The 72,089-nt window shown below is 40.0% G+C and overlaps 1 non-coding gene across 1 annotated transcript; it reads left to right on the forward strand.

Moving 5' to 3' along the window:
• Positions 1-39,577: 39,577 nt before the first annotated feature.
• Positions 39,578-39,712, forward strand: LOC126501026 (small nucleolar RNA ACA64). Its single transcript, XR_007591493.1, has one exon. It is a non-coding gene; the product is annotated as a small nucleolar RNA ACA64 (small nucleolar RNA).
• The last annotated feature ends 32,377 nt before the right edge of the window (positions 39,713-72,089 follow it).

Below are 72,089 nucleotides of genomic sequence, written 5' to 3' on the forward strand. Positions count from 1 at the left end.
AAGCAGACAGTGAGTTGGTGTGGATTTCATTCTCCCATGGGTCCAATGTTTGGGTATTGACTGGGGAGACAGAAAGGAGCAGCCTCAGGCTCAGCTTCCGGCTTCTGAAGCCGACGACTAGGTCTTTGCCCAAAGTGGGAAGGTGGAGAGCTTGGGAACTCTATGAGAAACATGCTGGCCTGGGAGGAATTCCTAGAATAAGCTGCAGGAAATTAGAGAGGATTAATTCCTCTCTAGAGCTGGAGAAAGTACATATTTTACCTTTCAAATGAAGAAACATTTAACACTGAACAAAATAAAACCCAAATCTCCAGATTCTCGCTTACACAAAATCTTGTTGGCAGACCTCATAATACAATGGGTAAACTGTCCTCATTTTCCCTCAGGGACATCACAGTCATGATTCATACCCAGGGACATAGATATCAGGGCTGTGTCTAGGGAGAGGGATGTGGGAGCTATATTGAGCTGGGGTTATGGAAAAGTCTCCATCCACTCTTATCTTACCTTCCATGACCCACCTGCCCCCCCCCCAGAAGCCCTATTCTACAGGGAGCTTTGCATTTCTGATCTTGCCCTTCAGATTGGAAACCAGATCATAGATGCCCCACATGGAAGCAAGTCTCCTCTCCTTTGTGTGGGTACCACACATCTACTTATGGGTTTGAATAGGTGTGAGAAAGAGGGACCCATCCTGCTTATACATGGATGATAAATAACAGTGTCAGGAACCTGGAGATGCAAGGTATATGCACCCAGCTGTCCAGTACAATAGAAATGGATTATCTAACAGTTCCTGATTCTGGAAGGCTGGAACTGAGGTGTCAGCAGGGTAGCTATCTTCTGATGTATTTTTTCCTGAACTTACAGACAGCCATGCCTTTCCGAGTCTTTACATGATCTCTCTCCATGTTTTTTGGACTGCTTATCTCTTATTATAAGGCCACCAGTCAGAATGCATTAGCACTCTCGAGGCCTCAACAAGCCAATTCCCTCATTAATTTTCTCTTCTCAAAACACAGTCACATTCTGAGATTCTGGGAAACGAGGACTTGACACCGGCAGGCGTCAGAGATATCTGTGCGCGTTCACGCCACTGGGTGATGAAGTGGACACAATGAAGAGTGAAAGGCACTTGCTCCCTCCCTAGTCCTGGGCAGCTTCACTGTAGCAACGGGATGACAGGACTGCTTTCACAACGACAGAGCAGGGCAGAACGCTAATGAAGAGATCCCCCCTTGGGCTCGGGAGAGTGGGCTCATTCCTCTTTGTAATGGTGACAAGACTCTCCTTGACATAACATCGTCAGTCTATCCTGGCTCCTTCCTGATTGAACCTGACCTTAGACTTCATTCTACGTTCTGGTGGAATCCAATTTTATCTCGAGTCTCACTGTATCAGTTCAGCAAAACGCCTCTGTCCTGAGTGTCTGCCCATGCTGAGTGTATTAGCACTCTGACCTGCCCTCCGGTGAGACTGCCCTTGCATTTGTGTAATGAGCGTCCTCTTTGCTCTGCAGGTTTCCTCTCAATAGCTTTCTAACTACTGACCCCGGATTGTTTATAAATCCCCACTTGACCTTAAGTCAGAATTGAGCTCTGAATTTCATGTAGAACCAAGTTTTAGACCGTTTCTCCCCCTAAATAAAGCAAATTTTAAGATTGGCAAGGCTAATCTGTCTTGTCCTCTGAAAGGATCTTTTGAAATTCCATCTCACCTTGGTCAGAAATGGTGTCATCAAGAAAACAAACAGGAAGTATTAGGATGGAGAGTTGGGAGAAAGGAGCCTTAGGTGGGAATGCAGATTAGTAAGTATTGTGGAAATCAGGAGAGCAGCTTTGCAAAAAACTAACATTAGAGATACCATGTGATCCGTCTGTTACCTCTCTGGATAAAGCTGCTTACGCTTGCTCACTGCAAGTCTCTCCACTTGTTTCAGGTCTAACTGAGAAAGCACCAATTTCTGTTCTCTCAGTCCCCAACCAATACAGCTCTGAAAGACTGCCATTGCTGAGTCTGCCTGTTTTCCTGACCTCTGACTCAAGAAGCAAGGCTTTTTTTCTCATTCGCTTTCATTTCTCTCCTCCCAGCATCTATCCGACGCTACTACATGATGCTATCAAGAACTACTGCAGCTTGCCTCATATGGAATTCTCCTTCGCTTTCCTTCTAAGTCCATCTTTTAACTTGCAAAAGTGACTCTATGTTCTCGGGTGCAATACACGTTCCTGATTCAGTAGACCTGGAGGAGAACAGAGAATTTGCATTTTTTTTTTAAAAAAAAAAAAACAGGTTCTGCTTAGGCAAGCATGCTCGGAAGAACTAGACAACCAGGAGAGGAATTGAGAATAGTGAAGACACTTCACTCTGACAACAGAATAGTTTCTGCCTAAAAGACTAAAAAGAGAGAAGTATGCTGAAATTTAACTTAGTGTACTAGCTTATGAAAACTCCCGGGATGTTTAGGAGAAGATGGCGTAATTAGACACCTTTGCATTTTTTCCCTGTCATTTATACTGCTACATTTTCAAACTCTAACCATCATTTTGTTTCTAGGTAGTTTGCTGGATTAGATTCAGGACTTGGTGGATGTGAAGTGAGGGATATGGTAAGTATTTCAGATTTTGGCCACTATCAGAGTTCTGTGGGAACCTCCTGAGGGGCTCCAGGTTCTTGTGTCTCGGCAAAAGTAATTGGACAGAGACACCTGGCAGAAAAATGAATAACTTATTAGAAAAGATGCACGTTGAAGGTGGAGAAAGTTTAGAAGCTCAGTGGCAACAATGTGCAAAGAAAAAAATACTTGGATGCCACATTTTGTGGGTTGTTTAGTTCATGGGCATAATGGTGTTTTCCACTGACTGGGGTGAGTCCAGTGTTCCTTTCTGGCAAATGCTTTCTTTGCATGTAATTTTACAGTCCTTACAAAAAGTCTTGCCCACCCTGCTCCTCTCCCTGTTTCCTCACCTCTTTGCTAGTAGCCCCCCTTAGGAGCTAGAGGCTAGTATTCAGGACCATCATGGTCTCCATTAGGAGCAGGTCTGGAGTCTGGGTTAGATGTTTTGCAAGAAGAACCAGGGCTGTCCTATTTTCCCCGGCCTTACCTTGTTTTCAGCCCTAAGCAGTGACAGGCCATCAATAAAGTGCTTTTTTGGGGACCTAGTTTGATATTCATGCCCACATGAATTAGCAACTGCTCAGGCCTGTCTCAGTGTGTGTGTGTGTGTGTGTGTGTGTATGTGTGTGTGTATGTGTGTGTGTATGTGTGTGTGTATGTGTGTGCGTGTATAAAAATTAGATCAGAGAACTAATGGACACACTCCAAAGACTGGGTGAAATGTATTCTCAGTCACCCAGATAATGAAGCTCTTTAGTCTAGTAAACTCTTGTTAACTGAACTGAGGGTCTCAGCCTTTGGTGGGGCAAGGATTGCAAGAACAAAAAGCAGTCGGTCATTTTTTTCTATCTCCATAATCATCCTCTGATTGCCAAATTGAAAAGACCCTTTATTGAAAATGTTTTTTTACATAATATATCCTGATTATGGTTTCCCTTCTACTCCTTCCAGTTCCTGCCAACATCACCTCCTGACATCATCTCCCATCCATTTCCACTCTCTCATTAATAACTAAACATGGTTTATAAAGGATAATGATAAAATATAATAAGATTAAACAAAAAAACCATTACACTGTAGTTGGACAAGATAAACAGAAAAAAAAAAAGAAACTAAGAGAAGGCACATGAATCAGAGACCCACTCATCTACACACTCAGGAGTTCCATTAAAATACTAAACTAGATACTAAATGTTACCAAGATCACATCACACACACACACACACACACACACACACACACACACACACACGACAAGACCTGGTGCAGATCTGTGCCGGTCCTGTGCATGCTGCTTCAATCTCTGCATATTCATATGAACTTTGATCATGATGATTGAGAGGTCTTTTGTTGTGATAAGAGTGGCAGGGCTGCGTCCCCAGCACCCTGGCTGCCTGCCTGCTAGCTTATGCCCTGAAATAACAACACACAAATTGTATTGTCCCTTGCATGTTGCCACTGTCTCTGTGGATTATGTGTATCAGTTGTGCTGTCTAGAAGGCCTTGTTTTCTTGGTGTCTCTGTCTCCCAGCTCTTAAAATCCTTTTTCCTTCTCTGCTACGTAGTTCTCCGAGCTGTGGGTGGAGGGTTTGATGAAGACATCCAGTTTAGGGCTGATTGTTCCAAGGTCCCTTACTCTCTGCACATTGTGCTGCAGGAATTTGAAGCAGAACTTTTATAGATAGTTCTTCACTGTGACAGTAGAGTTCTTTGTTACCCACAAAATGGTATCAAGATATTCACCTGTGAGTGGCATGGGCATATGTGTGGGTATATATGCATTTTAGACTATACACGTTGATTGTGAAAGTGTGTTTAGGTGAGAACATGTGTTTGGAAAATCTATTTCTATGTAATTTTTTGTGTGGGTGTATGATAGTGTCTACTTAGAGCATGCAGCACACTTGCTTTGAGGAGGAAGAGACTGTGCACAGAACTGGAACCTCCTATTATCCTCAGATACCTGGACCTATACTGGGGTCTTTTTAGAGTGAGTAAGTGTGTAAGCTGAACCCCTGATTCTCCCTTTCTAGTTGCTCTATGAAATACCCTTCTTTCCATTCCTTCTTTTTCTGTCCTTCCTCTTTCCTTGATTCCTTTCTTTATTTGCCTCTTCTAGCGCATACTCCACTTTCCCTTCCTTTTTCTTTCTTCCTTCCCAACAGAACTTTAATGTTCAAACCAAAGGAGAAAAAGAAAAGATAGATGCATGGTTGTTTCACTGAGGTTTACTTTTATTGATGTTTATTATTTGTATGCAAGAGTGGATTGCACTGTAACATTTTTGTGTATGCATGTAACATTTGTCATTTATAGCCATTCTCTTTGTTAGTGTGCTTAAGATTTCTAGGCTCTGCTCCTGTCAGGAAGCTTTCTGCACATAGAGGGCTGGTGGCCTTTGCTGACAAATATGAACAAGTATGACCAACAGGCTTCATGTCTGCAGGCAATAAAAGGGCTGCCTTTGGAAACTGCTAATACTGGCGTAGTTGCTTAGTCACAAGTAGCTGAGGGAGTTAGCATCATGAGAGGTGATTGGAGTTGAAGGACAGGGTACAAATTCTTTGTATTTCCCATCTTGGAACAGGGAGGTTGATAAGATATTCACATGTGATGGCTCTTCTCATCACTCTTCATTTGTCTGTAGAGCTATAAACACTGGAGCCATACTTAGAATTTTTTAAAATTTGTTATTCACTTAAATGAAAACTTAACTATGTGTCCGGTGTCCTCATTTTCTAAATCTAATGTTTCAGCTGAGGTATCAGCTGTCTAATATGTCATGGGATGCCCTTTGAAACTCGCATGCTGTTCCCTTTGCTTTGGAAGTTTAGATTTTAAGGAGTAATGAACCTTACTTGTTCTCTTTGTAGCTAAGTGAAGCTCTTCCCTATCATGGAAGCTATAAGGATGACATACTGTAGTCAGGCTGCAGCTTCAGTAAGAGGATAAGCTGAGTTTGAGGCAAGAATCCATTGCCAATGAATTATTGTTTGCAATATAAATTTATTACTTTTTTAGTTTAATGGGACTAAGTTAAAGCACAGATGGTCATGATACCTATTTAGATAGTTCCTATATAGTGGAAGATTTGAATACAGCAATCACATGGCCCTTTGCTCTGAGTTCATCTATCTCCTCAGTGGGCTATAGGGAGGTCAAGGTTTATAATGTGTTGTATGAAGAAAGTGATTCTGTGTTTCTATTCTGTTTTATAACTCTGAACACACACTAAAAATGTTGACATGCACTTATGAACAACAATGACAGAGCAGAAAGATATTCCCACTAGTGGCTTTCATAGCCTGTTTAGCTGGACTTAAGACTTGCTCAACAGGAGAGAAATCATGTCTGGTGCTGGAAACCTAGCTGCCTTTCTGGGGCTAGTGAAATCATGGACTGTAGCGAAGAACCCACAACCTCCACTTTTCTAAGTCAGTATAATACCTATTTGCATGCTAAACACTTATCCTTATACCTGCAGAGAAGCAGAGCTTCAATGAATAAGCTTCTATTTTCAACAGCTGGAGACAGGCAAAGAAAACTGCAGGTGGTCAAGATGCAGAGAAAAATGATAGTGGGGGTGTCCAGCTCTAGTGAATACAGCTACAGTGCAACTCATACATCTATGGCTCAGGGGTAACATTATGGAAGAGGGGGGTGAAAAGATTATAAGGGGCAGACCAGGGCATCTGCTGTGAGATACTATTTTCGAGGAATGACCCACAGTGGTTTAAAGATATGGCTGCATAAACAAGACCTGATCAAAGAAAGCACCAATAAACATCCTAACACTGAAGAAGGAAATCTCAGAAGGATGTCCCAGTTTCAGACAAGAAACCACAGGCAACTAAGGAATGCTTAGAGCAGGAGAGTAAGTTTGCCCTTGTGATGAGCCTCCTAACTGGTTATCCAGTACCAAGGGATCATCCTTAAAAATCATATACATCCAAGTAGCAGTAAAAAAATAAGCTTAGGTAGTTATATTTGTGTGTGTAACCATAATGATTAAAGGAAAAAAAAACATGAATTCGAAAGGGTAGGGTATAGCAAGTAGGCTGCTTATTCATCTCCTGGCTGTCCAGACTTCCAAAATAATCACACAGAAACCGTATTTTTTGAATCACTGCTTGGCCCGCTAGCTCTAGCTTCTTATTGACTATTACATCTTAATTTAACCCATCTCCATTAACCTGTGCATCACCATGAGGTCATGGCCTATATGCAAAGTTTTGGCATATCTGTTTCCAGTGGCAGATCCATGGCTTCTCTCTGCCTCTGCTTCCTTTCTTTCAGCATTCAGTTTAGCTTTCCCTCATCTACCTAATTTCTGCCCTATCAACAGACCAAAATAGTTTCTTTATTCACCAATGGAATTCACATCATAAAGAGGAAAATCCCACATCATCTCCCCTTTTCTGTTTAAATGAAAAGAAAGGTTTTAACTTTAACATAGTAAAATTACATATAACAAAACCGGTATCAAGCAAGAATTACAGTTATAATATTTATATCTACTTTATCTTTTATCTTAACTAAGGAAAACTATATTATTACTATCCATTCTTCAACTCCATCAAAGACTCCAGAAGGATATTATATTGCCTAAATAAACAGGAAATGCATTGTAAGCAGCTTCTAAAACTCTAGAACTGATATCTCACTGCTTAAACAGTCATCCAAAGTTCTTTTGTACTGTTGGGGCATCCGTCTTCAGCCTATAGACCCACAGTATCCAGCAGACTTTTCCATGAGGCAGGAAATTCCAAAAACAGTTTCACTTATACTGGCAGCTTGTTAGTCACTTTCTTCTGTGTACTGCAGAATGTCTGGCAGACTCTTTCATGAAGCAGGAACCCTGAAGGACCATTTCACCTTTAGGCAAGTTCAGCAGTCATTTCTCTATGGGTCCTGCATGTCCAGTTCATACAGCATAACAACAAGCAGTCCAGGCAACAGCAGTTTCTTGCCCAAATAGCTATTCAACTCCATAAAGAACCTCTTTAATGCCTGTCATCCTCTTGAAGTAGATTGGTGCTGCCAGGAGCAGATTTGTCTCATTGTCATGAAAAGTCCTAAGTTCTTAAACATTTTAAATGCCATATTCTATAGTCTTGGAAACATTTGACGAGTACCTATCTAACTGAAATATATCTCTATATATCTAGAAAATCTAACATGACTATTATAAATGATTATCTATTGACCCATATTTCTTAATTATACATTACATTTTTTATTTTTTTATTTTTTTTAAATTATTTATTTATTATGTATACAATATTCTGTCTGTGTGTATGTCTGCAGTCCAGAAGAGGGCACCAGATCTCATTACAGATGGTTGTGAGCCACCATGTGGTTGCTGGGAATTGAACTCAGGACCTTTGGAAGAGCAGACGATGCTCTTAACCACTGAGCCATCTCTCCAGCCCTATACATTACATTTTTAAATGAGTGGTACAAACACAATACCTTAACCAAGAACAGAAATATACATATAACCAAATATACATATAACCAAATTGACTTAAAATTTGTATCAATAAACCAAGATCCATTCCATTGCACAGTATTCATCTCTATAGCATATCCCCCTTTAAATGCAAACAAACATTCATAAACAATTTTTGGGAATAAGTGCTTACTTTTCTTTAACCTGCTTCCTGCTGTTTTTTGGAAAAGTAATTTTTTGAGGGGTGTTCAAGGTGACCTTTCCAGGGGTCTTGGTTAATCAAACCACATTAGTCTGGAAAGATTCTCCAAGTTCTCATCCTCCGTGGAAACAAAAGAAGAATCTCTTTTTAAAAGCAACTTATCTTTAGACTCATGTTTTGAAATCAAGATACCTTTAGAGTATATATTCTGGTTTAGTTTAATAGTCTGTACAATGAAATACCTCTCTGTTCTTAGCTCATTCACAGTAAAAATTCATAGAAAACACAATAATAATCATAATCTAGACTCTCTGTGTATTTTCCATTCTTAAATAGCTTATTTTTCTTTACTCCTATAAATCTATGACTGCCTATACTCTGTCTCTTTAAATACTTTGTTTTATACACCAATGATAACCTATGCTGGAGAGGATGTGGAGTAAGGAGAACACTCATCCATTGCTGGTGGAAATAAAAACTTGTACTACCACTTTGGAAATCAGTGTGGTGGTTTCTCAGAAAACTGGGAGTCAACTTACCTCAGGAACCAGCAATACCACTCTTGGGAATATACCCAAAAGATTCCCAGTCATACTACGGAAGCATTTGTTCAACTATGTTCATAGCAGCATTATTTTTAAAGCCAGAACCTGGAAACAACCTAGATGCCCCTCAATGGAAGAATGGATAAAGAAAGTGTGGCACATATACACATTAGAGTACTACTCAGTGGAAAAAAAAGACATGACATCTTGAATTTTGCATGTAAATGGATGGAAATAGAAAACACTATCCTGAGTGAGATAATCCAGACCCAAAAAGATGAATATGGTATGTACTCACTCATTAGTGGATTCTAGTCATAGACAAAGGACATTGAGCCTATAGTTTGTGATCCTAGAGAAGCTAAATAATAAGGTGAATCCAAAGAAAACCATGTATAGATCCTCCTGGAAATTAGAAGCAGACAAGATTGCCAGGCAAAACTTGGGAGCATCGGGGTAGGGGTGGGGTTGGGGGGAAGGGGAGAGGGAGAGAGAGAAGGGAGAAGGGGAAGATTGGGGAGAGTTTGAGGGAGTGGGATGGTTTAGATGGAGGAAGGGCAGATATGGGAGCATGGAAGATGATATCTTAATTAAGGGAGCCATTTTAGGGTTGGTAAGAGACTTGGCTCTAGAGGGGATTCCAGGTGTCCATAGGGATGTCCCCAGCTAGGTCCTTGGGCAGCAGAGGAGAGGGTGCCTGAACTGACCTTGTCCCATAGTTACACTGATGAATATCTCGAATATCACCATAGAACCTTCATCTGTCAATGGATGGAAATAGAGACAGAGACCCACATTGGAGCACTGGACTGAGCTCCCAAGGTCCAGATGAAGAGCAGAAAGAGGGTGAAGGTGAGCAAGGAGGTCAGGACCTTGAGGGGTTGGTCCACCCACTGAGATGATGTCACTGATCTAATGGGAGCTCACCAAGGCCAGCAGGACTGGGACTGAAGGAACATGTGATCAAACTGGACTCTCTGAATGTTGCTGACAATGGGGGCTGACTGAGAAGCCAATGATAAGGCACTGGGATTTGATTCTACTGCATGTACTGGCTTTTTGGGATCCTAGTCTGTTTAGATGCATACCTTCCTAGGCCTGGATGGGGGGGAGGGCCTTGGATTGGAGGGGGAGTGGGGAGAGTGAGTCTGGGAGCGGGAGGAAAATGGGAGGATGGGAGGAGGTAGAAATTTTGAATGGTATTATTTATAAAGCAATAAAAATCTAAGAAAACCTTTGTTTTATTATCATTTTTAAATGATTTACTTCTTTTCCAACTTTCTATACTCTTTTTCTTTATATTCTGTAACACCCTATTCGGTGGTACACCCTCGGTACAGTTCTCGAGCCACTGTACTGAACGCGAGTCGGGCAAGGGCCTGGAGATTGAAAGAACACACAAAGAGACCTGGGTCATTCGAAAGGAGATCAGCCGAATGCCCTTTATTCAACCTTGGGGAAATCCTTATATACCTAGCTGCTGCACAAGGATTTCTGCCCAGGCAGGTGGGAAATTACCACACCAAAGATGGAGTCAACAATGCCGTACAGCTAATCACCAGGCGGGGCAGAGGGAGTACAGGAACAAACAGAATGCTTTAGTTAGCTGACCAGAAACTGTCCTCAGGATGCCCCAGGAACAAGGGTAGACTCAGGCCCTACAATATTCACAAGCCTACATATATTTATCCAACACCGTGGCCCATTTAGAGGTCTTTTTCATCTGAAGTTGTCTGTATTGTGTATCTGTAATTCTTTTCTGACCAGAAGTGCTTTTTAAAATGTTAAGTCCTTCTCATGAACTTACGCAGTTGCATTGCTAGGAGAAATATGGTACTGCCTACTTGCCCCACCCTGTCCTGCATGGTGGAGCTGTTTGTTGCCTCTGAGAGCCATGTACATTGCCCCATTTTTAGGCACACAGCCAGTCTACGTTGCCATTAGGCATGTTGTAGCACGCTGTTTACAGGCCCTATTAAAATGCTCTGTAGCTGGAACTCATCAGAGGCACAGCCCAAGAAACCACAGTCATTTCAAAATTGTGCAGCTTTTTTTATGCTACTGATGAATCAGGAAAACCTCTCTTAAAGGAACCATGCCTCTGCTTGCTTCTAACAAACAGAGCCCACACAAGAAAATGCTGCTACCAAACCATGCTTAACTCTGTTCTTTTGTGTCTAGGATTCCTTTTTAAGCTTTCTCAGGTTTTATGTGGATTTAATTGACCACATTTGCATGCCAATCTGTAGGAAGAAGGCTATTTGTTCATTTCCTGGCCACCCAGATTCCCAAAATAATTACACAGAAACCATATTATTTAAATCACTGCTTGGCCCATTAGCTCTAGTTTCTTATTGGTTAACTCTTATATCTTAATTGAACCAATCTCCATTAATCTGTGCACCACCACGAGGTCATGGCCTACCAACAAAGTTTTGGCACGTCTCCAGCAGCAGCTCCATGGCTTCTCTCTGCCTCTGCCTCCTTTCTCCCAGCATTCAGTTTAGTTTTCCCCATCTATTTAAGTTTTTCCTTATCAACAGGCCAAAGCAGTTTGTTTACTCACCAATGGTATTCACAGCATTCATAGGGGAATACCATATCAGTAGGGGGCCAACATGGGAATTGTTGGAGAGAGGAAACGGAAGGCAGAAAATGATGTGATTGTAATTTAATTTTAAAACCGACAAAAATTGTTATCTCTGGGCATGTGTCTTGATTGCTTGTTGCATTGCTATGATAAAATATTCTGATGACTTAGAGAAGAAAGTGCTAGTTGTGACCCACAGCTCCAGTGTGTCGTCTGTTATGGTGGGGAACTGACAACAGCAGGAGTTTGGGGCATTTGGTCATGCTGCATCAGCAGTCAGTGAAGAATTTATCACAGTGATACATGCTTATTATGCTCAACCCACTGTTTCCTTCTTATTTATCCCAGGATTCCAGTCCAGGGAATGCTGCCACTCAGTGTCGTGGGTAGGTATTCTCACTGCAATTAATCTAATTGGTATGACTCCACCGGGGCAGGTAGGTGTGTAACTCTCCATCACGTAAAGTGGGCAGTTGAGATTAACTAGCACTACTCCCTGGCATCATCTTGGGACAAGCAGCTCCTTCTTTTCAGTCCTGTGTCTCCCCTGGTTCCCTGTAGCCTCTTCACCAGCTTCCATGATGCAGGACACACATCCAGTACATTTTACGACATTTTCTCTGGGAGTCAAGAACAAAGCTTTGGGACATACTTGTTCAACGACTGTTGAATCATCCTCATAAGCATTGCACAACAAAGCAGCCTTCTTTACGTACTAGTGTCAACTACGCAGGCACAGGAACTTCTCAAGTGACATCCTTATCTTGGAGATACCTAGGTCTGAAAAGCATGCAAGAACCTCAGAAGCTGCAAAATCCAGGATTATATGGCAGAAATGTCTAATCCCTCTTGGCTGAGACTTGAAAAAAATCATCCATCCCTCAATTTAAAGACAGTGAGAATTACTACTTTTTCTTTCCTGGTTATAGAAAGAGGTGGAGATGTTCATAAAAAGACCATGAAAATCGCTTCAGTGTTTTACTGTCTAGAAGTCTGAAACGGTCCTAATGTGAGGCACCAGCAGGCTGGTTCTTACATAGATGGAAATCTACTAGTTGTTCCAGTCCTGAGTCAGTGCAGATGCAGAGATTTTGGCAAACTGGTTCTTATGTGATAGTGTGAAATTGTCTCCTAAATATATAACCAGCTGTTTCAGATTATTGTGTGAATTACAGTAATTTTGGTAATTAGGACAAAATACTCAAATATTTTTCTTGGCAAAATGTTTTATGAGCTGATACCCTCTGACCTTAAAGGAAAGATCTTTGTCCCATCAGCAGATAACTCAGAAGGTGATTAATTAAGTTCAATTAATACAGTCATTTCTACAATGGTGACTTGGACAGCTCATTAATGGAAATGTTGGAAGGATATAATAATTGGTCCTTCCTGTTTTCCCATCAAAATTGAAAGCAGAGTGCGGTAGAGGATTTCCCCTGGTTTTCAGTGACATAAATGTGAGTATACTGAGCAGTCCATTCTGGTCCTAAACTTGAGACTAGAATTCTCAGTGAGCTTCCCACATGCAGCCAGACCCATCTGTGGAATGAGGCTTTTGAATTTAATGTCATTGAAAAGCAAAGAGTTCTGCCAACATCTTGAATCTTTTATTCTCATCTCACTACTTAGCTTTGACAAACCCCTATTTCAAATAGCAGGCTTCATCTTGTTAAAGTCTCCTGTTTTCTCCTCTCCCCTTCCAATGACCTTCCAGGAGCCTTTGAACTTCCTAAAGAAGTTTGTCCATGTTTTTAAGAGCTACCAAAAATAAAGTAAAATAATAAAAAATTATGTGACACCATATTCTGAGGCATACTCATGTTTTGTGAACTTTTTTTTTGGTGCTAAATGATTTTTTCTTTTTAACTATTTATTTATTTATTTATTTATTCATTCATTCATTCATATTTATTTATTTATTAAAGATTTCTGCCTCCTCCCCGCCACCGCCTCCCATTTCCCTCCACCTCCCCCAAATAAGTCCCCCTCCCTCGTCAGGCCAAAGAGCATTCAGGGTTCCCTGCCCCGTGGGAAGTCCAAGGACCACCCACCTCCATCCAGGTCTAGTAAGGTGAGCATCCAAACTGCCTAGGCTCCCACAAAGCCAGTACGTGCAGTAGGATCAAAAACCCATTGCCATTGTTCTTGGGGTCTCAGTAGTCCTCATTGTCCGCTATGTTTAGCGAGTCCGGTTTTATCCCATGATTTTTCAGACCCGGGCCAACTGGCCTTGGTGAGTTCCCGATAGAACATCCCCATTGTCTCAGTGTGTGGGTGCACCCCTCCCAGTCCTGAGTTCCTTGCTCGCGCTCTCTCTCCTTCTGTTCCTGATTTGGACCTTGAGATTCTTTGTCTGCTGTTGGGGTCAACACAGGATCCTGTACATGCTAAGGGTGTGCTGCACACTGAGGGGTATGCCCAACTGTTGTTTTGTGAAGCCGATGGTACTGAGCACACCATGACCTTCCTGTCTAGTACTAGTGTTAAGACCAACTGTCCTTCAAGTGTAGCTCTGTCTTGTCCTTGGTGAATGAGAGAAAAATATGTGCAACTGTAGCTGTGATAAAAAGATGTAAATTGAATTATTTGCATGCCAGGAAAGGCTGCAGCTACTACATTTTCTAAGTTTAGTAGTTTCTAAATTCAGATTTCTCAAGATAAATTAAAGTCAATGGATGTGGACCCGATAGGAACATCTTGATTCAAATCCAGCCATTAAAGGCCGAATTTCTTAAAGTTTATTTGCACATTGCCGATGGAATGCTATTTGCAAAGGCAGGAGGTAGAACTGAATTTATTTCCTTTGAGGTTAAAACTCCTTCTATGGGATTTCAGGTAGACCAATTTATTATCACAATGGCTGCCCATCCCCACGCATGAAGGGCAGAACAATTTCAATAATTTTACTCTAGGGTCTTTGATTTATAGTTTCATTTTTTTCTGACTCTGGGAAGTCGTACCTTCATGTATTCATGCTGACATTTGGTAATAATTCCAGTGCCATCCTGCTGAGTATTTACAGCTCCTACAATGTCCCAGGAGCCACAGGGGCCACCCTGTCACCAGACACATTTATACATCCAACTTTGAGTTGTAGCACACTCTTGCAAGAGGAAAAATGAGGCTTCCCTGTGGAGGTTGAGCACAGAATGGTCCACAAGGAAAGATTCCATTGTATTGTATTTGAGAGTGCTAGGAAGAAGCTTAAGTGATGGAGTGTCTTTTTAAAAAGTCATTTCATGAAGCAGTATTCATGAGCTGCTTTTTTTCAGCTAAGATCCTGACCCAGAATTAATATAACACGCAGTAATAATTTTTACTGTTTTTGCGATATTTGGCATATATTATAACACATTTTCATAAGACCTCTATAAAGTCGATATTATCCCTATTTCATTAAATGAGTAAATGAGGTTGGCATGCATTACATGAAATTCAAAAAGTTAAAATTAATTCATTTATTGGAATATATTCACATCAAGGTCTGTCTGACCTTAAAACTATATGCCAGTCCTAGTCCCTGTGTCGTCCTTTTTTAGAAGTATCCTCTCTCTTGGATATTAAGTAATGAAGTGAAGATGAGTAGGAGAATTCATTGAGTTCACAGTACTTAAAACGAGCCCAGTGTGAAGCTACGCCTGCCTCAAGGCCAGTATGGAGGAGCTAAAGCTGTATGAGAATTTACAGTTTAGCCACCTTCTCCTCTGCACTTTGCCCTCTAACATAACTTCAAGTTTTAGGTCAGTATTATAACCACATCCAGGTCATCTTTAGCATCAGGGTGCCTTATTGACAAATGGGAGGACGAAGCCCACTGGCAGGGTCTTGTTTTTGTTACCAAGAGACAAAGGGGCCCTGTGTGTGTGTGTGTTTCTTAGTTTTGTAGATAAGGGAATTTTAAAATGGACTCAAGGGAACTAGAAAACAAGCTTATTGGATTTTGAAAATAAAATATTAGGACAGGGCAGCTGTAATCTAGGCAGCTACCAGGAAGAGGGGAATGTATAAGCACCCAAGCATTCCAAGCATTTCATTTCTTTCTCCTTTTACAGATTTTAAGGGCAATTGCAGAATGTGCCCTTTCTTAAAATTTGTGTGTTATCAAAAAAACAAGATGTAGAGGCCAAAGCTGATTTTGAAGGGGAGAGGCCTACCTTCAGTGACTCCTAAGCTTGATCATTATCAGACTAGCTACCTACTATTTTCACTATAAGTTTGAAAGTCTTTGGGGTTCATAATAAATTATCAGTTCTTTTCATTAATTCTTGATGTTTTGTGACACACTGGGAAATTGCTATCTTAAAGGGCCTTCTATTAAGGTTATTGATTAGACCAAGTTGCCAATCAAGAGGACATATTACACTCACTCTGGGGAGATTTCTCTAGAGATACATTCTCAAATGTGTTTATAAGCTTATCTAGCACATTTAAAATTTTTTTAAAATTGAAATAGAATTATATCACTTCTCCCCTCCTCCCCCCACTCCCTCCATGCTACTCTCCTTTGAATACCTCCCATGTCCTCCCTCAAGTTACTAGCATCTCTTTTTGATTATTATTGTTACATATATATGTATATGAGTATGTACCAATATATATAATACAACCTGCTGAGTTTATTTTTATTGTATTGTATATATGGTTTCAAGACTGGGTATAGTTAATCTTTGGTTAAAGCTTTCCTTCTAGTACCTTTGGTAGAGCTGGGATCATGGATAGGTATTGTTTAAATTTGACTTTATCACAGAATATTTTGCTTTTTCCATCTAGGGTGATTGAAAAAGTTTTGTTGGGTATAGTAGTCTGGGTTGGCACCTGTGGTCTCTTGGTGCCTGTAGGGCATCTGTCTAGGACCTCTGAGAAGTCAGGTGTAATTCTAAGAGGTGTGACTTTATATGCTACTTAGTCTTTTTTCCCTTGAAGGTTTCAATAGTCTTACTTTGTTCTGTATGTTTAGTATTTTTATTAGTATGTGATTATTGAGCATTTTTAAGGTCCAATCAATTTGGTGTTCTATATGCTTCTTGTGCCTTTATAGGCATCTCTTTCTTCTGCTTGGAAAAAATTTTCTTCTATGATTTTGTTGAAAACATTCTCTGGGACTTTGAGCTGGGTTTCCTCTCTCATTTTTCTATTCCTATTATTCTTAGAAATGTTCTTTTCATAGTGTCCCAGATTTCCTCAATATTTTGTGTCATGAATATTTTAGATTTAACATTTTCATTGATTCATGAAACCATTTCTTCTATCATACTTTCAATGGCTGAGAGTCTCTCTTTTATCACTTGTATTCTTTTGGTGATGTAGTTCATGTTTGCTTACCTAGATTTTACGTTTCCAGAATTCCCTCAGTTTGTGTTTTCTTTCTTGCTTTTATTTCCATTTTAAGGTCTTGACCAGTTTTCTTTGTTTCTTTTAATTGTCTCTTCCCTATCTCCTGGTTTTCTTTAAGGGATTTATTTATTTCCTCTAATTGTTTGTCTTTTATCAATTTCAGGAAAAGATTTTTTCATTTCCTCTTTAAAGACCTCAATCATCTTCATAAACTTTTAAGGCCTTTTTCTTATGTTTCAGCTATATTGGAATACTCATGGCTTGCTGTAGTAGGTTAGCTGGACTCTATTGCCTTGGCTATTGTTGATTGTGTTCCTATGCTGGTGTCAAGGCATCTGGGGTTGGAAAGATTATAGGTCTAGGTTCCGATTTCTGTGTTTGTCTTTATTGGGTGGATATTTTGTTCCTCAGTTTCAGCTACCTTTCTGATCTTCTGATTGCTATGGCCTGTGGTTGAGGAGAGGGTCTCCACCAGAGTTGGGGACTGAACTTTTTGGTGACTATCATGGTTGAGCAGGGGTTCTCTGCCCAAGTTGGGAGCTAAGACATCATGGAATGAAGGAAGTGGGGATTTGAGATAGCATGGGGAGGGTGTACTAAGAGAGTAGAAAGGACTACAGGTGGGGAGATATACCTGGATTTCTTGTGGCCTGTGTGGTCTCTAGTAGAGCAGAGAATCTTTGCCCAAATTGGATTTAGCAACTGATGAGAAGTATTTTCAAGTCTATATTTAGAAGAGAACCAGAGGAAATTTAAAATATTTTGCTGTGACTGATAATAGTAGTCAGTGCTTTACCAACTTATCAGAACATCATTTAATTAATTCTAAAATTGTGAATTTTTAAAATCTTAGTCTAACAATGACATAGAGTAATGTCTATATATGGATCTTATGTCATCTTTTTAGGTCTTCATAATTTACTTACATTTTTATTTCCTTAGATGATTATAATTTGAATTACTTTTTGACTTTTATAAACCTTAAACATTTTTATCCAATTATTTACCATTCGACATACATAAGTGGCTGATTACTGGGAGTATGTTTTGCAAAGCTAGTTCTTTTAAATAGTAAAAGTTTCACCTGAAACCTTTTCATTCTTTAGTATGAAGCCTTTTAGTAAGATAAACCTGTCTCTGAGTTTTTCTTATTCATCAAGTGACCTAAAAGCTCTACAAAAGTAAGGCCTCATTTTTATAAATAAAATGCATTGACCAGGAAGCTGCTGCTAAAATGATAAAACTACAGTTAGTGGTCTACACTGTCAGCGATCTGAGAAAGATAAATTATGGTAAGAAGAGTAACCAAATGACCTCTGTATTGATTAAAATGACAGAGACTTACCAGCTCTCTGGATGGTTACCCTACCGTCATATTTAGGCTTTCTATTGCTGTGAATTACACCATGACCACACCAGCTCTTATCAAGTAGAACATTTATCTAGGGCTGGCTTATAGTTTCAGAGGATGTATCTGTTACCTTCCTGGTGGGACATGGTAGCATGCAGGCAGACTTGGTGCTGGAGAAGCTGAGAATTCTATGATCCACAGGCAACAAGAAGTGAACTGTGTGTCACACTTGTAGTGTAGTGTAGTTTGAACAAAGGAGACTTCAAAGCCTGCCCCCACAGTGACATACTTCCTCCAACATGGCCACACCTACTCCAATAAAGCCACACCTCCTAATAGTGCCACTCCCTTTGGGGACCATTTTCTTTCAAACCACCGCACCTAGGCTCCCGTGGTGGTCCCAGTGGTTTCACTGGGGACAGAGGTCATAGGTCTTCAGCTGTAATACAGTACAACATTACATTTTCAGCTTCTGCACAGATCAACACCCGTCTTTAGCTTGCCAGACCCAGAAGGTCTGAGAGACTTTCCTGTGGAGAAGGAACCTGGGAAAACTGACCTCACATTGATGAGGCAGAATATGGCAGTTAACCCAACAGGGCCCATGGTTTGGGTAGAGCCGTGGTGGCAGAAAAAGCATAGGACAATTTTTCCTAGTGATTAGAGTGTTATTACAACTCAGGTGGTTTGGTTATGCCCCATTGTCTTTTGGATACCTTAGGATTGCCTCTAGGATCTGGCCTTTATATTACAGGGAGCTTTTCTCATTAAACATTTTAAATGCCATGTTTAGGTCTCTAAAGATTTTTGAGGGTCATTTATTAAGTATATTTGAGCTAAATAAACTTGACTTGTTTGTATTTACTTGTTTTAGGTTTAGCCTTGAAAACATATCCAGGAAGCTAAATAAAGCTTGTCCCCAGAAGTGAATTACATCTGTAAGGAATCTGGTCATTTATATGGTGGCTATTAATCTGCCTGTCTTAATTATCTTTGACAGTTCACGAAAAATTAGTAACCTTTATAAGACTGGGATTTTACAGTTTTATCCCTGTTAAATTTAGTCTTAAAAGTTTACAATTCTTCAGCTGAAGCGCTTTTAGTATAAATCATGACTGTAGTCCACGGGGAGACCCATGGTTTTCCTTTCATAGTGCCCATTGCAGAATATCACCATTTCTAGTATGAGTCAGTTTATCAAAAGAGCTAAAACTTAACAAAGTTAGCAAAGTCCGTCTCCGTGCGCCTGGATAGACCTTAGGTAAGGACAGGCATTTTATAGATTCTTTGTCAGCCAGCTTAGGACATTGCCTTGCTGCATCATAAGGTAGGAATATCAGCTGGCGATTCTACTGGGTGTTTAAGTTTTGGGTTGACATATTTCCATTAACAAGACTAGTTAGTCAGAAGTGGAACTATGGGGTTCAAAAGCAAAGTTAGTATATTTGGAAATTTTCCCAGAACTATGGACTGTGATGGATTGGGTCTTGTTTGCATTTTGGCTGGTGGTGCTGTCTGTGTGCTGAGTTTTACAGCTTCAATGATAAGATTACCTACATAGCTTTCTAATTATTAACCCATGTGCTGTAAGTTTTAAGTTAATTTTTGTTACAGATTCTAAAGACTTTTTACTATATTCAATAAATGTATAAATCTGGAGGCACAGGAAGTTCAGATGACAGTCTTACAAACCTTGGAGTAAGGTTTATATCTTAGCAAAGGTTTAAGGCAGTTAAATGAAACCAATAGTTTAATTTTTTTTTTTAACTACACTGCCTTGCTCTTTATTTTTACCTGCCACAAAGTCAGGTGGCTCTCCTGACATAGGACAGAAACTTTCAATTCCCAAGCCAGCTTTTCAGTACGGTAGAGTAGCACAAAACAGTACCTCAACATTATCCTTACCCAGAAGATCTTTGAATCCCTACTGGACTGAATCCAACGACCAGGAAGAAAATTGGAGGCTTGGCTAATGATGTAGCTGCAGCAAGTATCACCAGGGATTTGTGCTTGAGTACGGGGAGTGCCACCCAGGGTGGTATGCTGGGGAGGGCGTGCCCGCATTGCTCCAGCCAGGCAGCATTGAAGTGGTAGCAGCTAGAACACGGTCTGGCTCCCATCTCACATTTAACTTAAAAAGACTGATGGGGGCACGGACACACTAGTCAAGAGATGAAAACAGCAAAATCGAAACCAATACACAGAGCACAGTAGAGGACGGTCCAGCTTACGAGCCCTACTACTCATGTCCTTTGTTTCAGTCCCCTGGAATTAGAACACAAAAAGTCAGGCAAAACACAAGACAAAACAGAGTAAAAATAATAACAGAACAGTTGGGGGTCATTCAGAGATACAGCAGTTTGACTAAAGAAGTTTTTTGTTTTGATTTGTTTGTTTGTTTTTAAACAAATACGAGGCCTTTTCTCAACTGCCTCCTTGCACAACCCAGGCAGTCAGAACTCACAAGAGGCTTCTTAAATGTCAGGTTTCCCTAGCTCAATTAGGCCAGACATCTTACCTGCCATCCCACACTAAGCCTACACAATCTCTTGGCTCCCAGTATCGGGGAACATCCTCAGGATTCCTTGGCTCTATTGTATAGACTAGATATGGAAATTCTGTCAGTGTGTGCGTGCAAAGGTTCCTGGCCTCTCTTACTTCTCAGCTCCCAATTTTACCAAGGAATTCACAGGGTCCCAAGGTAGGTCATAAAAACAAACAAACACCCCCCATAGGAAAATAGAGCAGAACAAAACAAAACAAAAATGGTGGCTCTGGCTGAACTTTCAGGTAGATTGATGGGCAACTGCAACATCTCCACTGTTGCCCTAGGTGGGAGGACATTGGGTTCTACCACTACCCAGATCAGGATCCCACAGGTCCAGAACAGAACCAGAAGTCACAGAGAATGTCTGTGACTTACCAGAGGAGGCCTTTGGAAATGAATGCTTGCTACTTTCTTTTGATGCTACTGTTTGCTCAGGTAGTCCACCAAACAGAAGCCGTGTTCTGGGACCTTGGAATATTTCTAAGGTGCACAAACCCTAGGGAGAAGTTCAGTCCTGGAGGACCAGAGGAAGGGATTCAGCTTCTGAATTTGGGTTGGGGTTTTGATCTTGCTGGGGACCTCCAAATGTTAATCCTACAGATGGGAAGACAAAGACCACAAACCCAAATCATGACCAAATTAATTAAAACAGTTTTTTTATTATTGGTGAACACAAGCTGCCTCCTCTTAAAGGAAGTGTTCAAGAGATCAACATTAGACAGGAGTAAGGCAAGGACGTTTATAGTCTAAAAGTAGGGGGTTTTCAAAGCGAGTATTTGCCAGGGAAATAGGTGGGGTTACAGAAAAAGAACAAAAGCATAGCAAGTTCGTCATAACAACCTCCTGAAAAGAGACATGATTGCAAAGTAGTCATAACAACAGATGATTATAACAAGGTAGTCACCTTTTGAAACAAAGACATGGTTAATGTTCCCGGGAACAGGCAGTGCATAACTATTTATAGTAAAAGTACAGGTGGTGCATAGCACGATCCTTGAGAAACAGAGGTTCTCACCAGACCCTCCCTTCCACTGCCCTGGAATGCGACTAGTTTGATTTTCCTATATGATGGTCATCTAGCACAAGATGGAGGCAGGCTAGTTTATCATGGTCTGGCTACAAAAGAACAAAAAGGGCAAGGAGTCAAGGGTTGCAGTGATCTTTTATGGGTCATTTACATAGTATCCATCTTTCCCAAGTTCATAGAGTGACTGTAAGGGATTTTCCAAGCATACTCCATTGTTGAGAGGAGCTCAGATAGCCTGAGGGTTGCCAGTCTTTCCATTGCTGTTGCCTTTTGCCTGCTAGTCTCTGGGATGCCCTCCCCTCTTGCTATATCCCAGTTCTGCTGAAGGCTGTGGCTCAGTCACCCTGTTAGATAACTTTTAGAAGATGTTCTAGGCAGAATGCAAGGTACTGTGACTTTCACTTTCAGAAGGGCTTCAGCAGGAGAGTTAGAGCATTGTGCTACAGATAGCATGGTGGGGTCCTGAGGGAGGCTATATTCAATTCAGGGAACAGAATTTCTTGGCTATATAGATTCCCATGCAGCAGCAGGGAGAATTTCAAGCTATGTGGCCTAGTCTATATGCTGGGAGACAGGTAGGCAGTGCTGAGAACTAGGGACGGTAGACGTAAATTCATGAAAAGAAGACATATCTGCTTAATCATAGGATTAATTATGACTTCAATAGTTGTGGAGAGGTTGGAATGTTTTAGGTCTAGGGCCTAATTATAAATTGTCTTGGGCTTTCTTAGGCCCTAATAGCCATTATTTGTATGTGCTCTAATGTCTTTGTGATCACTAGATAAATCTTTTGGATTATACGAATGGACCACCAGTTTCCTCCAAACAAAAAAACTAAGAGTGCTGTCAAATAGCATCTGGCATGTATAGCAGGGTTCCCACCATTTTTCTGTCCTAGTTAGGGTTACTATTGCCATAATCCTATGGCCAAAAGCAACTTGAGGAGAAAGGAGTTTATTTAGCTTTATGTTCCTGAATCACAAGGGATTGAGGGGAAGCCAAGGCATTCAGTGTCTGTATTTGGAAACCCGAAGGCAGTAGCTGAGTCAGAGGCCATGGAGGAAGGCTGCTTACTGGCTTGTTCCTCATTGCTTGCTTAGCCTGTGTTCTTATAGAACCCATAACCAGCATCTCAGGAGTATTCTCCTTGACCTGGGTCCTCCCACATCAATACCTAATTAAGAAAATGCCCTATAGACTCGCCTACAGTCCAGTCTTATGGAAGCATTTTTTTTTCAATTGCTGTTCTCTTCTCTCAAATGAAGCTTGTGTCAAGTTGACATTAAACAAACTAGGATGCCTGCCTACCTGACATTTCGACTACTATATTTTAAAAGTATCTTGATTTATGATTTTTCTTTGTCCAGTTACTATTAAAAACTCCATGAAACTGTTATCACGTTGGATCATGCAATTTTGGGTAGCATGAACCTGAGTTTCTGATCCCTGGTCACTCATATTTTGTTGCAGAATAAACTATTTTTTATCGTGTTAGAGGACAGAGGCATGGTTTTTGCATAGACAGACTCATACCTCAAGATTACTTTTGATCTAGGTTGGGGTTGTAAATGAGGCTATGCTTTCTTGCAGCTGCAAGGGAATGGGGAGGGACAGCTTGGCCATAACTGGTATTGCTATCAGCTCTCTGGAGAGAGGCTGGGATGGGTGTGACCTGATATTTAGGAAAACAAACAGTAGCTAAAGAGTCAGGGATTATAATATACCTGTCTGCAATAAGCCCAACTAGAAAGCCCAACTAACAGTGAGAAACAGAGAAAAGGAGATTTAACCAATGAGGACACATTGGGAAACTGGACAAAGAGACACAGGGACCCCTTCTGCTAGTCCATCTTTGGAGTCCTAGCAAAATAAGGGAAAAAAATCATAGCTGAACAGCATAGCTATGTGCTTCCCCAATAACCAATGTCTCTCAGCTCCAGTATCTCCTTCAACACCATCTGAATAGGTGAAAATATTTCTTGGAGACAAGGTCTGGTTCAGGGTGTCAGCATTTTTCTTTTCTCATCATGAGAGTCATGAGAAAACTCCAAATCTTAGGGTGTCATTAAACAATGGAATAATTTGGTAGCCAAAAGTAGGTAGCCTTGTATCTCTGTAGAATCTCCTCATTCCTGCCAGGCTGGATACACCACCATATACTTGTGGAGGTCAAGTGGACCTCATGCTGAGTACCAGGTACAAGTCTTGTATCTGGGGCTCAACTAAGGCCAAGCCATTGTCAGAGTGAGATCTTAACAATTACTGATATTTCTCAGACTACAATAATATGTTTATTTGTCATTAAGATAAAAATTCACTTTTGAACATTCTTAGCTAAGGTCAGATTGACCTAAGTAGGAATTTGGTGAATAAGTTGTAAGAAATCAACAATTCACCAGTTCACTGAGGTGAAAAGCAACTTGCCTAAGAAAAGCTTTGATTTTATCACTTACCAAGCTGCTGAGAGGCATTTTTAAAAGACCAATACCACCCTGTCCCCCAACTGTGTTAGAAATTGACATTTGAATGCACTCTTCATGCAGTGCCGGCAATAGACAGCCAAACTGCTGGGACTGGGGGTATGAGGTGCCATTCTGGGTCTTTCACCCCTCATGGGCCCTTCTAGTCCATTTCCTGATTGTGAAGCACTCAGGTGCCTAGTCAATAGGCAGTTTCCTGACTCAATCAATCCTCTACTAAGAAGCCAAAACTATATGAATAAGCCAAAGTCAAATCTTGATTTAAAAATGGTAACTCTATGCCTGATTATACTCAGCCAGAAACACACACAATTTTAGAATTTATCGTACAACAATAATTTCATAAACTTCTCTGTAGAGACCATGACAACAGTTTGCCATATAATCATGCCTAGCTTGGAAATAGAGGTGAAGGCAGGGATAGTGGAGAAGTTCTCTGCTTACTGGTCCTTCATGAACATGCACGTTATCAGATCATAATTTGTTTTGAGGCCACACCATCACAGTGCTAGGTCATCATCATTGTATAGTATACATCATCATTGTATAGTATAACTCATCATTGTATAGTACTCAGGCCAAGAAGTTACAGGATTTTTCCTGAGTCTGGAGTGTCTGATAAGTGATGAAACAACCTGCCTCCATTTTAGGCTTGAAAGCCATATTATAGTAAAGACAAATTGGGTTCAGTTTTGTTTATGATTAAATTTGCTTGTCAAGGATTGGGCTGTGCTCCACCTGTAACTTTAGTTACAAATGGCTCTGTACTGCCTGTTTAGGGAAACAGTATATGCGCCTTGGCTGTGGGGCAATGGTCTTATACTCTGTGAATATTTTGCACTTGTATTGCTTTGATAAAATGTTTATTGGCCAATAGCCAGGCAGGAAGTATAGGTGGGGCAACCAGAACAGGAGAATTCTGGGAAGAGGAAAGGGCCAGACTGCAGTTGTCACCCAGACCAAAAGGAAGCAAGATGCCTCACTGATAAAAGGTACCGAGTCATGTGGCTAATACAGACAAAAATTGTGGGTTAATGTAAGATGTAAGGGTTAGTAAATAAGAAAGCCTGAGCTAATAGGCCAACCTATTTTATAATTAATGCAGGCCTCTGTGTGTTTCTTTGGGACTGAACAACTATGGGACCGGGTGGGACAGAAACCTCTATCAACATGCCTTTTTGTCAAAAGATCACTATGGTCACCTGTTATTATGACCACCTGCTGTTATGACTACTTTGTGACTACTTGACAATCATGTTTTTGTTTCAAAAGGTTCTTTTTTTTTTTTTTTTTTGAGACAGGGTTTCTCTGTAGTTTTGGAGCCTGTCCTGGAACTAGCTCTTGTAGACCAGGCTGGTCTCGAACTCACAGAGATTCACCTGCCTCTGCCTCCCAAGTGCTGGGATTAAAGGCATGCACCACCACCGCCCGGCAAAAGGTTCTTATTATTACCTTGGTATGACCACTTGCAATCATGTCTTTGTTGTAGGAAGTCATTATGATGAACTTGCTATGCTTGTGTTCGGTTCCTGCAACTCTACCTCTTTGCCTGCCAAATCCCCCATTTGGTAATCCTCTACCCCTGAGCTATAAAATTCTTGTCTTCCTCGTGTGATGGAGGAAGGTCATTGGTTAATTAATAAAGAAACTGGTTGGCCCTGATAGGTTAGAACATAGGTGGGTGGAGTAAACAGAATGCTGGGAGGAAGAGGAAGTGAGCTCAGACGCCATGCTCCCCTCTCCCGGGCAGACACGATGAAGCTCCGACCCAGGATGGACATAGGCTAGAATCTACCCAGTAAGCACACTTTGGGGTGCTACACACATTATTAGAAATGGGCTAGTCCAGGTGTGAGAGTTATCCGAGAAGAGGCTAGATATAATGGGCTAAGCAGTGTTTAAAAGAATACAATTTGTGTGTTGTTATTTCGGGGTATAAGCTAGCCAGGCGGCCAAGAGCCGGTCTATGGGAAGAGGCCCGCAGCTATTACTACACTCATATCCAATCCTGATCTCTTGAACCTTGCCTTAGGGAAAGTCAGCCTATGTACACAAATAAAAAAGCTTGCTTTCCTTGCTTGCTTTAACTAATTTGGCGATGATGATTTAGGTTGGTGTTTTATCTTTGGGATTAAGAATAAGATCGTATTCCTGGTTTCCTTGATATAATTTAGCCTTATCATCTCAATTCATTCTGAAAAATACATAGGGTAGCTCCCATTGTATACTATGGTATAAGTCATGTGGCAGTCTGTGCTAGATGGTGGTACCTGATGGATGGTACAATTGCTGAATCTACTCAGGGACTGACCAGAATCATTATTCTCCTTGAAGAGAAGCTAAAAGTTGCTTGTAAAAGAAAATCTCCTGGGCATATATAAGACTGAAAAGCCAGTTTTATGCAATATGGAGTAATTTAGAGTTAGAAATGCCTGATATCAATACTGTATCTGATTTCCTGAAGGAGTAGATGCCTTAGCATCTCAAATCCAGAGGCAGGCCAGAGCTCTCCCTCATCCCTCATCTGGCTACCTTCCTGGCCAGAAAATCCTCCTGCTCATCAGTGGTCTCATAAAATGCTAGGTTTTCAAGTCTCTTGCATTTTCTTTTACTCAATGTCTTTCACCAGCAAAAATCTGTCATTCTTTGTGGCCTGGATGGAATAACATCTTTTTGTGAGACATTTCTATTGCTACTTCACAAAATAGTTATAAATTATTGTGTACTATGTACTAAATGCTAAGCCCCTTAAGACTTATCACAGTGTTTGGCTTTTCACTTACCAATTTAGTGGACATCTAATCAATGTTCATTTCATTAGTGAAGCTTCAATGATGGGGGTTAGACTAAGGATGATGAAGTGTAGCCTGGCCATGATGATTCCCCACCTGACCTCAAGAGCTGAATAACTGTCACCAGCATCTCAGCCCTAGGCAGGTATCTTCTCATGCTTTATCATCTTCAGAAACTGTGATTAAAAACAATTTTCTCTAAGCTGAAATGTTACCAGATGCTATGGCATTGTCTAAAACAAAATCATAACAATTTAGTCTAAAGATCATAATTGGTTTTATTTAAGATTCTAGAATTTTGCATGTCTTTATTTTATAAAGTAGAGTAAATGCTTCAATGAACTAAGCAGACCAGGTTGGGTTTATTGACAGAAAGAGTTAAACGCAAACAGTTCAGCCACTTCAAAGTTACTTTCTGTGTGACGCAGGGCCAGAAAGAAAGAATAGAAAAATAATGGATTGGTTAACAAGTTGTGGTGTGTGTGTGTGTGTGTGTGTAAGGATTAAGGCAGAGGGAAACTTATTACCATGTTGATTGAAACTGGCCTCTTTGGGAACTGTGGCTGTTATCTCTCTAATCCTGATTTCTGGTAAGGGTAGATAAACAGCTTAGTTTCAGCTCGGTGATGTGGAACTTCAGCATGAGTGACTCCATTTTGATTTTTAGTTTAAGCTGGTGTGGCAAGTATGGAAGCTTAGTCCCAAACAATGTACTTCTGTAATTTCTATTTAGCAACCCCTGACTATTATGACTGCTCTCAGGTATCTGTGACAGACTCTTTAGTCAGAGGTGAATCTCATGCATTCAAACAGGGGTGGTGAAATCAGAACTTGAAGATGACCTCCAAAGACAAGATGCACACCTCCCCTCTACATCTATCAAAGGACCCTGGAATCAAAGCCCTTTTCCAGGACAGAATGAGGAGGGTTCTACACCCACTATCACAGAGACCGTAAGATGCCTTTCCTTTCTGAACATAGGGTCCTAGATGGACTGTCTGCCCCAGTTGTCTCAGGCATTAAATTGAACACAAAACTGTCTCTGTGACTGTAAAGGTCTTATATATATATATATAGCAGACCCTCTGTGATGATTGTAAGGGCAACCTGCTGAGAACAGAGACTGCAGAGACAACCGGAGGGGCTTCCCTACAGGAAAAGCCTGCTTAAATTATCTGTCAGCAAAGTCCACATAACTTCTGGATTTTGTTTATTAACTATGACTTGTAAGGCTGCTATTACTGGGGTTGGAGATGGGGACTGGATCCTATTTAGTTTGTTACATAGTTCTAGGGTAATCAAGGCCTCCCTTTAGGATTCATTCTTGGACTTATTAATAAAATCACTTAAGAATGGACTAAAACAGGAGTTTTTTAAATTTATTTATTTCTTTATTAATTAATTAAAGATTTCTGTCTCTTCCCCACTGCCGCCTCCTCTTTCCCTCCCTCTCCCCCAATCAAGTCCCCCTCCCTCGTCAGCCCAAAGAGCAATCAGGGTTCCCTGCCCTGTGGGAAGTCCAAGGACCACCCACCTCCATCCAGGTCTAGTAAGGTGAGCATCCACGAAACTGCCTAGGCTCCCACGAAACCAATAGGTCCAGTAGAATCAAAAACCCGTTGCCATTGTTCTTGAGGTCTCAGTAGTCCTCCTTGTCCGCTATGTTCAGCGAGACCAGTTTTGACCCAGGCTTTTTCAGACCCAGGCCAGCTGGCCTTGGTGAGTTCCTGATAGAACATCCCCATTGTCTCAGTGTATGGGTGCACCCCTCGCGGTCCTGAGTTCCTTGCTTGTGCTCTCTCTCCTTCTGCTCCTGATTTGGACCTTGAGATTTCAGTCCGGTGCTCCAATGTGGGTCTCTGTCTCTGTCTCCTTTCATCGCCTGATGAAGTTTAATATTCAGGAGGATGCCTATATGATTTTCTTTGGGTTCTCCTTCTTATTTAGCTTCTCTAAGAACCCGAATTATAGGTTCAATGTCCTTTATTTATGGCTAGAAACCAAATATGAGTGAGAACATCCCATGTTCCTCTTTTTGGGTCTGGCTTACCTCACTCAGGATGGTGTTTTCTATTTCCATCCATTTGCCTGCAAACTTCAAGAAGTCCTTGTTTTTTACTGCTGAGTAGTACTCTAATATGTATATATTCCATACTTTCTTCATCCATTCTTCAATTGAAGGGCATCTAGGTTGTTTCCAGGTTCTGGCTATTACAAACAATGCTGCTATAAACATAGTAGAGCATATACTTTTGTTGTGTGATAAGGCCTCTCTTGGGTATATTCCCAAGAGTGGTATTGTTGGGTCCATGGGTAGGTTGATCCCGAATTTACTGAGAAACCTCCACACTGCTTTCCAGAGCGGTTGCACAAGTTTGCATTCCCACCAGCAATGGATGAGTGTACCCCTTTCTTCACAACCTCTCCAGCAAAGGCTATCATTGGTGTTTTTGATTTTAGCCATTCTAAAACAGGAGTTTGAAAGCATTTTATTAGAAGTTAAAATAAACAGCCCAGAACTGACAAGCTGTAATCTCAATATCAACCCATGGGAGGAGAATGGAAGAGAGAAGGGGAAAACAATCCATTGCATTTAAGCCAACATGGATATCAGGAGCATGAAGGACAAGCTTCCTCATAATGGGGGAGGGGGTGGGGGCTTAGAGTAAGAGTAAGGAAGCCCAGAGTGTCAGGAAAAGCATGCTGGGAGCAGAGGTAGAAAGAACAACAAAAGTTGTGCTTTTCTCACTAATTTAGTAAAAGGACCCCATTAAAGAAAAAAATGATTTCACTTAACTCTTTAACAAGATTTACGGTGATTTTGCCTGCCAAGGGGTTAGTTCTTGATCAGAGGTGATTGTCAGTCTCCACCTAGACCTGAGAGGACTGAAACTGTATTCTTTTTACTGGACAGAGATTTTTCTTAATTGGCCATCATTGCTACAGTAACACAGCCACAGAAATGGGTGGGGGAGAAATTAGAATCCCTTAGAGTCCTTATGAACTGCCTACCCTGTTTGGCAAAACTGTATGTAAATAAAACCTGCTAATCCCTAAGTTCTCTTGGAGTACATGGAAAATGAGAAGGCATGTTGTAGACTGAAATATCTAGAGAAATTCTCACAATCGAAGTGTCATGAATGATAACCTGTATCACCACATCGTGTCTTCATAGTGAGCTGGTTCTTACCATAGAATCTTGCTGTTTAGTCTCTAGTCTCACTGTTGTGATCAAGTACGTGAAGCAGTTTTATGGAAGAGGGGCTTACTTTAACTTCTGGCTTGGAGCTCTACAGTCTATATGGTAGAGATGAAATGGTGAGTGGAGCATGAAGTTGCTGGTCATACTATATATACAGTTGGAATGCAGAGAGAAGAGTTCTGGCGTTTAGTGGGCTGTCCTATCTTGTTTCTCTTCATCCATCTGTCCATATTTCAGGTGGGTGCTCTCTCCTGTGTTAAACTCACTCAGAGCTGTGTCTCCCAGGTGATTCTACAGTACATTTCAATGGACAGTGAGGATTAACCATTGCAGTATGCAAACCAGTCGTCAAGTAGTTGATGTTCATCTTGAAAAATTCCTGTGAATCATGTGTTATAGGAAAATAATTTACTCCTTTGGTCAAATAGCTATTCTCTCAGCCTCACCTGGCAAACACTTTACTAACCAAATGATAGTTTATTTAGAGAACAAGTTTGAAATGTTCCCTCATCTCATAGGACTTCTCACCCTACATCCTAAATTACTATACCACTTAAAAAAGTGTGTGTGTGTCTGTGTGCGCATGTGTCTGTGCATACCCGTGGAGGCCAGAAGAGGATGTCAGATCCCCTGGAGCTAGAATTCAGGTGGTTGTGAGCTGACTTGGGTGCTAGGAACCAAACCTGGTGCTCTGCAAGAATAACAACTTATTAAACCATTTTTATAGCCCTAATGACACCCGCTTCTGGTCAGTCCCCCACATAAGAAGGCCAGAGATCAGAACAACAGATTCTGTCAATATTTTCTTCTCATTTCGTCCTCCGAGTCAATCCTTTTGACTTATTCCTGGCCTATCGGCCTCTGCAGTGGCTTTAGTAAACTTAGTTCACAAACTGCTCATTCTGAGGGCTTTTTTAAAAAGTGAGTTAACAAATGTTGTGTGACAAAACCAGCATTGTGGAAAAATAAGATTGCGTACAGGGCATTTGGGTCTAAATGTTAAACAGCGAGCTAGAAATGAGTAGTCTTGAAGATCATTATCTCTCATGATCAATTTTAGACAGTGCCTCTTCTGTTCTGGCTAACACATTAATTTTAAAGAGATAGAAAGCATAACAATATGCTCGTTCTTAGAATATGAAATAGGGGGAGATGCATAAATGCCCTTCCTGAAGACTTAAAATACCATATGAAAGAGAGGAAGGCACAGGACTTTGTTCATGCTCATTAAAGCAAGGCCACTTCATCCTGTCAATCATGGCTATTTTAAAAATTTATTTCTGTTTCTCTTTATTGAATTTAATCCTATTCAGTTATATGAATTTTAGACAAAACAATAGGATCTGAGTTGTATCTCTGGTCTGGATGGAGACTTTAAACTGCCCCCAAGGTCCTAAGATCACTATCTATGGATGCTTGCTGCTAAAGGAGAAAGACACATTATAGTCCTTGATTAAATGCTAACCCAATGGGCCTGTCAATCATATGGACGGGAAGATGGTTCTTAGGACAGATTTCAATGATAGAGACTTTAGAAAAAAGCACATAGCCTCCCTGCCCACACAGATTGGCAAAGGTCTTGGCACGTTGACTTGCAACTCCTCTTTGAGGAGCTGCCACCATCTTCTTGGATGCCTTTTGCTTTCTTCTTGAGTGTCTCTTTGCCATTGATGAGTACAGGAGAAAAAAAAAAAACTTGTCACTCAATTTGGGGTGGGTACCTAAAAGAGCCAATAATTCTGCCACTTACCCTTGCAAACTATTATCCTTTCGGTCAGATGCAGGTGATATCCTTAGTTCTCTTGGCAGCCTTTTCCTTGCTTGGGGCCAGAAATACCAAAAATGCTGGCCCGTTGCCTTGTTTCTTTTCTTCTTCTCCAATTATAGAGCAACTCTAGTGAAAAGAGCTACCTAAGAGGTATGCTTCATCAGAGAGTGCCTGAAATGCCACAAACCAGGAAAGGTACATCAATACTTGGTGAGTGGGAAAACAGGACTGACCAGCTCACCACCCTCCCTATAATTCCTCCGCTCAGTAACACTGGATTAGTCCCTAGAGGGAGACCCTTGACAGCAAGCCTTTCCTAGATCTGCTCTTGCTGTATAGGAACCTTTATTAAGTTCTCACATACACTCTTTTCTCAGACTCACCCTCCCATGGACCATGAAGTCCATTTTTCAAATTTGTGAGACAGAGGACTAGAAAGGCCCTGGTAGTTAGTCATTGCTGGGGGCTCTATTCCTGTTCACTTGAGACAAGAAAGCCTTAGAAATGCAATGTGCTTCCTCGGAACCCCAGTTTCATTATTGACTAACGAGGAAGGCTTAATGAGCTGCTTGGTCCTCAGTTAGCTTTGCTCTTTTATCGGTGTAGACTCACTTTCCCTATGTTTTTCTGCACAGCTGGAAGATACAGGTAAGAGGGGAAGAAATGCAATTCCTCAGTTGCTACTGATTTCACCACTTTGGATAGGACATTTACTTCATTACAAAGGTCTTTAAAACAAAAACAGCACTCTCTCAAAATGATTTTATAAAAATATTTCTAATGATATGCTTGGTTTTCTTAAAGCAGAGGACATTGGCTTACTTTTTTTTTTTTTTTTTTAGAACTGTGACATAGGATGCTGAGGAAAACCTCAGGAAATGCTTGCATCAGAGAAGACCAGGGGATATTTTCAGTATCATTTATATTGATGAAAATCATTAAAAACATCTTGGATGTATATAAAAATCCAGAATCCACAGTCATCTACATAAACTCTGTAGATGAAGTAGATGAAGAGTAAAAACAAGAAAGTGTTTATTATACAGCAAGAACATATAGAATAAATACAGTTTTCTATCAGTTCATATATTATTTTTATAAAGATAGCATAAACTATGGCTCTCTGGAAGTGATTTATGCATTTTCACTTTGTGTTTCTCTACAGTTTTCAGATTTTCAACAATGACAATGTATCATTTTAAAAATAAAAATCAGAAAATAATACTGAAGTGGAAATCCACAAGGCAAAGCAGGGCCCACTACACTTTTGTCACAAAAGCAAGGGACTAAAAGGTCACAGCTATGGCAGCAGGAAGAAGAGAGGACTCAGAGCTCAGGCTTATTCCCAGCTCAGGAGGGTGAGGCTGCAGGGACAGGGGTTAGGGCATCAAGTCTTGGCATAGGGATGGAGGGAAAACAAATCAGGGGTAGTGCGGTCAGCAGGAAGCTGACTTTGTGACAAGCCTACTGTCACTGAATTCTGATAGAGGAACATTTTGAATAGCTCCTGCACTAGCGTGCTCTTGGCATTAGGCTTGGTCCACTGCTTTTGTGATGGATTGTTTTCTGAATTTTTCTTAGTGTGCCATGTGTTTTTTCTCTGCTCACCCTTAATCTCCACCTCATTTGTCACAATTATGCTCATGGACATTTCTCAGTATCTCTTCGGGCAGTGATCTTTTGGAATCTCCCTCATTCGTGCAATTCTCTACCTGCACTCTCAACTTTCTGAACTCGCTTATATGGTACAGACAAACTTCAATACCTTTCCCAGATCCCATCAGTCCTGCCACATTCCCATCCAGTGCAGCATTCACCAAGATGCTCTTCACATTTATCTCTGTCAGCCTTCCCACATGTTAGTAAGCTTAGAGAAGGACTGTTTCTCCACTGAAGTGCCGGGCTTTCCCTACAAACACCAAGGGTGTATGTGTGTGTGTGTGTGTGTCTTCTGGAGCCCTCTAATGGTACAATCTGAGACTCCTAGAGAAGATAAAATTATGATTATGAATGGAAAATTAACAAGCTATTAGGAATCTATTCATAGTCACTAAACCAAAGTCTTACTGTAGCTTATGCACTTATGTACTTAACTATAAGTACTTTACAGTTTATCTCCTATAACACATGGTAGTATCTTTTATGTTCAATTGTGGAGTTATAGACAGATAAATAACTTATTGAGGTTTACCCAGCTGGTTAATACTGAACACAGTATTTGGATGAAGATTCTCTATCATCAAAACCACCCTCTTGTCTTTGATACCATGCTACTTCTTAATAGTGTTTAGTAGTGACACAAAATATGTGTTAAGCAAGCAGTCATGGACAGGGCACATAAACTTCCATATGCCAATTTTTGGTAGCTGGATACATCAAGGCTTCCACCCACATCAAAAGTAAAGCACTTGCTGGTCTTTAGGTACAGATAATATACAGATGAGCTGGATTTTTTTTAAAACTTGTTCCTCTATTTAAATACATATGCCCCCAAGCTCCCACAATACATAAAATCAGTAAGTAAATAACATAAAATACTCTTCCTCCTGAGGGACAGAAGGAACCTTCATTCTGTAAAAAAAAAATGATTTCTGCAGATTTTATCTACTGAGTATGACAGGTTTTACCCATGCTTGTGACACAATGACTGTGGTTATGTCACTTTTTTATGATCATTGTGTTACCTACCCAGTCTTCAAAATGCCCATATATAATTTAATATTATCATTACTCCATTTTAGAAATAAAATGCACCACACAAAGGAAATAACTTGAGTATGGGCACATGTGCAGTAACTGGATCCTGAGGAGTGGTTGACCAACTTATTCCTGAATGATGACATAGTGATGGTAAATTGATGTCAGAAGAGTCTCTATTCACACTGTCAGAGGATGAATGAGAAGACAAGATTTACGGCATATAGAATAAAAGAATAATGCCTTTCAGTCAGCAGTCTGGGAGGTGCAGCCTCAAGCTGATTCAGTTTTACAGCTTAGCACTCAGGCAGGGGAAGAAATGAACTCTTAGAAAAATAGTGAAGGAAAGCAGAGGTTGAAGTGATAGAATTTTCCTTAAGGATGCTGTGTGATGGGTATTTAGTACTTCTGGCACCCTTCCCCTACTTTGAGGAACCTGGGGGAGTCCTCACTCTGACTTTGAAAGAGCACAGGAGTTAATTGTCTACAAAGGATTGGCTCCATGGAATCATGTACTGAAAACACCGAGAAAAAGCACTGTAGCATTATGAAGAAAAATGACTTCCCAATTAGAATATTAGACCCAACTTTGATATTAATGTTAGCATGGGAATTGATTAAGGTACAGCTGGGTATGTACATGTCCAAAATTATAGCTTTCACATTTTCTTAGTGAGTTGCTAGATTCTGTATTCTACCATATCCTGGATACAAGCATGAGAATGATATAGACTCCAAAGAAATAGGTAGGGGCTATGGTACTCTTTATAGACTCACAAAAGTTTGCTCTGTCAATCACTTTATGAAGTGATAAAACGTAATTGCTGTTGTAAAGGTAGACCTGATATGAAGAAATTGGAATTTATCTATAAATGTAAACCCATATGGTAATGAGATTATTAAATCAGAACTACAAAGTAAAGTACCATAGACAGGGTAGCTGAAATGACCCTGGCTTATTTTCTCATTGTTCTGGTCTTTGGAAGAAGGCCAAGCAGAATTAGTGTCTGGCCAAAGCTCCCTTTCCTGAGCAGACTGGATTTAATGATACAGGTGTTGCTGTGTCACCGACTGGCTGGCTGCCATCTAGCTTGTCTACACATTGCCTTTCTTTATGGTGTGTGCAATCAGAAAAAGAGGGAACACTCTAGTGGTTTCTTCTACATGGACACTAACCTGTAGAATCAGGGTCCCATCCCTATCGTCCCACTTCCCGTGAATCACTTTTTTCTTCCAAATGTAGTAATGGGATGTGTTGTGTGGAAGCACTGTTAGATCATTTCCCTGTTAGGTGAACATCACAGAATGTACTTACATTGATTGCATTGGACCTTATTCTGTGTCTCATTTTCAATCCAGATCAGTAAAGTCTGATCTGGCAGTAAATGTCTGATATAGGCACCAACTTTCCTTCGGTGAAATGAAGCTCTTGTTCCTTTCCCCTCATCTTCAATTAAGATAGTTGCTAGGCTGAAATGGGGGTGTGCCTGGTAGTGAGCAATAATTAGTACTGATTTTATAGCCATGTATCACTTTTAATTTTGTTTCCAGGTCAATCACGCTACATGACTCTTATTTGCAATACTAGTAGGAGACTTTGTATACTTTGAGACCACATTAAAGAAAACAATGCTTTGAAAAATAGAAAATGATGTAATCTTGAAACATCAAGGAGAGGACTCAGGCCATTGCTTATCTAGGGCTGGTCACACAGGGCATGTGTGTATGAAGGCACAATCACATTGGGGTTTAAGCTTAAACAAATTGACTTGGGTCACAAAAAGTTTATACACCATGCTCCTAGCCTGCCCAAATACTTATTTCTATTGGCACATAAAATACATTACAGCTCCCCAAAATCTTGCCTCTTTCTAGCATTGATTCTCAAACTGAAAATCTTCCAAATGCTAAGTAAGCTTGAAACTCTAAGTACAATTCATTACAAAAACAAATTTCATTACTGTTGTAAACCTATGGAACCAGGTCCATCACATGCTCCCCAAACAATCACGAGACAGGCAGATGAAGGATACTCCAGCTCCAGAAGGGAGACGGTGAAAGAAGGGAGGAGTGACATCTCCAGACAAATGCAAACTTAGGGAAGAATCCAAATAGGTCTTAAAGGCCAGGCCAGATCTTCCTTTCTGGCTTTCCTTGCTGCTTTATGCACCGGGCCCACGGGGTGGCGATATTACCCGAATTGATTGGCAGGGTGATCTTCCTCCCCATCCCCACGCTGCATAGTTGCATACCGATTTGTAGACCCCATGGTTTAAAAGAGAGAAGGTGGAACTAGTACTGCCGGATCCGGGTGGCTCCAAGGCTCTCCTGAACCACCATTTATTTGATCATTCACAGTTTTGAAGGATAAGACCTGTTCACACCAGGATAGCTCACTCTGCCTTGTGAAGGCTAGATAGATGACTGTATTTTTCCATTCTCTGTATTTTATCTGCCTAATTTCACTCTAGTTGGCAATGGGTTATAATCCAATGTCTCTTCTGGACTTCTCCTGAGGTGCTTGCTTGTTTAAACTATTGTTCACACACCTTATTGATGGCTATTCTTGGTTGTCAACCTGACTTCATTTGGAATTAACTAAAACCCAAGTGCCTGGGTACATCTGTGAAGGATTTATTTTTATAATCAAATCATATGAAGTGAGAATACCTACTTTGAATCCACATCGTTGAGGTGGGGGATTCACCTTTAATCTAGGCCACACCTTCTGCTGGCAGTTTATGTAAAGGACGCAACAGATGGAAGCTTGTTCTCTGTCTTTGCCTGCTTGCTTTCATGATCTCTGGCAAGTCCATCCCTTCACTGTTATTAGAACCTAAATCTTCAGGATTTCAGTGTATATTGAAAGCCAAATGAGACATCTACTTACATGGAATGAACAACTACTTGATTCTTGAAACTTCCATTGGTAACAGCCATTGTTGAACTAACTGGACCACAGCCTGTAAGCCACTCTAACCAATTCCATATATGTATGTATGTATGTATGTACATGTGACTTAAATACACATATATGTATATATTCATGTATATGCACATATACAAATAAATGCATGCAATGTATTTGATATATAATAAGTTATATTCATATAAGAACACACACACATATGTTCATAGTTTCATTCTATAAGTTCAAGAACCCAGACTAATACACATACCAAAGTGCATAGCAAATGGTCACTCAGCTATATAACCTAGTCTTTTCTCAGAATAAGTTTCCTTATTTTTTGTAATACAAGTAGTCTGAGAGTTTGAAAAATCAACAAATTTTGATTCTCATTTTTATTAATAATTCCTTTAATGTATCTCTTTCTTCTCCCATTTTACTATAAATTTCAAGAATGACTCAGGCTGCTGTTTCAGTGCCTTTCTTAGAAATCTCCCCATGCTCAGTTTTAGTTCTGCCTACCACCAGGCACCAGGAAATGGCACAAGCAAAGCTTGCTGACATTTTAACAGTATTGTGTGTCCTCAGTGTGTTTCTCATGTCTGTCTGAGACTCACCAGGACGGCCCTTTTCATGCATATTTCTACACAGTCTGGTAATGATTAATGATATATTCTCTGAGATCACAGAGGTTTCTCTATAGTTCTTACTTTGTTTTGGGGCCGTCAACAGAGTCTCTAATGTCCCCATTTATAGAAACACCCTCTTCAAGACAATTTGAACTTTGCCTGGCACAGACCCCAACATCTTTACCCGATATTACCCAAATTGATTGGCAGGACTCAGTCCCAAGCCATGCTTCTGGGTGTTTGGCAAAGTGGACTCTGACTCTTCTTTAAAGTCAGTATAACTCTGAGTGGGAAACACTAACAAGACATTAAAGAATGTCTAATGAATAACAGAAGTCAGTTCTGGAGGTGGAATTCTCATATCCAGGTCAATGAGGGGACAATTTCTGGTGTAGGCTTTATTCCTTTATTTATTTTTAGATAACAGAGTAGTTTAGGAGACATGATTACTTATCCCTAGGAAAACGGAAGTTGTTGTAGCTAGTATATGCAAGTATTATTGTTTAATTGTAACTAAAAATGTGTCATAGGCAAGCTTGCAGATTGAGTTAACTACAGCTTTTGACATAACTGTACTGAGAGACATGCTAAAAGCATACCATGTTAGCATTTGCCAAAGGTGTATCATGTTAGTGAAATATTGGAGAGATAGGTCTTCAACATACATGTACATCACACACGCACACACACATGAACACACACATACACACTATGTATGCAATCCACATATGTATGTGTGCACAAACATACAACTTTGCTGAAAAGAAATGAGCAAATATAAAAAATATATTATAAGTGGTCTGGCTATTAAGGGTCAAGGCAGGAAGTCCATCTGAGGCTGGCTTTTCTCCTGCCTTCATTTTATTTCTTTTAAGCACTTCCTCATCGTGCCTCCTACGTCATCCCTTTCTTGTGTTGTGGTGGTTGTCATTCTCTCAAAATCTCACTCTTTCTCATCCTCCAATTTCTAGTTATTTTCCCAAATAAGAAAGTTCGTTTTCATATTGACTAGGCTAGAAAGGCTCCAGATAAACAGAAGTTTGTACACAGCAGCAGCATTTTGAGCTTTGCAGCAGATTCTCTCAAAGTCCAGAGTCCCAAATGCTGCCCAAAGAATGTTGAGTGACTCTTGTATTTTCTAACAGGCACACACTTCCCTTTATAATGAGCCTGTCTCCTACCCAAGCTTCAGTGAAAAAAGAAAAAGAAAAAACGTATATATAATGGACATGTCTTGACTTTTCACTGGCTTACTGTGTGGGACCATAACTTGTAATTGTGCCGTTCAGTCTTATTTTTCTAAAGGAAATTCAGAGTGAATACATGACAACTGTTTGCCTTCCTTGTTCATTTAATTTCCTCTGGTCTAGAATGAGTCATCATGGAAAAGAGTTTGATAAAATTTCTTTTATTAAAAATTGCCTCGAAGGTCAATGCTCATCAAAAACTACCCCGGCATTGGCCTTGATGCCTATGTGGGGGTTTTAATTTGCTGCTCAGAACCACTAGTGGCCTCAGATCACCACCTGCTACCCAGGGGTGGGCGGGTGAAACCCAGGCCCAGACAGCCAGGAAGGATCACTTAATTGTTCGAAGGCTCTGGCTTCTGGTAGGGGTTCTAACTACATATTTTCTCCATGGTTTCTGGAGGCTGCTGTGGCCCGGACAGCAAGGATGGCAGGCTCTAGCCGTCTCCATTGTTTAATTAAAATGTCTAACTTCTAAAATGTTATTGTGAAGGCTCCAGCCTCTTATCCAGGTTTTGGTTAATAGGAAATTTCTGTCAAATTACTGTGAATATTTTTCATCATAATTTTTTTAAACAAAAATACCACTGAGTTCATTTTGTGTTGGCCTGAGCGAGGGACCTGCCTTAAGTGTGGTTAATGTACTTAACGAGGCTCTATTGGAGAAAACTAAATTTTCCTTTGCTTGTGGTAATCCATTGCAGATAGCTTCTTGATTAGGAGTAGAAGCCAATGTCCACTTCCCCTTCTGAGCGCTGGAATCCCACATGGCTTGGACCTGTGCATGTTGCCACAGTCTTTGTGAATTCGTACGTGTATCAATCCTTGAAGACACTGTTTCTTTGGAGTCATCCATCCTCATTTGGCTCCTACAATCTTTCTGTTCCTTCATCTCCAAAGCTTCCTGAGACTTGTGGGGAAGGAGTTTGATGAAGAGGTCCTGTTTAAGACTGAGTGTTCCAAAGACACTCACTCATTGCACATTGTCCAATTGTGGGTCCTTCTTTTAGTTTCCATATACTACAAGACTTAGCTTCTCTGGTGATGGTTGAGCAAAGATTTGGTCTACGAGCATAGCAGAATGCTTTCAGGAATCATTTTGTTGCTATGTTTCTTTAGCTTCAGAACTATTTGGTTTTCTCCTACGTCCATGGCTTATCCAGTCTCAGGATTTTGGCCATTCTTGTAGTGTCAGGAATGAGTTCCAACTCATGGAAGAGGGCTGTGAATTCAATCTCAGAGTGGTTGGTTTCTCTCACAATGGTTGTACCACTACTGCTCAGCATGTTTTGCAATCAGGGTGTAGGTGCAGAGTTTGCAGTTGGGTTGATCATTACCTTTCTCCTCTGATAGTGTGCAGAGTATCTCCTTTTCAGTACCATGAATGGTTGTCAATAGAAGTGAAGCATCTAATTAGGTGTCAGCACGACTTTTCTGTGTGTAATGAGATTCTGACTTTAGTTTGAGCTGAGCAACCAATACATTGCTTTGGGGATAGCCTGTAATGGGAGTGGGCATGTACAATGGGGCCTTTTTGGCCAGTGACTACACAAAATTTAACCCATTCCTAATCAGGAAGCTATTCTGCAATGGATTACCACAGGCAAAGGAAGAGTTAGTTTTTTTCCAGTAGAGTCTCATTGAGTCCTGGCACTGGAGGTTTTACTTGATGATTCAAGGTATCTAGTTGGGGAATTCTCTCCCCTATTACTGCTGACTCCATTTAGATTCCTTTAATATATGTATATATTCTACAAGTTGGTTGTCACATATCCTCTCAAATGACCCTTAGTGTCAGTTGTCACTCCTTCTATTCCCTCCCTTACACCTATCTTCCATCCCTCCCCATGTAATCCCCCCATTCTTCTCTCACTGTCTCTCAATAACAACATATTCTTTCTTAAAAAATTTAGTTTATTTATTTTGCATCCTGACCAAAGTTTTCTTTCCTTCTCTCCTCCCATCCTCCCATCTGCCCTCCACCCCCTCAATCCACTTCTTTCTTTCTGTTCAGAAAGGGGCAGGCAACCCATGGGTATTAACAAAGCATGGCATATCAAGTTGTACAAGACTAACCACCTTCTCTTGTATTTAGGTTGGGCAAGACAATCCAGTATGATGAATAGGTTCCCAAGTAACCAGAGAAAGCATTATGGACAGCCTTTATACCCATAATTAGGAGTTTCACAAATAGAGCAATCTACACAACTGCCACATATATCTATTTGCCTTTCCTTGAGAGATCCTCTCCTCCCAGACAGTCCTTTATTAGGTCCCTAACCTCTGTAGTTAAATGGATAATAGCATGCATATTGAAGGCCTGTCATAAGTATGTCTATATTCTGGTGAACTATTAGGCTTTAGAGCCTCTTTCTCTTCTCAGTTTTCCATTTTCATTTCTATTTTATCAGTCAGGTAAGAAAGAGAAGATGTACAACACTGGATGAATGAGGAAATGGGTAAGGGAAAGCAGTATGCTCACAAGAGGGCAGAGAAAGAGGATGAGTAGGGGGAAGACAGGATGCATAAAGAGTCTGCAAGAAACCAAGGAATATGTGAAAAGTGAGATGCGAAAATGGAATGATTGGAAGGTATGTACAGAGAAAAATGATAAAACTAACACAGAAGAGAAATAATTGGATGCTATGGAGATACAGAGAAAGAAATCCGTTTCTTTAGCCCTACAAATGTTCTGTTTCCATCACAGCGTCTAATTCAGGAACGCTAACAAGAATGCCAATTTCATGTGGGTCTGCTATTTTGGGCGGTTCATTTTGAATTCTTCCTAAACTCATTTTCTGCCTCTCAAGTCTCACAATCAATGGTTAAATCATTTATGTCTGTTTATACTAGGTAATTCATATAAGAAAATAATCTTGTGAGAGTTTCTCTGAGGATACATGAATTAAAACCTATTTACCCAAGATAGGGCAGTGGTACCAGATCAAAGAAATGATTCCATTCAGTGAACTCAGTGACCCAATGAGTCAGGAACGGAACTGTCCTTCACATATGAGTTGTGTGGCTTCACATGTGACTGTAAACAACATACATGAATTTTGCCATTTTGCTACATTAATAGGATAGTGTATATACCCATCACTACTTAAAATTACTCTATGCCTAGACCAAAATTTTACTTACCTCTTTCCTGTTGAAGAGTATTCTTATTTCTTATTCTCTGTCTTGATTTCTCTGTCCAAGCCTCTCAATTTTAACTTAATTACTGTTACTCTTGATATTAACGTGTACATGTACCAAACATTATTTTAGAATAAGATCTGGCAGTGGATGTATAATGTAAAAGCTATGTTCACCTTTTGCTGAAGTAATTTCAGATTTTCAGCAGGGTAATCAAAATGATGGCAATAATTTACTCTCTTTCAAGCATGCTTTCTACATATTATCTCTAGCATGTGACCAGATTTTCAGAATTTTGTTAAAGCCATTAAGATAAATGTACTTATTTTTAAAGTTTGTTTTCTCTGAGTCTGAACATTTTTTTTCAGGTTTATTAGCCAGTTACTTTTCTTCTTTTCTCGATTATATGTTAGAATTACTTTATATTTCTTTTAAATTTGAATGTTTTGGAGAACTTCATTTGTGAGTCTTGTATTTACTGGTTACTTAACATATAGTTTCTAAAACTATTTACATCGTCTATTTTTTTAAAGTCATTGTTTATCTTCTTTCCTTTTTCTTCACAGACATTTTATTTTTAAATACTTTTTTATTGTGTATTCATTTACGTGCTTGAGTGTGTCTGCAAGCCATGGTGGGTGCACATGTTGGGTCAGGGACAACTTGAAGAGGTCAGTTCTCTCCTTCCATTGTGTGTTCCATGAACACACGTCTTCATGCTTACAGCACATGCCTTTGCCTACTGAGCTGTCTCACCAGCCTGGAGCAAACATTTCCAAATGTAACACAACATTTGTCAATTTTTTTTTCTGGATCTTGCTTAAAAATTCTGTTTTTTTTTAATATTTTATTTTTTTTTAATTGAGCTCTACATTTTTCTCTGCTTCCCTTCCTGCCTCTCCCATCCTCTCCAGCCCTCCCCCAAGGTCTGCATATGCCCAATTTACTCAGGAGATCTTGTCTTTTTCTACTTCCCATGTAGATTAGCTCTATGTATGTCTCTCTTAGGGTCCTCATTGTTGTCTTGGTTCTCTGGGATTATGATTTGTGGGCTGGTTTTCTTTGCTTTATGTTTAAAAACCACTTACGAGTGGGTACATGTGATAATTTTCTTCTGGGTTACTTCACTCAAAATTTTGTTTTCTAGCTCCATCTATTTGCCTGCAAAATTCAAGATGTTGTTATTTTTTTCTGCTGTGTAGTACTTCATTGTGTAAATGTACCAAAAACAAAGCAAAACAAACAGACAAAATCCCCTGAAAACCAGGAGAGCCATCTAGAGTAATAGTGAACATTTTGCTTTCAAAGTTAACAGACTCCAAAACACCAGAGCCAAGAAAATCCAAGAATAGTAGGTAGGATAAATGCCAAAAGAACTATGCATGAGAATATCTACCTCAAAATTCTGAAAACCAAGTCAGCAAGATGGCTTAGTGGAAAGTGTGCTTGCTGCCAGGCTCTGTGATCTGACTTCAGTCTCCAGAACCCACATGCTAGAAAGAGAGAAGCAACTCCCACAAGATGTCCTTTGATCTCCACACTTGTGCTATAATATTCATAAGGCCACACACACACACACACACATGCACTTTGTGCATATGTATAGATACATATATTATGTACAATTGTGTATGTATGTACCTATACACATGAATATACATTTACATATGTTGTGGGAGAATTGTTCACACTGCCACTCTGCTGTACCAATAAAACCACCTTGAATCAAAAAAAATTCTATTTATATGTAGCTATTTATTTTATATTTTTATTGTTTGTAGTTTATTATCTTTATTTTTAATGTATAAGACTATCTTCTCTCTGAAGTCTTTTAAAACACTGTACACTGTACATTACTACATTTTTTTCTTGCCTAAATAATGAAATGTCCCTAACATTGTTTCTCAACATGTCGGCCTACTCTCATTGCTTCGTGATATTTTATTTTTCATCTTTAACTATATCTTTAATGTTTTGAGGGAAATAGCTATTATGCTTTGGATAATTCATATTTCTTCCAAAGTTCATATTTCAAAAGTATTCCTCAATAAATTATGATGAGGCAAGGCCTTTAGAAGCTGACTAGGCCACCACAGTGGTCCTCAAAGAAGCAGGGAGGCCTGAACCCTGCCTTTCCATCTTGGCCAAGTGAAGATGCAACAGCAGGTGTCATCTTCCCAGCACAGAGTCCCTACTAGTCACCAGATCTGGCAATGCCTTGATCATGGACTTTACTGCCTCTGAACCGTGAAATGTGGATGTCTGTTGTTTATGAATGACCCAGTCTAGAGCATTTCATTATAACAGCCTAAGACAGAAAAGATCGTATCCCACAGGGCAGAGAACCCTGATTGCTTTTTGGGCTGACGAGGGAGGGGGATTTGATTGGAGGAGGGAGAGGGAAAGGGGAGGCGGCGGTGGGGAAGAGACAGAAATCTTTAATAAATAAATAAATAAATTAAAAAAAAAGAAATAAAAAAAGAAAAGATTGTATCTGGCAAGGAAAGCTTCGCCTCATTGTGAGCTTTCTTCAGAACCGCCTGCCTACTCCTGGCTTTTTACTCCTCACGTATTTCAGCTGGTCAAGTTCCAAAAATGACCTCATTGGATGTTGATCACAGTTTCAATTAATTTAGAGATAAATTGGGGAAAATAATTAAGTCATCATTGTATTTAATGTTTTCACTAATTGTACTTCTTTATATGTATTTCTGCCATCCCTCTCTAGCTCTATATCCATCTCTGCGGGTGTCTGCATCTATGTATGCGCATGCATACCTCTGTAATTTTACTGGCACTTGCAAGGATGTATCCACATTAACACTGTTACACATTTCAGGTTTAGCCAGAAATTACTTGCAATTTTAACATTAAAATTCTAAGCATATAGAAGTATTTCAAATGCCTTGGATTTCTGATTGCTATTATAAAAAAGAATTGCATTTTATAATTTGACTGTTGTTTTCAAGTTTTCTGTGTATAGAAATATTACCGAGTCTTGTATGCTGATCTATTATCTAAGCATCCTTTAATTTTTAGAAAAGCGCCTTTAATAGATTAATCGTTGACTGTCTAGAAGATGTTATATTATTTGCATATATATACTTTTTATAAAAGTGGGTTCTTTGTCTTTTCCTTTTCTCATATGTATGTGTCTGAGATGTGCGTGTGTGTATATGTATTCTTATGAGCATAGGTGTGTGTGTGTGTGTGTAAGATAAAGGCAGATATTGGGAATTTTCTTTGATTGCTTTCCATCCTAATTACTAAAGCATGGTCTGTCCATCAAACCTATGGCTCTGCCAAAATGCTAGGCTTGAGCAATTGTCTATGTCTTCTGAGGCCATAATTATTGGGGGGGGGTGGGCAGAGTCACATCCACCAGGAATTTATGTGAGTTCTGGGGAATCAGTTTTCAGGCCTTCTCGCTTGCTCAGAAAACACTTTAGTCACATAGTTATCTTGATTCCCAGTTTGATTTTTTAAAATCTTTTTTCCTTCTGCTTTATTTGAGATAGGGTCTTATGTAGCTTAGGCTGGCCTCAAACTTGCTATGTAGGTATGAACATTGGAGCCTCCTGCCTCCGCTTCTGAAGTGCTGAGATGACGGGCATGTACCACCATACTCACTAGATACAGATGGCGGTAGAGATCAAATGACTCTGAGCTTTGTGTGCTAAGCAAGCGCTGTAGCAATGAAGCTGGATCCCTAGCTGCTTTTCCTTCTTACATTTTAAGGGAAAAAAAATCTCCTAACAGTTGAATCCCTGGTGCAGTGTTGAACAGGACTGGTGGGAATTTGTACTCTTCACTGGTTTTGTTTCTAAATTTAATTCCCGTGTTCCACCATTAGTTGTAGTGTTCGTTCAGAGTCTGGTGTGCTGCGGCTTAGCAGCCTGTGAAAGCCATGTTTACTCCCAGCTAGCTAAGAGCAGTTTTAATCACAAATAACATTTGCTTTTTCCATTTTCTTGTGTCATTTGAAATAGATTTTTTTTCTTCTTTGATCTGCAAATATAGAACATTATAGAAATTGATTTTTGATGTGGAAGCCTCTGTGTTCTTCAGGGAAGTGCCACTCCAGTCTGTATACACTGTGGAAAGGAACGCCTAGGTATTTTTATTTCATGAGATTCCTTGTAATATTCTTTTCCAGTTCAGGTATCAGGCTCTCAGTGCTAAATGAATGCCAGCCCTTGTCATCATTTTTCACATTTCTTACTCCATTTTGTATAAGGAAGAAGCCCTTTCCTAATCCCTTGTGTGTGCTTAGATGAATGTTTAGGCCTATAGGAGCAGACCTTAGAATATTATTTCAACTTAATTACTTTATTAATTATTCCCTTGTTTTGCCTGTTTCTTCTTGGGAAAGTTACATTAATTCATATTTCTATAAAATTTTCCACCTGACTGAATTTTGAATCTATTAGCAGTATGTGGATGGTTCTAGGAATTTATTTTTTTCCTGTAATGCACTGGTTCTTTGCACTTTATTTTTCAGTTTCGGGGTAAAGCATCTACTCGACTTCTTTTTGAGCCTTCCCCGTATCTCAGAGATGAGGATTGCTATTTCCATTTTCAGATGGAGAATGAAGGCGAAGATGTGTTAACTTCCCTTTTCAAGTCTCCTTAGCTGCTCACACCCAAGTAGAGAGGATTCAAGCTCTGTCTCGGCTTCTCCTGTCACTCTTTTCAGCTAGTGCCATGCTTTTGGCAGAAATCTCTCTCATCATTTTTTGCTCTTTCTCATGGTTCTCCTTCATTTGGGCCTGAGAATTGATTTTATTGGAAGGTTTAAAACTGTGTGCAGGTCACTGCCCACCATCTCCCCCACTCCATATAGGCAGTTTCCTGGGCCTGTCTTGAGTTGAATAAATAGATCTGGTTTATTCTGGGGCTTAGTGGATCTGAAATGCATTCACTGGTTTTTATACCGATGATCTCACCTCCGACTAAGGGAAACATTGTAAACAGAGAAGCTATCCAAGGGAATACTGCTATCTCATGCATTCAAATGAAGTAATTCAAGCCTAGCTCTCCTAGGAATCTTTAGACCTTGATGAGATTATATTTGCATTAATGCTGCTATGAAATTCAAATGTTTAGGCCAGTACAAGGGTGTTGGGAGGGTAATGAGATGGATTAAGGAAAGAAACATAATTTGATCAGGTAAATCTCTTAATGAGCTCTCTTAGATGGCAAAATTAGGAGAGGAAAAAAATGATGTGGGCTGGACAAATAAAATAAAGGTCCTGAAAGATGGAGAACAAATTCAAGGTTGTATGATCCTTTGTAACTTTTTTTGCTTCTGAGATTATTACAATGTTCTTCTGTTTATGAATTCTATCTACACATAAATGAAGCTGTTTAGTCTATTAAAATGCAAGTTTTTTGAGTGCCTACTCTGTCATAGGCACTTTATCACATAATTTAATTTTACAATCATGACTTTCTACAAGAACATTAAGTGTTATCGTGTCTAATACTTTGTTTTTAATTGCTTGTTTAATTGCCTGTTTTCTTAATTAGAATCTAAGTTCTAAGTTCTACGAGGCAGAAACTTTCTTACAGGTCCTTTCTGTAGTGTTGGTTTTTGAGATATGAGTGTCAATCAGTGTACTATGATCATGGTAAATACAGCAGATGAGTGACATACATGGAGACAAGGCTATTGGCTCACAGTTTTGGAGGTTCTGGTCAATAATTTATGTAGTTTGTGTCAGTGGTGAGAGCACATCATGGCAGGAATACATGGTGAACCCAAACCAGTTGAGTAATGAGCAAAGGGAAGAAGAATGAGGCCGGGGCTCACAATCCTTTGTGTTCCCAGGACTAGAACCTCCCACAAGGTTCCTCTGAGAGGTCCCAATGGCACTTTGGACCAACTCTTTAACATGTAGGCCATTGGGAGATGCTGAATTTCCAAACCAGGAAGAGTCACTCAACATTAGATGTGCTGAAGGAATGAGGGCCTCACTCAGAGGCTCTGCATTCTGAAACCTGGAACACCAGGTGACTTCATATTATTCAATCTGTTCAGCAACTTGTTTTGCCTTCCTACATAGTCCAATAGCTAGGATAATAATTGTGTCCAATAGTATTTATTTCATTTATGATTGAATCCTATGTTACCCTATATGACACCTGCTGTCTTTGAATGTTAATGCTCTCTTGTCTTTATTTCTAGTTCTTAGTATTTGCCAAGTCCCTGAAAGGTCAATGTGAATACTACAAAGGAAGAAGGCAAGGCATATCTGAAAAATGTTAGTCAGGCGTTCCTGCATCTACTAGGTACCATAACTGGAAGTGTTGTGAGAACTCCTCCAGCCAATAGCCTTTTAGATACCGGCCCATTTTGGGCATGGTCTGAGGTACTATAAGGGCAGAAGAAAAGCATGCAAGGGCCCCTTTTCTGCTGAATTTGGTTCCCAGCTTCCAGTGTCGACAAACGACCGTGGATCTCTACCCTTACTGTGAGATTTATCCCCAAATAGATAAACCTTTGTTATAGTCCATTCTGGGCTATTGTGGACCACTTTAATATGCCTACACAGAAGGTACTTAATACTTCATCTTGTTCCAAGTTCTCATTCAGCTTTTGGAAACCCAGTCAGTATAACATACCTTTTCATTGAGGCATTAAGTCACTCTTCTTATTAGGATCTGGTGTCTGACATATATCTATATGAGTTTAATTTGTACATTATTTTAAAACCTGCTCTGTGTCATAGGTCTATATTACCTTCTCTGATATTTATGTTAGTGTTCTCGTAAATTCTTGGTGAATCTCAAATAAATATTGGGGTCCAGTCCTTTCAGTTTAAGCCTGTAGCAAAGCAAAGGGGGGTAGTCTTTCTCTCATCATTATGGTTGGATGGGAGTTATTATTGCCATAGTAATGGATACTTCCTCAAGGCATCCTGAAAGTTACAGAGCAATCACATCCTGACAATCATTATAAGACTTTCATATGCTTTAGACATTAGGGACATGAAGCCTTATGTCTTTTATGACCATTCATTGGTGAATTTTGAATACTAAAAAAATAAAATCATCTACTTTAAAATTTAATCTTTCTGGAAAGTATATGTTTCTCCTGATTCTGAATATTTGCAGCAGTTACAGAAACATATTTGTTCCAAATGCTATCATTGGGCTATTATAGAGTAACCTCAGGACAGACATTCAGAGGAACAATAATGATCTAAGAATTTTCATTCTGACCTACAATAGGGAATCATCTTATATACATACTGATCACTCACTGGCACTGACTTCACTTTTGAATGTCACCCCTATGTGTCTGACAGTGGCAGATGGAAAGACTTATTGGTTTTTCATCTTAGTAAGCAAAGTATGGAAAGAACAGAAGTCAGGCTTACACACAGAGACTTTGAACTGTGGCATCTGATCTCCGGATCAGGACCTCTTTCTGAAGCAAATGGATTGCTCTCACTCTCTGCTTGCCACCTAGCACTGAGACACTGCAGGATACAGAATAAGGAGTTACTATGTGCTGAGACGAGGCCACCTTTAACGTATATCATGATGTCTTACCCTTTCCCCAGCAACTGTAATGTGACCTAATGTTCAGATTGGGTCTTTACAGAGGAGATAAAGTGAAATGAGGCCAAAGAGGGACCTTCATCCAATAAGGCTCATGTTCTCATAGATGGAGCTGTGGACATAGACATGTGCAGGTGAAATGCAGCGAGGGAGAGAGGAGACTGCCTCTGCAAGTCTAAGAGGGAGTCATCTCGGGGCAGACTTGTTCCCTTATAGACTTGAGAAGAGGCTAATTCTGCCGATACTGCAATCTCCAGCTTTCCGTTTCAGACACGCATTTCTGTTGCTTAAGCCACACAGCCTGTGGTATTTGTTAAGACAGGCTGAATAAAATAAGATAGGGATGCATTTGTAGATGTCCCTTCAGTGCTGGTAGAGGGTGATTTTCACGTTTATTCTGCCTGTCTTCTGCATGTCTCCTAACCTTTCACAATACTGTGATGATTTGCTTTGGCCGAGTCATTGTGGTCTTGTCTGGTGTGTGGGTTCTCTATCACCTGACAACAAATCACCCCAATATAAGGCAGAGAGCAGCGAACGTGTGTCTCACCCAGCTTTTGAGTATCAGAATCCCAGAGCAGCATCATTTTGGTGGATCTTGCTTAGGTTGGTTCAGGAGGCCCTAGTAAAAGCTGGCTGCGGTGGACGACCATCCTCCAAGTTTATGTATGTGGCTATTGGTAGGGGAAATGGTGTTTTAAATGATAGGACTCCCCTTAAGGATACTTACAATGTGGATTCGCCATGTTTCCAGAGAGTGTCCAGGAAAGTAAGGGATGGAAAGTGACAGTGTCTTTTGTAACCTATGATTGCCAACTGGTCAACCTCTGCCACCAGCTATTTGTAGGAAGAGACCATTTAAGATTTGAATTTTAGGAGGAAGGGATGGCGTAATTGCTGGCTATTATGAGGGGGAAGAACATATTCTTTTGTGGCACAGTTTTAGTTTGCACAAAATTTATCACCTTTAAAGAAAATTGTGAAGCAGACTCTGTTCATTTTGCCTTTACTTCTAGTGAGGCAGGACTAACTATGTCAACTACTAGACATCTAAAATCACTCCATGTTCTTTGGAAAATGCTTTTTGACAATTAGTGAGAAGCAAAACAAGACAAAGAAAACACATCTTGGCTGGAAAAATGGCTCAGTGGGCAAAGTGTTTGTTCTACAAGCGTGAGAATCCAATTCCAAATACCTAGATATCTCATATATATAATCCCATATTCCTATTGTGAAATAGGAGGCAGTAGCTAGAGAAACCACAGAAGCTCATGGACCAGGAAGACTGACATATGCAACTGCAAATAGCAAGATACCCAGTCTCAAGGAAAAGAGAAACTGGAAATATATTCTGACCTAAACACATATATCATGGCACATTGGTGGCAATGCATGCACACAAATGCACAGACATCATACATGGGCGACCAGACTCACACGCACGCATACATATGCATACATACAAATACACAGATATCATACACATGAATGCACATACAAATAAAAACAGTAACAACAGAAATAGCAATCCTCTACATTTTTTTTCAAAAAGTAAAAGAAATGACATATAAAACACTCCCTCTTTATCACCCTCACAGTTTACTTTCTATTTCTGATCTTTTCCATGTAGGACACACCCCCTTGGGCTTGAGCGCTTCCTTAGAAACATTAGCTCCTTCAAGGAGGGAAGGAGGGAAGGGGGTAGGAGTAAGGAGGGGTTGTTCCTCTGGAAAACAGTCTCACCCCATATGAGTCTGACGTGTTTTGTTTACCCTACTGTTCACAAGCAAGCAAAGAGCACCTGCCATGTGGGGCCCATGCTGGTCTCTTCTCCCAATTTCTCCCAATTGAGGTTCTACCCACTAGCTTGCTCCCTTCAGTCCAAAATACAGAAACAAGTTTACATTACTGGGGATGCCCAAAGGCAGGGGCAAGAACTCCATAAGCAAAATTAACTACTTAGTTGACATCCATGGATAGTCAATCCCAGCCATGTTTTCTCCATTGACTGGAAAATATACCAGGCCTGTTTAAACAATGCCAAATATTTACTCCTTTGTGCCTCAGATTGTTGACAAAGATAATGAATTAGGAGAATGGTTTTCTGTCATTGGGCGGGAGTTGGAAACAGCATTTTAGAGCCAGTGTTTCCTAGTAGCTTCACACAATTACCTCACCTGTTTTGGAAGGACAATGAAAGACTCGGAATCAAATGACATGTGCAGGCAGTGGGCTCTGTGTCTCGTTTTCAGAGATATCAGTGGAGCCCCTAACTATTGACCCTGTCTCTGTGTAATAATGGCCCTCCTTTCCCCCGTTACCATTCAGCAACAAGATGGGTATTTCTGAGATGCACTTGTGCATTCATTCAGATTTGAGAATCACACTAAACCAGTTATTGTGTAGGTCTGCTTTCTTCTGCTCATGATAATGCGTCAGGACCAGTGTAGGAACATACGCTGCCTTTTCTAGACTGTCTAGGCTTTGTTATGGAAACCATTGTTAGAAAGGAAGCTCTCTGATGCCATAGGGCATTTTCATAAGTAGAGCAGGAAGAGTGATGAGGTTTTCGTACAGGGTGTTATAGGATGGAGGTAAACCAAGGCCTCTCACAAAGAGACTGGCAGCTTTCCTGGGAAGGCAGAGACAGGAAGCATATGTATTCAGGCTGGGAACATTAGGCCCTGAATGACTAATACATAATTAACCATTTGTTTCATTTAATATAAAAACAAATTTAGAGACAGTTTGGCTTGGATAGAGCTACTACTTATAAGAGAAACGGGGACTGTACAGGGCTAGAAAAGAAAATGGTCCCAGAAGTTTACCTATCTCCAGCTCCCTACTGCAAGGTCTGTCTCCTCAATTATCTCTTAAAAGCAAATCACTTCCACTTGTTGTGAGTGTCAAGCACGCAATATCCAATCAGGCTCCGGGAAGCTGCAGTTGGATACATGACCTCCGTGAACGGACTAAGGGATTTGCCTCCCAAATGTTTGTGAATTTTTTTTTTTTGCTTTAATAATGGATTATGAATTAACATATGAAGATATAGATTGGCATGGTGGCGCATGTCTGCAGTCTCAGCAAGCTGAGACAGGAGGATTACAAACTTAAGAATAGTCTGGACTTTACAGTGAGGCCATGCTGAAAAACAGGTGGCAGTTGAGGAGGGGTGTGCTAAGTTAATGTATTTAAGATGGAAAGTGCCCATTTTTTGTCTCTTGCTAGAAGCCCTGCTAAGTAGCTGAGTGTTCCACAGCATTAGTGCTGCCACCTAGAGGACAGAGATCGTCAGTGATTCACTGCTGGGCTCTTGAATTAAGATTCTCATGGGCCCACGTTTCTAGTTTCCCAGTCTTCAGAGAGGTTTCTCAGACTGCTTTTAGGAGAGCTTGGAGGAATTGCTCCTGATGGAGCCCTCAGAAGTTCCAAGATGGAAGATGGAATGACAATGGTGCCTGTCTATCAGTGGCTGGAAAGGAAGACTATAGACGATGTCCTCAAGAGTGAGGTGGTGATCTGGGACCCAACTGATTCCATTGCAACTGTTTTCATAACAGGGCAGCATCAATTCCAGGAAAACCCAAGGACCCTGTTAGAAGAACAAAATAATCTGCAAGACCCTGATCCATAATTCTTCCCAACTCCCGATCCTCCCTGGGAGCAGAGTCACACCCATGATTCAGTGTTGTGGGAGACACGAGGGAGTTCACACAATGAAGCAGACAGTACTGATTTTCATCTGTTAAGTGGGGAGAAAAAGTGCTCTAAGATTGAGAGATGTCCATTTCGGGAGAAAGTGCGATTTCAGTATGTTCCTCTCTGAGTTAACTTCTGATGTCAACGAAGGGACATAACTTGCAGGATGGTTCTGAAATGCTCCTCATATCTATTAGACACTCAGCAAATGGCAGTTATTCTCAGAGAATTGGATTCGAAAGTCTCTGAGGTAATTTTCTCTTCCATTTACCCTTCTGCCTATATTGGCTCATATTGAACTTCATTCCCTTCATATTTAGGAAAAGCATGCTTCATCTTCTATGTAATGTTCTGAACCAGTATGGCCAATGGCACCCATTTCTCCAGAGCTCACTGATGTGTGGGTGGTAGGTGCTGCGATGAGTCAAGGCTTATTCTTAAGCCCAGCTTTTTGGTTGTTTTAATTTAGTGACTGCTCAGATGCTGAATGTTTTGAGGAGTCCAGGGTAGGCACAAAAACACATTTGTACACAGAGTAACGCTGAACAAAGACATAAAACAACTTATCACGGGAAAGCAGATAAGCACAGAGCTTCCTTCTGTCAGCATGGCAGAATTCACAAGCCTCAGTAAGAAACAGAGTGATCTGCTTGTACTTCACTTTTCCTTGATTTGCATTTGGGGAGAATTGCTCATATTTTATGGCCAGCCAGCGTCCACCGACTGTCTGTCATTATGCATGCAGTCCTGTAATGGGTGCTTTCATGTTTTGTTAGTGCTCTCTTGCATCTGGAGAGAGGCTGGAATTGTTTCCCATGATGTCTGTGAAGAAACTGAGACCCAGAGAAGTGAAAATACTGCATTTATAAAGAAACAATTCTGAATGTTTTGAACATGTAACTTTTCGTTGTTCCCCTTTGGGCATTTGGTGTTTGATTGCAGATGTATTTCAGGAGTGGAATGGGAGCGCTCATCATTGGTCTCATTTGGATTTATTGTGTCAATGTCTTTCCATATTTATTTTCTTAATCTACTCTATCATCTGTCAATCTGCTATCTATCTATGAATTTCCCTCCCTCCCTTTCAGTCATTGTCTATTAACTGTCTATCAACCGTCTATCATCTATTGTTATCTATCCTTCAAGTCTAAATCATTTGATTATTAATTACATATCTTATATAGTAAATATTCTTAAAGTACTTCTATGTGTTTCCTGAGAGAAAAGATGTTCTTCAATATCTCCATAATATGGCTACATATTCAGTAACTTTAGCATCAACATTGTATTCATATGAAATTAAAATTCACCTTCTAGTTTCTCAGATTTTCCAGAATACCTTTTATATGATTTAACTTCTGGCCCAAGGTCCAGCCCTGGAACATGCATTGTACTTTGTTGCTGTGTCCTTTTCGATTGCCAGCTTTGGAAAACTCTTGGGTTATATCACTAACATTAAAAAGAGAAGACAGGTCAAGACTAGTGAGATGGCTCAGTGGGGAAAAGCGTTTCCTCCCAAGGGTAAGGGTTCTGAATCGGAGTCCCAAGCCCACAGGATACAAGGAGAAGACCAATTTCTGCAGGTTGTCTTCTGAACCCCACCCCACTTCACTGTGGCACACACACACACACACACCACACACACAGCATACCACACACACCACACACACCCCACATATACACACCACACACACACACCACACCACACACCACACCATACATACACACCACACACACACCACATATACATACCACACACACTCCACACGTCACATACACACTGCATACATACCACATACTCTCCACACATCACATACACACACCACACACACACACACCACACATACCACATACACATGCACGCCACACCACAGATACACCACACACACACCACATACACACACCACACCATGCCACACACACCAAAACCACACATTATACACACCACACATACACAACACACCATACACACCACACACACACCCATACTCAATAAACAAACAAACAAACAAATCAATGTTATGAGATGAAACAAAACAAAAAAACAGTTACTTTCAAACTTCCCTTCAGTTTGGGTTTGTCCGGTGTGTTTCAAATCAGGATTTTGTGTCTCTCCTGACATGCTGTATCATAAGAACTTGGTTTGCCCCAGTATTGGTAATGTTATCTTTGATCTAGTTTTTCTATGATGGAGTCACCTCTTACTTTTTTTTTTTTTTTTAATGAATCAATATTCTGTTAAAGGTCTTTTGAGGCTGTATAGTTCATTCCTCACTGAAGATTTTTTTGAAGCACATTGTCTTTTATGTATTAAATTAATTAATTGTTTGATCATTGCTGGTATAACTTTCTTATAAGGAATGGAGGTATTATTCTAAAGAGACAGCTGGGACTTTTGTTTTTGACTATCAGACTATTAAAATGATGGTTCCCAGAGAAATGAGATTTTTCTGAGGAATTTCATATTGAGAGAAGAGAAAGACTGAAACTTGAGCCTCCTGGTGGAGTCCCTTGTCTCTCAGAAGGAGATAAAGGCAGTATTGACTTCTCAGAACATCCTGTAGGAGAGAGCACAGACAGAGCCTAGACAAGGATGAGTCAGCCTTGACCAGAACTGCTTAGTTACACATGCCTCTTCCCTTTCAACCTAAATCTCACATCAGGAACCCACAGGCAGACTGAGTTCCACCTGATCCCTTTACTTGATGCTCTTCCTTAGTGGTTATGTTGAAAACAGTGAATAAATCTCTTTCCTTCTTTTCCACTAAAGCTGATCTATTTAATTGGCCAGTTGAGGATGGGAGGGGTTGGGAAAACCTGGTTTGTTAGAGTTTCAAGGACCCAGGCTCTGATCTTAAAGATTCTAGAAACAATGTTGATTACAAAAGGCCATTTCCACACAAGTACATAATAACTTCGAGAATATTCTAACTCACATTTGCCCTCTCAGCCCTTTCTATACTCCCCGATGTCCTTGGTTTTCCTTGTTCCTCTAGATATCCCTTTCCTCCTGCTTTTTTGTAATCTGGACACATGATCTCATGCATCTGAAAAAAAAAAAAACACTCATTTTATTTTAGTTTTGACTAATGCTTTTCCTTGACATTTTAATATAAAGAGTTATTTTTATTTATATTTATAAATTAGGAATTATGTTTCCGTTACTGACAAGTAATCTGCTTGCCACAAATCAAGGGATGACGTCCATCTTTGAACTTAGGATGTATAGTTAAGAAAAAATTGTGTCTGTTTTCTTTAACAGAGGTTATTTCTTTTCTAAAATTTACTTTTTATTTATTTAAAAACAATTTTTTCCATTTTGCATACCAATCCCTGTTCCCCCTCCCTCCCTTTCTATTGTTCCTCCCACCATGCCCTCACTTCACCCCCCCCCCCCATTCCACTTCTCAGAAAGGGCAAGTCCTCCTATGGAGAGTCAACAAAGTCTGACACATCAAGTTGAGGCAGGGCCAAGACCCTACCCCCCAGTATCTAGGCTGAGCAAGGTATCCCTCCATAAAGGAATGGGCTCCACAAAGCCGGTTCAAGCACTAGGGATAAATCCTGGTCCCACTGCCAGTGGCTCCACAGACTGCCCAAGCTACACAAGTGTCACTCACATTCAGAGGACCTAGTTTGGTCCTGTGCAGGTTCCCCAGCTGTCAGTACAGAGTCAGTGAGCTCCCACTAGCTCAGGTCAGGTCAGTTGTCACAGAGGATATTTCTAATTGTGACTTTGGCGCTTTTTCTGGTTTTAAAGTCACTATTAACAATTCGTGCCCAGGTGGTCTGTTGTGGCAAATGGCATTGCTTAAGTCAGTGTGGTGCACTAGCTTTATCTTCTTCCTCAGGCAGTGTGTGTCGCTGACAATCATATATGCCAAGTCTACCAGCTGACATGCAGTAGGTGTTGCACAGCTGAAATTATGGTTCAACACTTGTCTGAAAGGAAGAACTGTTGTTGGATTCAGCCTAGGGGAAACATTTGAGAGCCCAGAGCTTTACTAATTCATGACGTGCTCAACTTGAGCTTTCTGGGGATGGCATATTCCAAAGTGGGTGGAGGTTTCATTCCAAGTGCATCCCAGACACTGCGGTCTACCACAGCTGCACACTGTTGGGGCAGTGTTCTCCTCATGTGTGTCTGTGAGTTCAGCTCACAAAGAACTGATCTGCTGGTTGAAGCAAGAGGAAGGGTTCCCTACCCCGCCTTAGTTTTCACCAGAGAACCATCTAGGAGTGGAGACAGTTTACCACGTTGGACACCACTCTGTAGTAGTGGGAGCAGCAGGGCTGATTCCCCCACCGGGCTAGCTTTACCCGAAATAATTACAGGGAAAGTGTATTCTTTTAAATACTGCTTGGCCCATTAGCTCTAGTCTCTTACTGGCTAGCTCTCGCATCTAGATCAACCCATTTCTAATAATCTGTGTACCACCACGAGTTGGTAGCTTACCAGTAAGATCTTAACCTGCATCCATCTTGGAGAGAGAGCTATGGCGACTGCTCACTGTGTTCTTCCCAGCATTCTGTTCTGTCTACTCCGCCCACCTAATTTTCTGCCCTATCAAAGGCCAAGCAGTTTCTTTATTAATTAACCAATGAAAGCAACAGATAGACAAATGACCCACCTCCATCAGGAGGGAAAGTCAACGTTTCGTATCCAGAGGCAAGGGGACAGGAATGTAAACTGAGCAGGGTGTGAGAAGAAAGCACTAAAGCAAGAAATAAGCACTCTTTCAAGCTATGTGGAACTAGGAACAAGGCTGAGTACTTATCTTTGGTGCAAATGGGTCTCAGTTGTGCTGGCTGTGGCAAGGAAATAACTTTGAGAGGAGGCATTAAGGCAGAATGGCACAGTAAAATAGGGCTGTGAGAGCACTCCGGGGTTTCCTCTAGAAGCGGGTTACTTCCGCGATGGGAATTCTGTTGGCTCTATGGCAAAGATGAACTAAGTGCTTGTCTTTGTTATACTTTCAAGAGAAAACTAAGGGCAAATGCTATTTAGAAGACGGAGAAGTAGTCTGGGTTCCATTTATGTCCCCATTTTAACCATTGCTCCTTTTTTCCTTCCCTTCTCCAAGCTTCCTGTGATCCAGGGACGTGTTAGAGAGGTTAAGAAGTAGCTGGTTACCTGAAAGGCAACCCAGCGATTCAGCTACCCTGGAGTCGTCCTCCACCTGATATATAGTAAAACTTCAAAGTTATGTAGCTGCTTTGAAGTCACCCTCCTCAAACTTTTGTAAGAAACCCCTCACCTGTGTTCCATCAGGAGGACCAATACTCTTATTAGTTTGCTAAGCTAGACTTGTGGTGGTGGATTTTTACTTGGTCTGTATTCTTTTCTGGGTTGTCTAGACATCTGCCTGAATCTTCCCAGGAAAAAGTCAACACAAGATACATCCGGCGAGGCCTTGCTTTAAAAATAGACAAAAAGAAGAGAGAAAGGGAGGGATGGATTCTAGAGTACATTATTAGTTCTACACATAGCCACAAGGCCAGAAAGATTCCTCTAAGGGTTTGCTTCTTTTTCACACATTTCCTCCAAAATCCTTATAGTCTTGTCCTACGTATAAGAACCGATGGAACATTACTTTTAAAGAATAAATGATATTCTATTATTAATTGGCCTGTAATGGTGGTTCTTTCTACAGGCATTATTCAAACAGAAGGTGTATCTCTATTTCATAAATTCACAAAAGTTCTAGCTAAGCAGATTTCGTCCATGCAAGGCTTCATAACTCCCTTAACTCGCAAATGTGCAAGGTGGCCCTGTGGCAGATAAACTGTCGCTCCTTTACCCTGTAGTCCACTGTTGTTTGATTTCCTACCTCTGTCTGCTCCATCCATTAATTTCAAGTATCTGTGGAAACTAGTACACCCAGTATCAAAACAAACAGATGAATTGTTGTCAAAGGTCAAGGTAACATTATTTTTCTGGTGGTGAAATGGTTTCAGCGTGCCATATCCAGCGAAAACAATTTTATCAAACAAATGCTTTAGAAAGTTATCATCTAAATGATGGGGGTGGTGATGTGGGGAAGAGAGGAACTGAGTGGCAGGAGAGGAAGCAGTTATTCACTGACATTCCTTCTCCCGCGCCTTCCACCCCGGGAAATTAAAATCTTGTGGACTATCTGTGAACTCACAACAAAACAAAACAGAACACCCCAAACCAAAACCTGAATACTGAAACAAAGTCCGTTCTTATGCTCTCCTTTGTGGCACAGGTGCTTTGGCGGAGCATGGGTGTGGCCATGTAAGCCTGTCTTCAGTTTCTAGAGTAGATGCGGTGACCACGGAATATGACCTGAGGGTTCCATAGCCTGTTTCTTCACAGCTGTGCCTTGGTGGTGATATGAAGGGCTTACTCTTCTCAACACCACCCTGTTCTGACTCCCGAGCCTAAGAACCAGTGTGAAGAGGAGAGCTATGCTTATTTCGAACTACACTGCAAAGGCAGGAGTCCTGAGGCAGCAGAGCTGGCATATCCACTTTCCGTTTCAGGCCATTCTGAAGGTTTGTGACTGGGAATGTTGTCCTGAGAAGCATGAATTCATGGTTTCCCTTTGAACTCAGGCTTCCAGGAGAAGTGGAACATTTGAGAAAGAAACTGTCTTGCTGGGACCTGCCTGGTCTTCTGAGATGGCAAAAAGGTGAGAGAGGATCGGGTCATGCAAGTTCACTGTGCCTGCTGGGAATACTCAGGGAAAACCAGAAGGAGAAGAAAAAGGGCCCCTTCCATGGCACCCTCATTTTCTAAGCACCAATCAGGAAGGATGTAAATTATGATCTAATTAAGAGATTAATTTTACTTTGGTTAAAGACTAATGGAAAACCTTGTGGAGAACTTGGATTTCCTTCTAGTGAATGTGTTGTTACCCTTTCTTTCTCAACAGTTTTATAATACTGTCAAAACTGACAGGATTGCTTTGATGAGAGCAGCCTTAATCCAGCATCCACCCTTTGTTAGATGTCTTCTACGAGGACAGTCTAGTCCTAGTACTTGATCAGCTGTGTTGGCACTGAAGAGACCAGGCGAGTGTCACTTTAGCACTGTGACTGCTTTGTGATGAGTGCAGTTAAAAAGTAGTTCAAAAGAGCATTTTGTCATGACTCTCTAGCCAAGAAACTCTCTTTTCTCTACCCCATGTAGAGGATAGTAGATAAACAACTATTACCATTGGTAGGAGAAGGTCAGCATAGAGAGAGGTTTGTATCAGTCTTGTTCATATTTTTTCACTAGATTAGCCCAGTATGTGTTGCAGGAGCTTCTTCTGGTCCTTCAGCCAATAGCTGCTGAGATACCAGCCCATTGGGGTGTGGTCTTTCTTTCTTTAAAAAAGCAGCAACTGCCCTTGCTCACTCTCTCTGGCTTCCGGATCCGCTTCCGGCAACTAGGCTCCTTTCCTGATTGTGCAGAGGGCTGTTGTCTGGGATGGCTATCTGTAAGTTTTCCCCTTTAAATAAATAACCATTCTATTAATCATAATTTCAAACTGATGTGGGATTGTTTGTGACTTACGCCTTCAAGTATGAAACTTTTTAAAAGATTCATTTTTATTATCTTTATTTACTTGTTTGTGTGTGTATGTATGAGTATGTATATGTGTGTGCAAGCACACACGTGTGTGTGTGTGAGTGTGTGAAAGCCACATGGGTGTTGGTGCAGGGGCTTACGGACTCCAAAAGAAGGAATCGCATCTCTTAGGGTTGAAGGTAGAGGTCATTGTGAGTCTGGAAACTGAACTTTGATGCTTTGGAAGGGCAGCAAGTACTCTCAGCTGCTGAGCCATTTCTTTATTCCTACTCCATCCCCTGTGAACCTCCTACAAGTTACTGTCTTTAAAAATACAAAGGCCATTTCTTGTGTCTTTCTATTCATCACTCTTTGTTAGAATGTCACATTCATCTATCAGACTTACCTGCCTGAAAGTCAACTTAAATATGAATATTAAACTGCTAACTCCATAGGAAACTTTGATCAATATCAATTGCCACATTTATTTATTTATTTATTTATTAAAGATTTCTGTCTCTTCCCCACCGCCACCTCCCCTTTCCCTCCCCCTCCCCCAATCAAGTCCCCCTTCCTCATAAGCCCAAAGAGCAATCAGGGTTCCCTGCCCTGTGGGAAGTCCAAGGACCTCCCACCTCCATCCAGGTCTAGTAAGGTGAGCATCCAAACTGCCTAGGCTCCCACCAAGCCAGTATGTGCAGTAGGATCAAAAACCCATTGCCATTGTTCTTGAGTTCTCAGTAGTCCTCATTGTCCGCTATATTCAGCGAGTCCGGTTATATCCCAGGCTTTTTCAGACCCAGGCCAGCTGGCCTTGGTGAGTTCCCGATAGAACATTCCCATTGTCTCAGTGTGTGAGTGCACCCCTCGCGGTCCTGAGTTCCTTGCTCATGCTCTCTCTCCTGCTCCTGATTTGGACCTTGAGATTTCTGTCCGGTGCTCCAATGTAGGTCTCTGTCTCTGTCTCCTTTCATCGCCTGATGAAGGTTAATATTCAGGAGGATGCCTATATGTTTTTCTTTGGGTTCTCCTTCTTATTTAGCTTCTCTAAGAACCCGAATTATAGGCTCAATGTCCTTTATTTATGGCTAGAAACCAAATATGAGTGAGTACATCCCATGTTCCTCTTTTTGGGTCTGGCTTACCTCACTCAGGATAGTGTTTTCTATTTCCATCCATTTGCCTGCAAACTTCAAGAAGTCCTTGTTTTTTACTGCTGAGTAGTACTCTAATATGTATATATTCCATACTTTCTTCATCCATTCTTCAATTGAAGGGCATCTAGGTTGTTTCCAGGTTCTGGCTATTACAAACAATGCTGCTATGAACATAGTAGAGCATATACTTTTGTTGTGTGATAAGGCCTCTCTTGGGTATATTCCCAAGAGTGGTATTGCTGGGTCCATGGGTAGGTTGATCCCAAATTTCCTGAGAAACCTCCACACTGCTTTCCAGAGTGGTTGCACAAGTTTGCATTCCCACCAGCAATGGATGAGTGTACCCCTTTCTCCACAACCTCTCCAGCAAAGGCTATCATTGGTGTTTTTGATTTTCGCCATTCTGACAGGTGTAAGATGGTATCTTAAAGTTGTCTTGATTTGCATTTCCCTGATCGCTAAGGAAGTTGAGCATGACCTTAGGTGTCTTTTGGCCATTTGAACTTCTTCTGTTGAGAGATCTCTGTTCAACTCAGTGCCCCATTTTATAATTGGGTTGATTAGCCTTTTACGGTCTAGTTTCTTGAGTTCTTTATATATTTTGGAGATCAGACCTTTGTCAGTTGTGGGGTTGGTGAAGATCTTCTCCCAGTCAGTGGGTTGCCTTTCTGTCTTAGCGACAGTGTCCTTTGCTTTACAGAAGCTTCTCAGTCTCAGGAGGTCCCATTTATTCAATGAGGCCCTTACTGTCTGTGCTGCTGGGGTTATACGTAGGAAGTGGTCTCCTGTGCCCACGTGTTCTAGAGTACTTCCCACTTTCTCTTCAATCAGGTTCAGTGTGTTTGGACTGATATTGAGGTCTTTCACCCACTTGGACTTGAGTTTTGTGCATGGTGATAGATATGGGTCTATTTTCATTCTTCTACAGATTGACATCCAGTTTTGCCAGCACAATTTGTTGAAGATGCTCTCTTTTTTCCATTGTATACTTTTAGCTCCTTTATCGAAAATCAGGTGTTCATAGGTTTGTAGGTTAAAGTCAGGGTCTTCTATTCGGTTCCATTGATCAACTTCTCTGTTTTTGTGCAAATACCAAGCTTTTTCAATACTGTAATCACCACTTTCTTTATAGTCAAAATACAACAAAAGTTTTGTTTGTCTTCCTTACTGTACCCTTGTTTCATGGTTAAGGGAACTGGATGCATCAAGGGACTGGAAGAGATTCTAACCTAATTCTTTATGGTCCTGAAACCTGTGCACACCCATGACCATTTTTAGTAATACACAGAAGCAGTTACCTACACAGAGTTGCATGCCAGGATAAGTCTGCAAGTGCAGGACCTGCATTCATTAAATAAGTTTGAACACTTGATTATGGAAGTCGGTACGACCTAAGAAGGTGGAAGAGAGCTCTCTTCTTATTTTCTCTCTTCTCATTTTATGTGGGATGATGAGTGGGATTAGACAGGAGTTGAATCTAAGCTTTCACACTTATTAGTTGTTTTATTGTTTTGTTTTGTTAATAAGGTGCCTCCCATGAAGCCCAGATTGGCTTGGAATTTGTGATCTTCACATCTCAGCCTTCCCAGTAATGAGATTATGAGTGTATACTGCCATGCCAAGCTACTCATTAGGTTTTGAGTTAAGATAAACAATCTGACTCTGCAAAGATTTCTTCATCCAAAAAAAAAAAAAAAAGATGCAGATTCTCACCTCAGAGAGTATTGGAATAACTACAACATATTTCAAAGGGCATCATATTCATCACAGTAATGAATATCTTTCTGTGTTTTCCTGGGCCACAAGGCACTTCAGAGTGAATTTGCTTGTTCGTCTATAACAGTGGTATAGGTGCATGATAGGTGCTGGAGTCAGCATTGTGAGTGACATGAGTGCCGTTAGATGTCAAATTCCCCAAGATGCCAGATTTCTCAAGTTTTAGCTAATGCATTAGCTAGTGGCCAATTAGAAAAAACATGGGTACAAAAAGGACAATGAGTGGTGAGGTAGTGGTCAGTGGTACAAACAAATATGGTGAACTAAATTAACTGTTATTGAGCCAATTTTCCAGTTATTCTGTTTTCTCTCATTTTTTTGTGCAAGGTTTTGTGAATAAATTTGACTGGGAGCCTGTAGGCAGCTGAAAAGTCACTTATTATTATTATTATTTTTATTATTTACCTCTTGATAATTGTAACAATAGCTTTCTCTTCTTTGGGGGTATGTGCCTCTAAATAATTAAACCTGGGGAGCCTAAAATATTTATCAGCCCCTGTGCTGATTCATTTTTTGACAGTCTGATACAAGTTTGGTCATCTGGCAAGAGGGAACCTCAGTCTAGAAGATACCATTGACCATTTCTTGATTCATGGTTGATGTGAGCAGGCCTAGCTCACTGGAGACAGTGGCAGATGGCTACTGGGTTGTAGAAGAAAAAATAAAAACTGAGAAAGTCATAAGCAAGCCAGTCAATGCTTCCTTCATGGTCTTACTTCAGTTCTCTTTCTAGGTTTCTACTTGAGTTCCTGTTCTGGTTTTCATCAATAATGTATATGATCAGGAAGTGTAAGTCAGATAAACACTTTTCTCTCCAAGTTACATTAGGTCATGGTGTTTTATCACAGCTATAGAAAGCAAACTAGACAGACCCTAGGAGTTTACTTCCACCAATTATGAATAAAGTCTTTCCCCACCTCACAGGCAGCATTTGTTGTTAATTGTTTTCACAGGCAGCCATTCTGAGTGCCTTCAGATGGAATCACTAAGTAGCTTTTAATTACAAAACTCAAAAGATATTTATCGTTCATTTGTATTTTTTTCCTTTGAGCACTCTCTGTTCAGTTCCTCAGTCCTATTTATTTTTTTAAGTAGAGGTGTTTGTATTCTGCTTGTTGGGCACTTACTGAGTTTGTTGTATAGTCCAGTTATTAACCTTTGCCAGTTTTACAGCTGGCAAACATTTTCTCCTATTCTGCAGGCTACCTCTCCACTCAGTTGGCATTCTGCCCTAAGTAGCCTTTTCCCATCACAACGTCGGTTGGTTGATTGTTGACCTTATTTCCTGAGTACCTAGAGGAGTCCTATTCAGAGAATTCTTACACCGCATCATGCCGTGTATGCTGTGCTTTTTCCTCTGGAAGTTTCAGGCTTTCTAGTCCTGTGCTGAGTTCCTTGATCCACTGGGAATTGGCTTTTCTACAGGGTGAGAGGTAAGGATCATTATTTTCTACACTACATGTCCACTTTTCATAGCATATTGGTTAAAGAGCTGACTTTCTTCCAGTATATATTTTTAACAACTTCATTAAAAATCAGCATGTACAGCTCCAGGAGTTTATATCTGCATCTTCTGTTCTGCTCTGTTGACCTATGTGTCTGCTTTGTATTAATATCATGCTGGTTTTACTATGGCTCTGTAATATAACTTGAAGTAAGTTATTGTGATGTGTTCAGGACTGCTTGGAATGTTTCCCTTTTTGTTTTTTGTTTCCAAATAAGTTTTAATATATATTATATAATATCATGGATATATGTACATTACATATGTCCATAAGTATACATACACACATATACATCTTATATGTGTATATATATATATATAATGTTTAAAAAGATTTTTTGGGGGGATTTCATTGAATCTGTAGACTACTTTTAGTAAGAGAGTCTTTTTTGTTTTTTCACGGTATTGTTTTTTTTTCAATTCTGGACCATTGGAGGGATTTCCATCTTCTAGTGTCATTTTCACTTTTTCTTTTGAGTACTCTATGGTTTGATAGAGAATTTTCACTTCCTGGATTAGATTTCTTTCATTGTTTGCTTGTTTGTTTGGCAGCTGTAAACAGTTGTGAATGGAATTCTTTTCCCAAATTCTTCCTCAGAATGTTTGTTATTAGTATGGAGAAAGGTTCCTGAGTTCCATATGTTTAGTTTTTATCTTTCCATTTTGCCAACAGTGCTTATCTGTTTTAAGACTTCTCTGGCTGAGTGTGATATGCCGAGAAACATATCACCTACAAATAAGGATATTTTGGCCTCTTCTTTTCCTGTTTGACACCCCCTTTCCTTGCTTCTCTTGCCATGTTGTTCTCAGTATTTTGGTACTATCTTGAGTAAGAGTGGCAAGCACTGATACCTTGTCTTCTTCCTGATTTTAATGGAAATGATTTGAGTTTTTCTCAGTTTGGTATAGCTTTGACCAAACATTTATTGTTTGTTATTCCCAATGCTTTGGCTTACATGTGTATGTATGTGTGTGGTTACGTGCGTGTGGATACACAGATGTATTCATGTGTATGCATGTGGAGGCTGGAGATTGATGTTGAATGTCTTCCTTAATTTTTTCCCACTTAATTTCCTGAGGCAGAGTTTCTCACTGAGCTTGGCAATTTAGCTAGTCTATTGAGCCATCCATGTCCAGTTTTCTCTTTGTTTTGCCTGCCAAGTGTTGAGGTTTACAGGTGAGCTAATATTTCTGATGGATACAATCTCCATGATGTGAACTTAACTGCTTACACTTGTGCGGTAAGTACTTTAATCCTTGAGCAACCTTCTAGCCCCACATCCAGATTTTCCCCTGAGAATCTTTATCATGAATTGATGCTAACATTTGACAAATGCCTTTTCTACATCTGTTGGGATGATCATGCGATTTATGTCCTTGAGCCATTTACATGACATATTATATTTATTGATATGTATATGTTGAAATCATCCCTGTATCTCTAGAATGAAGAAAGCTTACTCTTGGCAAATAGCATATTGTAGTATTCTTGAATTATGTCAGCAATGACTTTAAACTTTTTTCATATATTTGAATTATTTCTCTTATCTTGGTTTATTTTTTTGCATCCTATGTATTTAGATATTCATCTGTTTATTTAAAAAAAATTTTGAAATACATTTTTGTGGTTATACCCTGATGATTTTCTAATTTCATTGGTGTCTGCTGTAAAGGGAGGGCTGGCTTTTATCTCTCCTTTTATTTGGTTGTATCTTCTCACTCTTTCTTTAGTTAATGGGGCTAAGTGTTTAACAATCTTGTTTATCTTTTCAATAAACGTACTTTTTGTTTCATGATGTCTTTTCTTAGACAGGGTTTCTCTGGCTATCCTGGAACTTACTCTATAGATCAGGCTGACCTCAAATCATAGAGTTCTGCTTGTCACTGCCTCCTGAGTGCTGGGATCAAAGGTGTGTGCCACTATGCTCAACTCATTTTTATAGTTTTTATATCATTAATTTATTTGCCGATCTTAATTATTTCTTTGTGTTTTCTGATTCAGGCTTGTACTATTTTTGCTTTCCATGGCCTTCCTGTATATCATTAAGCTATTTATTTGAGAACACCCTAATTTTTTAGGTTGAGTACTAGATTTTAACGTCCCCCTTTGGAATGCTTTCTATGTTACCATAGGTTCTGTCATGCTGTGTTTTCATTTTCTGTCAGTTCTAGTAATCTTTAATTTCATTCTGGTTTCTCCAAATACTCATCTATTATTCAGTAGAGTGCTTTTAAGCCTGAATGAGTTTATATATAGTCTAGGCTTTCTCTTGCTTATTATTGTTTCATTGTGACTGGACAGAGTGCAAGGAATTATTTTAACTTTCCTGTCTTTGTTAAAACTTGCTTTGAATCCTAATATAGGATCTATTTTAGAGGAAATTTTATAGGCTCCCTAAAAGAAGGTGCAATTTACAGTGTAGATTTTATTAAGTCTGTTAGTTGTAAGATGGCATTCAATACAGATATTTCTGTTTATTTTTTTAATTGATTAATCCATCAATTAATAGGAATGTGGCATTGTATTCACCCACTACCATTGTTTTGGTAATGGTATCACTGTACCATTCATCTGTGCTTTCCTATGTAGTAGTATTTGTTTTATGAAGTTAGTTGCCTCTGTATTTGGCATGCATGGCTAGAATTGTAATGTTCTTCTGATGGGTTGTGTCCTCAACCAGTATAAAGTGTGGTGGGATAATCTTTTGGCACACTTTAAAGATGTATTTTTTCCAAAGCTACCTTCTGATTGATTTTACTAAAGAGCTGAATGGCCAAGAGTTAGACAGGGAGAGAGGACTCTAGGAAGAAGAGAGACGTAGACGCCAGTGAGATCATACCAAGTTGGGCATACAGAATGGAAGAGAGGTAAAAAGCCATGTGGCAGAACATAGATTAATAAAAGCAGGTTAATTTAACTTACAAGATCTAGTAGGATAAGCCTAAGCTAAAGACCAAGCTATCATAATTAATAATTATGTAATAATCAAGTCTCTATGTCATTATTTAGGGACTGGGGAGTCAAAGATAGTCTAACAAGAAATCTTGCTACAAATGGTGCCTAATACATGTCACATAAGGCCCGAGAAAACTGAAAAAAGTTTCAAATGCAGAGTTGGACACAGCTTCCTGGCAACTGATGTATCTCAGGTAGGCTCTAAGCTCTTGGTCCTTAGAGGACCTGCTGTGCAGTTGAGAACTTGAACCCAGCACTGGGTACAAATGACTGCCACAGGAGGACAGGACACAGCAGCTTCCCAGAGCTGTGATGGTTAGGCATGGCTGAGACAGTTAGGTACAGATTGGACAGTTAGGGGTGGCTCCCACATTGCCTGAAGACCTGAAAGGGACAAAGACAGTTGCCAGAATGATGTGCTAATCTAGTCATGGGGTAGACCGCCTCGTAGGAAGGTTTGTCTCACAGGGTCAAAGAAGGCTGCAGATGCACATAAAGTCAGGACCAGATAGAAAAATACTCTGAATAGTTGCAATGTATTTAAGGGCTGAAAATGTGGTTAAGGGCTGAAAAAAGAAACAAATGGGTAAAGATAGTCACAGAAAAAAATAGTTTAAAATAATAAAGTATTTAAAGAAAGAATAAAGTAGTATAAGGAGAATAAATCACATAAAGATGGAAAATATATAGGGAGTCTTGGTCCTGTATGGTGTTTTGTTGTCTTTGAATTTTTAAAATGCTAATGAACAAAAATTGGCAGCTGCTGAGTGATATAGGATTGTGGGAAAATTACTGAATTAAACCAGACACCCCAAAGCCACCATTTTTACTGAATCTGTACAGTTTTTACTCATATAGGAGCCTCGAGAGTCCATAAAAAATGTGGTTAAACTTTTTTTTTCTGTGTGTGTCTAGAATTCCTTTTTAATCTTTTTCAGGTTTTATGTGGATTCAGATGGGACACATTAGTGCACCAATTTGTTGGTGTAGGCTACTTGTTTGTTCCCTGGCTGCTCAGACCTGAAATAATCACTCAAAAATTATATTATTTGCAATACTGTTTGGTCAATAGCTTACAAGTATTTCTGGCTAACTCTTATAAATGATAGATTAAAAAGGTAGGTTATTGAATCTACTTTTAAACTAAAAAGCAACTATTAGTCTCAACTATTTTACACTGGTAAATATTTTTGCATATGGATAATATAATTTTATGGTTATTTTAGTTATAACATACTGTGTTATTATTTTTGTACACTACACTGCAAAGATGTGTTTCTGCCTAAGGTACCTTTTGATTGGTTTAATGTAGAGCTGAATGGCCCGTAGCTAGGCAGGAGAGAATAAGGACTCACAGCAAGAGAAAGGACCTTGGAAATAACGGAGGTGGAGATGCCAGTGAGATGCTCAGCAAGTTAGACATACGGAATGGAAGAGAGGTACAAAGCCACATGGCAGATCATAGATTAATGAAAGGTCAAGCTTTAATAATTAAGAACAATTCTCTGTGTCATTATTTGTGGGCTGGTGATTCAAAGATAGTCCAACAAGATAGCTTGCTGCAAAAAAGTGATCTTTTTCTCTTCTAACTAGTTTGGTTTGCAGTCTATTTTGTAAGACTTTGAATCACAACATCTGCTTGTTTCCTGACTCCATTGGCTTGGCATGCCTCCTTTTCACCCCTTCACTCTAAGGTAGTACATGTTTTTATGTTAAAGTGCATTTCAAATATAACCATCCTATGTCTTATTCCACTCTGCCAGTTTGTATGATTTAATTGGGAAATTAAGACCATTTTTGTTCTGAGTTAATATTGAAAGGTGTATTTTTCCTGTAATTTGGTTGATATTGTAGTGTTTGGTGTTTTCCTATTTATGTCTTGCTTAATTATCATTGAAATTATAGCTTATTCTTTCTTTTCGCTTCATGGATGTATTTGTCTTTGTCTTCAGTCCAAATGTTTTCTTCAATTCTTATTTGTACAGTTGACTTCGTGGTCATACATACCATGTTTTTTTTTTTTTTATCATGGATTTTTTTCTTTTTCCTATTATACCAACAAACTTTGCTTGTATAGCTCTTGATGATATAGGCTGTTTTCATGATGATGTAGTGAAAATATGTCATTCCAAGCTTTCTTGACTTTTAAAATTTCTATTGAGAAAGCTGCTACTATTCTGACAATCCTGCTGTTATGTGTGACTTACTTGACAGCTCCTTTATTACTACTTTCTTTTTCTGCATATTTAGTGGTTTATTATGATATGACAAAGGAAGTTCTTTTATATTTGGTGTTCTAAATGCCTGCTGCATCAGGATTGGTACTTCCTTCTCTAATTTGAGAAAAAAAATGTTGTTGTAAATTTTTCTATGCCTTAAGAATTAAAATTTACTACTACCATGCCTATGATTCTTCAATATTGTTTTTAGAATTCTCAAATTATCTTAGCTTCTGATAATAGTTTTGTTTTTGTTTGTATTTGCTCCTTAAATTTTAGGGTTGTTCTATGTGTTTCTCCACATAGAATACTACAACTGCATACTCCCTACTAGTCTTCCTATGAAAAATCATATGTTATCACTCTTACTCCTGTCTCTTTTCCTCATACTTCCTAATATTATCACCTTTATACTCCAAGCTATAACTTTCCATAGAGTTAACCAATGTTATCCTTGTTTGAATATTCTCCAACTTGTCTTTAAGTTCTGGAATTCTCTCTCTGTAAGCACTCTTGTTGAACAGTTCCAAGGAGCTCTTATATTTGATTTAGCATGTTTTTTAGTTCTATAATTTCCATTTGTTTTTTTTTCAGTCTTTATTGAATTCTTCTTTCATATCATATATCTACTTCCTTATTTTATTTGGCTATTTTTAGCATGCACACACATGCATATGTGTTTGTTTGTATTCTTTTGGGATTTATCCAAAACTGATTTTCAAAATTTGATTTACTTGGACTTGCTTCTAATAATAATTTTTTTATTCCTTTGGGTGACACCTAATTCATTCTCACCAGATGTCAGTACAGTGAAATTTGTAACTTTTGAATGAGTTATGTCCCCTTGTGCTTTTATGATTCTTTTATAACTTCATTGGTATTTATACATCAGGGGCTATTTCGTTCCCTAAAATTTAAAAAGCTATCTGTATTCATTTAGTTGAAATATTTGTTCAAGTAGACTTAGAGTCTAGATGTTGGTATAGTTGAAGTTCAGAACTTATACCAGTCTAAGTGCTGTGGTTATTTTAATGAGACCGGTTTCATAGATTCGTACATTTGAATGCTTGTTCCCGAGTTGGTGCAACTACTTGGGAAAGATTAGAAGGTGTCCTTACTGGAAGAGGTGTGTTACTGTATGCAGACTTGGAGGTTTCAAA

The sequence above is a fragment of the Alexandromys fortis genome, unplaced genomic scaffold (genome assembly GCF_014885135.2).
Source record: "Alexandromys fortis isolate MF-2015 unplaced genomic scaffold, M_Fortis_MF-2015_v1.1 scaffold_7, whole genome shotgun sequence".
In the NCBI taxonomy this organism is placed as follows: Eukaryota; Metazoa; Chordata; class Mammalia; order Rodentia; family Cricetidae; genus Alexandromys; species Alexandromys fortis.